The sequence below is a fragment of the Phyllostomus discolor genome, chromosome 6 (genome assembly GCF_004126475.2).
Source record: "Phyllostomus discolor isolate MPI-MPIP mPhyDis1 chromosome 6, mPhyDis1.pri.v3, whole genome shotgun sequence".
Classification (NCBI taxonomy): Eukaryota; Metazoa; Chordata; class Mammalia; order Chiroptera; family Phyllostomidae; genus Phyllostomus; species Phyllostomus discolor.
The window spans coordinates 53,524,404-53,596,492 of NC_040908.2; the positions used below are offsets into that span (position 1 = coordinate 53,524,404).

Sequence of the window (72,089 nt, forward strand, 5' to 3'; positions counted from 1 at the left end):
CACAAACCACCCTAGACATTTCAACGAGAGATTTCATACAAGAAAATGGCACATGGATGTCAAAAGTTTGAACAAAAAAAGGGGACCAGATACTCATTACTGCAATAAATGATATTGTTCATTAGGCCATGGTAACCTAGGTAATAGTAACTGAGGAAGCTGATGGGTGGAAGAAGTGGTATCTGAACCTAGCACCCCACCTAGTTCCTTTTGGGACATCTGGGAGGCATACACAACATGTGAGAAAGGCACTGGCAGCCAGAGCTGGTATCTCTGGGGTTGGAAGTAACAAAAGAGATAGAGATACAATTATAGTTGCCATCTGAAATTTACCTGATACTGACATAAATCGTAAACAGAAGGAAATGTCTTTTCTCCCTTCATCTTGCTTCACTATCTTACTGCAATAAAACTTCTAACAGGTCTAATAGAATGTCAGTGGTAAAGGGATCTGAAAACTGTAGTTTTTGGATCTACATGAGCATCCTAGATCCAAATATGGAAGAGAAGACGAAGCTGAGATAGAATAATTGACTGTACATACTCACCAAAAAAAAAATCAACCTAAAATCATTTCATCAGGTATAGACTTCTAAAGATAATAACCACATTTAACTAAAATACATATACGTATATCTGTATTTATCAATATAATAAATGTATATATACATAAATATATGTACACTAGAATTTTGTACTTAGTATTAAAGTTAAAAACAACAGAAGTAACTATTAATTATTAATAGCACTACCTATGTGTCAGATACTCTTCATGTATTATCTCATTCATTTGTAACAAAAATCCTATAATGTATTATTTTAACTTATTTAGCACATGTGAAAGCTGAAGTTTTGTGACATGCCAAAGACTCATACTCAGGAAGCTAGAAGGCTTATACAAGAACTGAGCAAATTGCCTACAGTGGCCAATCAGCAATAAGGGAGAAATCTGAGGTTACGTGTTTTTATCATTCCTCTAATACATAATATTTTGGTGAAGTGCTGCTTAATAAAGACAAACAAGAGATATAATGACTACAGTAGTAACACAGTTTTCTAGTAGGAATTTAACAATGATTTGTATAAAGGCATACTCATTTTGGCATTTTTTATATGTCTTTAGAACATTTTGGAGCACTCTATAGTCAGACTCTCAATATTGCATTTAAAGCAATTTCCCTTGTCATTTTTATTTCTCATAATTTATGCATTTATCTATAATGGTAGAATCATTCTCCCATGAGCCATCCAAGGATATAATTTTGAATCATTAAAACTAGTTTTTATTGTTATTTTATTCTGGCAAAATATTATGCATGTGTCAATAATGACAAAGGAATATGTATTAAAAGATAAAAACAAATTTCCAAGTGTTATACTATCACTGAATTTAGAAATGTACATATTTTTAGGATCATGTATTTATGTGTAGGAGAATCTGAAAAGCAGAAGAATGAGAAAATGAAATGAAATTACATTTTACTGTGTCAGAATTATCTACCACATGTTCTGAGTATGTGTTTTCAATTAATTACCAGCATAAGTCTTTGAGGAAAATGTTATTCCATCTTCGACAGGTGAGAAAACTGGAGTTTAGCAGGTGTGATGGGTCCTTCCGGCAAAGACATATCCAGCTCTACAGGCCGGTCGGAGCACACCAGCACTGCGCAATTCTCAACACCAGGTGGGATAGTGGCTATTTACTAGTGCAAGTTCACTCCCCATGCACCAACTGGACACAATTTTAAGACCTTAATGTACTTGCTATTCACTCTTCTGGTAACTGGAAATGTTCAAATCAATGTCCTCAACAAAGAGATTGAGCCAGAGAACAGAGGCCAGACATGCAATCAGTTGCTTCTCAGTGAGGTAGTTATTAACAAGAGGATGCCCTGAGTCCTGTAGAGGAGATAGCCCAGCTTGGGTTTGCATTAGGGAAGGCTTTCTTAACAAGATGGTAGAGACTTAAAGCATAACAGAGTTGCCTATTAGTATGTGGAAGGCTTCCTGACCAGTAGGTTCTCAATTGCAGTTGCAAGTTCTCACCTTCTCCTCTGTACCAAGCCCTTTTAAGGCTTGCAAGCATCCCTGCATGAGAATAATGAAAATTATAAGTATTATTTTGATTTTCAGAATCTCATGTCTCCCTTAGAGATTCCGCAATTACCATTATCCTTGTTAATATCAAAGATTTGAAGAAATAGAAAGTATATCTTATGTTTCTCTCCTGATTTGATACAAAAGCTATTAATAGTGCTCTCCTTTTGCCCTGATTCTTTTTTAAACACTCAAAAATTAAAAGTCTAGATAAGCACTGGTAGTTATATATGTGTGTGTATATACACATATGTGTGTATCAGGTCCAACACAAATAATGCCTCTTTTTTATTAAAAAAATCTTTTATTACAAAACGTAAGCATGTAATTCTGTAACGTAGCAATATCACACTCATGCACACCACATGACATTCTAAGTGAAATGTTCAAATTAGAACTATAAATTATTAAGCCTGTATTATTACCCCACCAACCACTCTCAAGCAGGCCTTACTTCTTCTGGACCCTGTATATAACAGTTTCAATTAGATGCTGAATAAGAAAATAAAACATTTCCCAAATGTTTTTAAAATTTTTAGAATATCCTAGGACAAACTAGTTTTAGAGCATAATCAGTATATGTTATTTTATCTCAAATACATATTTCCACATAAGACCTGATTTTCTACATTCAAACTTATATATGAACAAACCAAATTTAATATATTTTCTAATTTTGTACTGTAGAACCTGTTTGTTTGCATCAACATTTACTCATCATAAATATGAAGGGATATTAGACACCTCCCTCAACTAAACCCAGTGGGTCACTTTATCCAGTCAGTTGTATTTTGTCCTTTGCATTCACATAATCATTACCATCACTTGAGTCATCATTTATATTCTATTTACTCACTACTGTCTCAGTAATATTAATCCCACCTATCAGTATTTTAGCTTAAATACTCATCATTTTCTATCTGAATTTTGTAATTATTTCCTTATTGGGTTTCATGTTTATTCCCACCTTGTTACCAATGCAAGTCTAGTTGTGTGTCTTTATTTACAAAATCAGTTCTATGTGACTTAGAAGAACATGCAAAGTTCCCTATGTTATAATTTTATCCCATTTCCAAACTTTCCCAGTACATTTTCCTTCTATGAACATCGCCCCCTATGCTTCCAACCAACCCATATTGAAATTCCTCATTTCTGAATGAGCCCTCTTTTCTTATGTCTCTATGTCTTTTCCTTTTAACCCACAATTTCTCTGCTTTGAATTCTCTCCTCATTTCTCAACTATTGGGCACTTCAAATGTTACCTCTGGTATTTTATTCTCCAGTCAAATGCTTCTACTTCCCCAGGTAAAAGCACGTATTACTTGTCCTTTGTGTGAGGTTTATTACTGTATTTGTTTGTGTGAGTCCTACTTACATTTTTCCCCAATAGCTCAGCATTTTAAAGAGGGCCACATTAACAACAATTCCTACTACATATTTTTGTTGTTGTTGTTCTCAACTTCAATTTCATACACTCCATCCAATTGCTGGCCTGTTATTACTCTGGTTATTCTCAGTTATGTCACATTAGCCCTGACAAATAAGCCTATTCCATTAAACTGTACTTTAAAAATAACAAACTTGTATGATTTGTGTGATTTATTGAGGTTGACAGCAGAGGCAAAACTATTGTCAGCTATTCCTTCTACTTTTCCACACCTGGGTCCACTGATGTTTTTCATTCTAGATCAGTACTACCTCAGTTTTAAAGTACATCTTTACTCAAGTGTCTAGCATAAAGACATACAGCAGAGCTTAAAAACAAGCTCTCCAACCAGGTGGAGCTTTAGTTTATTTAGCATAAATGCCAGACTCATTCATTGCTCCCAGGAGCTTTCTTGCTTTATAGTTAAACTTTGGACACTGTACCCAGGAAAATCTTCATGTCCACACTCATTAAACAAAAATCATTACACACCAAATGTGGGTCCATAAATTGGAGGTTTTCTTTCTCCTGATTTAATCTTTTTTAAATTTAATAATAAGCTCAATAAATGTTTGTTAAAAATAAATTACAGATACATCAATCTGTTTGGAGTGAGCAGTGCTATCTAGCCACATCAGTAAGATTAGCTTCACTTTTCTGATTTTTCATCTGTGGCCAACTTGGCTGATTCCTGAGGCTCTGATCATCCCCATCTCCTCTTTTCAGCTTTCTTCTCTTGCCAAATTCATGGTGTCTCTTGTTAACTTGTGGATAATCATACTTCCAGTATGACAAACTGAGCCCTCCATGTTCTTGCTATGGGCTGACATCAATCAGTTAATTCCTTCAATCAGCATTCTCAGCCCTCTCTATGTTTCAAATTACAGTAAACCTGGAGACGGAAAAATACTGCTAAAGAAGTCCTAAGTAGATTGTTCTAATAGTGATAGACATAGTTTGCTATTATAAGAGAATAGATAGTTTATAGATTATCTGCTCCAACCTTATTACAAAAAAAACAACTATTCAATTCTGTTTTTGGAAACTGCCTAGATGTTTTAAAATTTAGTAGAGGGTAATAAACAACATATTATAAAAACTAACTTTTAGCTTACTTTTATTAGTTTACTTGATTTATATTATAAAACAAAATTGAAATTCAGTTTTAGTAATTTTGATTCAAACATAAAGATACATACTCATTTCATTAAAAAAATATTTTGGTACCTGATATGATTATGAATCCTATAAAATCTAAATACAAATTAGAAGTTATCTCTAACTGATGTCTAGTAATTTATATATTAGCATATATAATGTTTCATGTTTGCAGTTTATGAAAATCAGCGCTATATCCGTAATACAATTGACTTCTCAGTTTTGAACTGCGAGGATCTATTTATTCACAGATTTTTTTCAATAAATACTGTAAGTGAATTCTTCTTTCTTCTGATTTTCTTAATAACTCTTTTCTCCAGCTTATTTTGTTGTAAGAACACTGTGTATAAAACATAGAGCATAAATGATGTGTTAATTGGCTGTTTATGTTACCAGCAAGGCTTCTGGTAAACAGTAGGCTGTTAGTAGTTAAGTTTTGGAAAAGTCAAACATCATATGTGGATTTCCAACTATGTAGGGGTTTAATGCTGCTAACCCCCATGTTGTTTGAGGGTCAACTGTATATATGGAGACTGAGTTCTGCATGAGGAAAAATCTTTTAAATTTGATCATCCATTATTACCCCCAGATCACTTCCCTTCCAAGCCATCAAATTGATGCTCAGACTCCAGGATATCCGCAGTGGCCTCAGGAGAGCTTGAAATAATACTGAAGATATGAGTGTACCTATTAGAACAACATGTTTTGAACTGTTTTCTTTTTTTTAAAAGACCTGTAGATATAAATTGCCAGCAAAAAGCAAATCATTTGTCCTAATACTAAATATTTCCTTTAGCACAGGTTTCTTTTTTCTTGAACCAGTCTCCAGAAAAAGACTTTTAATTAAGAGTGAACTGCAACATGTAAAGCAGAGCCAGGAAAAATATTTCACATAGTTATTGCCATCACCACTTGGCTCTCTTGTCAGCTATTCATTTTAAAGTATGTGAATTTTAGCCCTGGCTGGCATAGTTCAGTGAACTGAGCGAGGGCTGTGAACCAAAGTGTTGCAGGTTCGATTCCCAGTCAGGGTACATGCCTGGGTTGCAGGCCACGACCCCCAGCAACCGCACATTGATGTTTCTCTCTCTCTCTTTCTCCATCCCTTCCCTCTCTAAAAATAAATAAATAAAATCTTTAAAAAAATAAAGTATGTGAATTTTATTAGCTAACTTGTAGTCTTTCTCTATTTATCAAGTTGTACTTGGTAAGATGTGGAAAATGCTTGCCAGTTTATAGAATTTCCATGACATATTCAATGACTAATAATTATATTAAATTAAAACTAACAAGTGGATAGCTTACAAAACACCAGAAAAAAGGTGTAAATAGGTTAATTTCATTTTACTGACACATGATCTTTAATCTTGTTTCCAAGTTTACTTGCATAGTAAACCTATATTTTAGTTTTATTAAAGTTCGATAAAATTCTCAAATTTGACTCGAGCATAAAACTAGGCTATTCTGCATTTTCACACTGCACAATATTTTATGAGACAGAAATATGATCCTATGAAAACATCACAACTATGTCTCAGATCCAAGGCTCAATCATTGCCCATTGCCTTTCATAGTGTCATTAAAGTAGAGAATGCAGGAAAGCATGTCTTCCTTCCAAACCAAAAAAAAAAAAAATGCGCTTACCGTATTTTTTCGTTAACAACCAGTGGAAACTTCATCATACGCAAGCACATTAATCAATTAACTGATTTCTTGTTTTGGGGTCATTTCAAAATCATTTCTCAATGTTGATGATAAGGCATGGCCCTTGCCCTCAGTGAGCTAAAAATCTGAACAGGGACAAAAACCAGGTCTTTAGAACTTAATCCATAGTAGAAACTAAGTAGTAAATTAGGTAGAAGGATATTGGCCAGCAAAAATTTTAGAAATGTAAGATATCTAAGATTTCTTGAAAATCTTAGAAATTAGGAGAAGTTAGAAATTAGGAGAAGCTATGAAGGCCAAAATGAAAAGGAGACTTCATTCCATGGCAAGTCAAGTCTAACAGGCTTGACTGTTAGACTTAAAATGTCTCAACACTTTGAATCATAATTACTATGTCAGAGCAATGCACTGTGCTAGATATTCCACTGTGAGAAAATTGAATTTCCATTATTTCTTCCTTATGACTTGTGTCTTTAATAGAGTTTTAATAATGTAAATAAAGGTAGTTGTGTTTATTTTTATGAGTTTTTTCTGTTCATAAGCAAAATACAAACACAAAGAAAATACATATACAGAAATACAGAAATACATATATTTTAAAAATATATTCACTTTTATTTTCTTTGTTTTTTTTATCATTTGCTCTTCTAATATTATTTCTTTGGTTATTGTCTCAAGTTATTTGATTAGGGAGGCCCCAGGAGTGATCTAGTTACAGATGTGATTTCTTTGTCCATTGATATTTCTCACAATTGGATTTCAACACCGTAGATTCATGACACATCCTATTTCTAATTAGTGAAGTCACCAATAGATCCTATTGTTTTTCAGCAGCTACTCTGTCTGCTGAAGACTTTATTCTCTGCTATAGGTGTTTCCAAATTTGGAAAAATTAATTTTAAGAGTTTTAATATATTCTAGGCTTTATAGTTATATAATTTTTAAATTATGCATGAAATAATATTTAGCAACAAAATTTCTTCACCCCATTACCCTAATCTCTACTTATAGGCACTTTTTTTTCCTAAAGAAAATTGCCATGGCTGGTGTGTCTCAGTGGGTTAAATGCCAGCCTAAGAACCAAAAGGTCACAGATTCCCAGTCAAAGCACAGGCCTGGGTTGCAGGCCAGGACCGCATTTGGGGCCTTGTGATACATCAACTGATTGGTGTATCTCTCACACATCAAAGTTCCTTTCCCTCTTTTTCTCCTTCCTTCCCCTCTCCCTAAAAACAAAATTAAAAAAATAAAGAAAAGAAGCTTGTAGAGGTGGCCTAATTTATGTCGACTTTTTAAATAAAATATATTGGCAGGCAAGAATTAATTATGCATTATCTTTTATTATATTTACAAATGACTTAGTCTATTCTATGTTTAAAAGTCTAGCGCATGACTTTTCCTTTAATGTATCATTTATTTTTAATTATCTGTTGGTTGATGGTAGTATTTATTTAAGCATATGAGTAGTTGTTTGCTTCTGTTTTTGTTACCATTGTCTCTTCTTAAGAATTACCATCCTCAATGTATTTGATGTCCATTGCCCGTCCCTTTGTCTATTATATTTTGATGGCCCTTTATTCTTTGATTTTGTCTTCCTTTTCTTCTATGTTTTTCTATGTTTTCTTCTATGTTCCTGCTCCTGATTTGCTTCTTTACTTTGCTAATTTCCATTTATTGCTTCAAATAAAATTTTTTATTTTTTTAAACTTAGCTTTAATTCACATAAAATCTTTTTTACTCAACACAGTGCTTTTTTTAAAGAGTTAATATTACTGACTGCAATTTCTTTTTTAAGATTTTATTTATTTATTTCTAAGGGGGAAGGGAGGGAGAAAAAGAGAGAGAGAGAAACATCAATGTGCGGCTGCTGGGGGTCATGGCCTGCAACCCAGGCATGTGCCCTGACTGGGAATTGAGTCTGCGATGCTTTGGTTCGCAATCTGCGCTCAATCCACTGAGCTACACCAGCCAGGGCTTAACACAGTACTTTTATATGTCTCTCTTCTCTTCCTGCTTCTTCTTCTCGTCGTGTTCTTTCCATGTTTTATCTTACATTTTGTCTACCCCTTTTGTGTCCCTTTGGGCAATATTTCAAATTACAGTATATGAACGATAGTCTACCAGAATTTCTTTCTTATCTGTTAAAAATGTATTTATTTTATTTATAGAGAAAGGCAAAGGCAAAGAGAAATAGAGGAAGAGAAACATCAATGTGTGGTTGCCTCTTGCATGCCCCTTACTGGGACCTGGCCGGCAACCCAGGCATGTGCCTTGACTGGAAATCTGACTGGTGACCCTTTGGTTCACAGGCCGGCACTCAGTTCACTGAGCGACACCAGACAGGCCCTATCAGGATTTCTTATATTTTCTGTAACTCTGTATAGCCATCTTGGTTAGGGAATTGTTAATCAACTGTGATATTTCCTTAGTATCATAACTAGATAGGTCTCACTAAATCTATTTCATTTTGTGCCATTCATTTAACACCCTTTCTGAGTTTCCATCACTAAGAAAATTCATTTTATCAACACAGACATAAACGTATAAGGTCTGTCCAGAAAAAGACCAGCCATTGTTAAAATAACAAGAACAGTTTGCATGACATCTATGTAACTTGGCAGCTAAGGAGAGTACACTGGGAAGCACATGTGTGGACAATGATGACTTCACTGTATAGTCAGTGGGGGCGATAGATACTGTTGAGTGAGCAATTGTACTATGTGGCCATTGCACTCAAAATAACTGAGCAAGTAGAACGACAATTCTGCATTAGTTTTTGCATTAAGCAAAAACTTGAACATTCCTCCAAGGAAACTATTTGGATGATTCGGAAGGCTGCAGCTACAAGCAATTGGTGATTGGTAGCTTCATCACTACAATGCACCTGCTCATGCATCACATTTTGTGCAGAGTTTTTGGTGAAACATCAAATCATCCAGGTGACTCATTCCCCCTACAGCCCAGATTTGATGCCCTGAGACTTCTATCTTCTCCCAAAACTAAAATCACCTTTAAAAGGAAATAGATTTCAGACCCTTGATGAGATTCGGGAGAATATGACGACAGCTTATGGTGATTAGGAGAGCTGTGTGAGGTACCGAGGTGCCTACTTTGAAGAGGATTAAGGTGTCATTGTCCTATGTACAATGTTTTTTGTGTCTTGTATCTTCTTCAATAAATGTCTCTATTTTTCATATTACATGGCTGGACACCTTCTGGACAGACCTTGTATATGTATGCATATCTATACATATGTGTCCATATACACATATATAGATAAATGTATGTATGTGTGTGTATAAATATTTTCATTAATTTCAGTTATGTAATGGAAGGGGAGTAGTGGCAGCACAAACACCTTTGCTAAAGTCAGCATCTTTTCTAGCTGTCCTCAAGTCTTCCCATGGCATTAAGTAGCAGATGGGAGTCCCCAGAATACCGTGAGAAAATTAGTTATACAGAATAGGATCTCTCAATTTTGCAGCATTTACTAGAGGACAGCCTAGTCCCGCTGGGCCATACCTTAGGGAAAATCACAGAGTAGTGCACACTTGGAATTGCTGTGCCTCTGCCAAGATGCAGGACAAAAGGCACTGTCAAGCAGATTTACTCACTGAGCCATGTGAACACACTCGGCCACAGTGCAGCACAGCACATATTGGTAAAAAATTATGGTGGTAAATGCTGATATGCAGAAGGAGTTTGTCAGGTGCGTTATGTTTTTATTCCCACTAATAGGGAAAAAGTATTCCATAGAGTCAAGTAGATTTAAACAATAACTTTGTATATAAAAGAAGAAAAGATGTTTGCTTGCAATGTGAGGGTTATCAGTAAGCTCAAACCTGAAAGCAGAGGAAAAGTTACAAAGACTAATTGTAAGCCTGTAATCATGTTTATTACCTTAATCTCCCAAGAGGCTCAAAACTAACATAACAGGTTGCAAACAGATTCTTTTCATCTGGTGTGAACATAGCCCCATAATCATAAATGGTGTAACATGTTTTCAAACAGGTTGGCATAATGCTTAACAGAATTCATTAGCAGCTCAAGTTCCTAAACACTGAAAAAAAAGAGAATTATGGACAAGACTGGCAGTGAATTTTGAGTCCATGTTATATTTATAGGACTGCTTCTAACAGCTTTAGCTGCACATTTTTGTTGATTACATGAGTAGTTCCTGTTATTCTGAATATAACCAGATTTGAGACTTATACATCTTTATTAAATATTATAGTCACCAGGTGTGGCTGAGCAATAAGCAGTAGTATATGGTTCTGACACTTATGACCCAGCAGAATAAAGGAATGTGTGGATTACCTTCTGCAATGACATACATATTCTTACTAATTATTTGAATCAAGTAATGAAGACAAGAAGTTTTCTAGAAATAGGAAACACATTAATATTTGAGAGTTCTATACTCTACCTCTAACTATGAAACTGTGCTTAGTTGTGTCCCAAGTGTACACTTTAAAGTAACAATTTTTGCTATATAGCTTATTAAAATTTTTTCCATTCTTGGGAGTTTATCAAAATGTATACCATGCTTTTGATAAAACTAGAGATACTTAGCTTCCATCTAGACCATCAGGAATAGATTATCCACCCAGGAATTCATCCATTCATATATATACATTTTTTTATTTTCTCATTTTCCTAGTGAAGTTCTTTTTTTCATTTTTATTCCATACATGATTATGATGTATAATGACAATGAGAATCCCTCCTATAAGTATTTTCAAATCCTAGATTAGTGCCCAGCAGGGCATTAGTACCTACCCAAGTTTTCTACCCATATGGTAAACCTCAAGAGAACTAAACTTTGGAAGAACCTGAAGCAACTACCCAGAGCAAAGGTGGTGGTGAAGAGCAACAATAAAAACTTAAGTAGAAAGAGGGGTATGGCAAATTTAAGGCAACTTCAGTTGTCTTAAATGCCCCAAATTGGTTGTGATTTGAAAAACTAATATTTAGGTACATATCAGAGTATTGAAATTATATGTCTTCAAGTCTGATGCAGTCCAGGTATTTAATCAAGATTATTAATTTATGTAAAGACAAAGGAATTGAATCATGAGCCTACAACATTGGGGAAGAACTGGAAAGTCTTAAGAAAATAGGACAGATTTAATGAGATGGCTGGTGTGACCAGGCTTGAACCATTGGAAGGTAGACAGTAAGTCTCCATTAAAATTTCCCAACACTAAAACCATTGTAGTTAGGAAGTGGTGTGTGTGTGTGTGTGTGTGGTGATGGGGTGAGGATGAGAAAGGGAAGGTATTCGATTTAGGAAAACATTTACTTTTAATTAGTTCTAAAATGTCAAAGGGAGGGCCTTAATTAGACTTTGGTGTTTCAGCCCTAGAGAAAGAAAGTTTCTAAACCATATTATTTAACTTGACAACAATTTATTTTTTCCTAACCTCTCACACCAAGAATCTAGAGAAATATGTCTCAATTACCTCCTGTCATCTCAAATCTTCAGTTGCTTGCCTTCATTCAGATCCTTATTACCTGCAGCCTGAATCATTGCTCCAGCTTTCTCAGTGGGTCTCTTCTGCCCACTCCCTCCCTCTTGCAGTCCAATTCATTTTCCATATTTACTAGGGTATTTCTTAATGCAAATATGAGATATGGCGTAGAACTTTCCATTGCTTCCTGTGTTACTGACAGGACAAACATCCTCTTCAGTGTGTGGCTGGTCCTTCGTCATCTGCCTACTTCTCAAGACCCTTTTGCCTGTGCCCTCCATAAGGCTCAATTCCAATCAGGGATATCCACTTGACTGTTTCTTCTGAAGAATCCATGTTGCCATGGCCAGTGGGAGCTGAGAAAGATAATTCCCCACACTGGAATGAGAAAACCAAGTCTTCAGGGAATAAGGATAAGGATGCTTGGTGTAATTGAGTCAGCTTCTCCCTGTGTCACAGAAATCCCTTCCCAGTCATTCACGACCACCTGAGGGCCAGAGAGGCTGGTTGCCCTTCAGGATCACGTTTGCTTGGGTTTTAACAACTAGCTGCAGTACCTCTGACTCATCCCATTACCTTAGTGGTAAGGATATGAAGAAAGGGTATTGTTGAGTGTACCAAGACCAGAAAGAATGAGCCTAGCTGCATTCCAAGACTTACTCCAAATTCTTTTCTAAAGACAAACTCTTTTGTCAAATCTTACTCCATAGAAGATTGAATATTTGCACTGAACCAATAGGAAAGACAAGATTCTCCAGTTGTTGAAAAAGAAGAGGCAAATCTTTACTGTTTTTGACTCATGAAGAGAACACAAAAAAGTAATACTCCCTTTCAAGAAGAGGCATTGAGTTTCAGATATGATGCCTCAGTACAAAGTGATGATCCCAAATAAAGAGACACATGTTGTGAAATTAAAATATATAGAATAAGAGTCAAAATGTTTTCTATTAATTCCTACTTTATGAAATAGTGTGCTAGTATTCTTTGTTCTAGCAGTCTTATTAGGAAAACAGAAATTGACAACTATGTCAATTATCTTTTTTTACCTTCATTTATTGCACTATTGATGTATCACCATCTATTTGATACCACTGAATAGTTCTTATTAAATCAAAATTCAGAAGTGGGAACAGAATTGTAGTTTATAGATTCCCGAAATTCTGACCTCAGATGAAATCCTACAAAGTATATGGGACTTTGTCCATTAACTTATCATATATTTCCTTTCTAAATATAGAAAGAAAACTCTTCCTGACTATGTCACCTTTCCTTTAACCCTGTCTACGGGAAGAATATGGACTGAGGAACCTTAATATGTTTACTTTATTCAGTATTTTTCATTCATTATTAACAAATTGGCATTCTGGTTGTACATGTTATTTTCTACATGTAATTACCTTTCATATTTTCACTCAAATTCAATTATATTTTGAATAGTTTTAAGTGAAATTAATAGAATAAAGATGAAAACTTAATATGTTTTCATATTCTAAGACTTGTATTATTTAAATGCTATACTCCTTCCATTATTATTTGAATGCCAAAGTACAAGATCTGTGTTACTTTTCAATAACAATTGTTCATATGTGTAGTGCTCCTGAATGTACTCTAAATTCTGATCCTCAAAAGGGAGCTGTGAAAGTAGCAGAGCAGATATTAATCTCATTTACAGGTGAGCAAACTAAGACTCAGATGGGCTTAGAAATTTGCCTAAGATCACCATGAATAGTAAAAGCCAATAAAAATCAAGTCCTACAAGTCTGAGTTTTGGTCATCAGAGTACCTGAATGTATTCATTAGAACTTTGGGTTTACAAGTTATAAAGAGGGTTTTATAGACACTTAATATGAATAAACTGGGTAAATGTCACAGGTCTTTGATCAGAGAAGTTATAGGAATTTACATTTTTAGAGGATCACTCTGGTTGCTTTCATGAAAATTGACTGTAGAGGGTAAAAAATGGATGAAAAGAGACCTGTTAGGGCAATAATAGCAGTAACCCAGGTGAGAGATGATGGTAAGATGGACCAGGGAAATAAACAGTAAAGATGGTGAGAAATGATATTTTGGAGAAAGAGTCAATAGCATTTGGGGATAATCCTGGAGAATGAGATGGAGAGAAGGAAAAGATAATACCACTTTTTGTGTAAGATGCTCAAAATCTATAGTTGCATTGAGTGAAATGGAGGATAAGGCAGGTGGAAAATTTTTTGAAAGGATTATTATAATATCAGGCTTAAATGTGTCCTATTAGAAGTATTTTTGAGCCCTAGCTGGCATAGCTCAGTGGATTGAGCACAGGCTGCAAACCAAAGCATCACAGGTTCAATTCCCAGCCATGGTACATGCCTGGGTTGTGGGCCACGGACCCCCAGCAACCGCACATTGATGTTTCTCTTGCTCTCTCTCCCTCCCCTCTCTAAAAATAAATAAAATCTTTTTTTAAAAAATATTTTTGGATATCTAAGTTAAGATATTACCTAGAAAATTGTCTATGTAGTTATCATAGGAGAGGTCCAAGCAGAAAATATAAATTTAGGAGTTGTATCTGCTTTAGTTTTTCCTCTCTGTAGAACTTTCTCTGTTCTTCAGTTTAAAGATAGGTCTATGCACATTTTCCATTTAAGGGGCAGTCTAGACAAAGTAAAATTATTTTGCCCTAATTCCAATTTATTGAGGAGCAAAACTGATTGACATTGCATTGGTTAGGACTGTACATTTTGACCAACTAACTATAGCCAGAAAATTACATTGTGAGGCTGAAATATTGTTCAGACCTGCAGGAGTGGTGACTAGTTTCTGAACAGGAGTTCAATAGACTACCTTGTAGACAACCACAATACACAACTAAGAGCTCTTCATAGGTGAGAATTTAATACATTTTCTTTTATAAGAGACCTAAATTCAACAAACTCTGATATGTTAAAGAGAAATACCTATTAAAGAACTGTAGCAGAGTACAGACAAGCATATTAATGGTTGATTAAAAATGAATCAAGAAAGGCAAAAAGTTATAGAAAAAAATCCAGTGAACCATAACAAATAACAGCACAGGCAAAATAGTATTATGATAGAAGATGCTTTGTTATATTCATATTTGACAGCCAAATTTAAATTCTGATTTGATTTAGTGATAATATTGAGACTCATTAATGGCTGCTATATTCAAATTTTATAGCTCCATGATGAGTCTCAGTATTATCACCAGATAACTAAATGCTTCTTTAAAAATATGCTTATTGATTTAAAAGAGAAAAGAGACAAACATCAATGTGAGAAAGAAAATTGATTGGTTGCTTCCATACACACTCCAGCCTGCAAGTGAACCTACAACAAGGTATTTGCCCTGAACAGGAATCAGACCCCAAACCATTGGATGTGTGAGATGATGCTCCAAGCAACTGAGCCACACTGGCAAAGGCCATATCATGAAATTCTTATTAAATTTTACTTAAAATTAATATCTGACATTATTATTATGTTTTCTTATTTCTTCTATACTCTGCACTTCTTTTTTCTTGATTTTATTTGTGATGTTTGGAAAGGATGTGTTTAGCATTTATAAAAAAATTAAAAAGATAAATTGCTATGTGTGCAGAATTAATCACTAAAATTTCTTATTTGTTTATTAAAGGGTTGAATACTTTCCATGTTAGTGATGACCACGATAACCAAGACTGTTACCATTGACATACATCAAACAACTATTTTTTAGGTCACACCAGAGAGGTGATGCCACAATTGATGAATAAACCACAAAATGGTGTTAGTAGTCATTAAAGATCTAGTAGGTTTAGTGATGAAATTTATGTTAAAGTATATATATATATATATATATATATATATATATATACTTTACTAGATACATATACTTTATTAGATATATATACTTTACTAGAACAAACATTACATAACCTTTGCACCTTTTCAAAAAGAAACATAATGAGTTCTCTGTACCATTTCTAAAAGTGTGGCCCCAACAATAACATGTATTAAAAGTGCACAACTTTTGTCTTACTCCAGATCTCTAAGGTGAGACCTAGTGAGAAATTTATATTTTTAACAAGTTCAGTGAAGTGACTCTTATGTGCACTATAGTTTAAAAGCCATTTGCTGAGAGTCAATATAACTGATTTTATTTACAAATTTAGTATATGCCTCCAAAAAATCCAAATGGAGAATGAGATGACAGGTTTTGTTTCTCAACTTTAAATGTTAGTGGGGAAAGAAGGACATGCGTTATGATAGGAGTGGGCAAAAAGCCAAGCTCATCAAAATTCTGACTGGCTTCTTGCCTGATTTCCCAGTGACCAGGTCATATTTTAAGCAATTCATCAATCAAGAATAAATAGTTAGTGAGAATGTGCAGCATGCTCAAGGTGTGGTGTGATTTCTTCTGGTCCCTGGACATATGGACATATGTAATATTTGCATGATTGATTGTATATGATATATCAGTATTTCTCCACTCCTTTGGCAAGACAAAACCACTACTACACCCAAATTGCCCTCAACAGGCTACTTATGAAGAAAGAAAAAAAAAACCAAACTAAATAAATGAGTCAGGTTTACATATTAGGCAATATGTACTGTGTTGAGTGTGGCTGAGGTTTCAAATCATTTCTGCAATGAACACAGAGAGTCTGGGCTTTGACAGCATTCTCTGAGTATTTTGTATCACATTGACTAAACTATCTATTTGAAAGTACATTGACTTTTTTAAATGTTACTGTATAGACCAGTCGAAGTTTACAAAGCAAAAGTTTTGAATCCAATAATCTGGGTTCAAGTTTGACTAATCTACTCTCACATGCCCTCTCTCAAGTGTGGATAATCATTGGTTCTTTACAGAAGAATAAAGAGTAAATGTGTTATTGTATCAAACAGTGAAATTTTCTTGACACCATAAAGGGCTATACAAGTATTATTTGAAAAAAAAATCAACTGTCCATTTCAGGAAGACCCATGGCAAGACTAAAGTTGAAAGCTTGTTACTTGCACTACGGTTTCAAGATCATGCCATGTAAAAACCAAGGGAAGTCAGAAATTGGCAAGCTTTTTGGCTCAATGTGTAGGAATTTTCTGAGAGGATAAGACTAAGATCCAATTAGGGTAGAAAACACTCAGCAAACAACAGGCAAGTGTGATGCTAGAAATACCTTATGGAGTTTCACCAACCTAGGCTACAAGGTGTCCATGAGCAATTTTTATAGGAACTTCATTTGTCTTTTTTGGTGTATTCTCTTGGTTTCTTTAAATTTACCTATTATTCACTACCAGGTAGTACTGAGCTGAGCAATTTACTGCAATAGCTTATTTAGTTTTCACAGAACCAATATGAAAAAACACTGTAAACCTGTCCTATTTTCATTTATGAAGAAAGTGAACTTTAGTAACAAGAAGTAGCTTGTCCATATTACACAGAAACCTGCATTTAAAACATTTAAAAGATGGTCATCTTTTCTCTAGAACTCACACTGTGAAGTACCTAATTACAATTCTTCCTAGGGCTTTTAACTATTTTAAATGACATATTGAAAGACATGTTAATTATGCTCTCTATTTGCATTTTCATAATTTTCATGTATTTTTCTAATGAAACACTTATTTAAATAAGATTTCTTACATATTGAGTTCTAAGCTCTAAAATTGGCTCTTTGAAATAATAAATTTTATCTCAATATAAAGTAAATAAATGATGCAATTTACATTTAATAAATTAATAGTTTTAACAAAATGTTAATAATAGATTTGCATCTACTTCCCCTGTTAAAAACTCCAGAGTTAGTCTTCCATCTGAGCCTCATTCCTATCCCCCAAAATGGCCATATAAAAACAATAAAACTGTGAGAAATTTGATTATCTGGCAAGTCAAGGGATACTGCTGATCCAAGAAAAGTAAAGGCCCAGGCAGAGAGGGGCGAGGAAACAACTGGGTGACCCCTGCCTAGATCACAACTACACACACTGCGAAGATTGGTTGGCAGGAAGCAGCCCCAGCCTCTTGCAGTAGTCCTGCATGCGTGGCCTTCCGGGTCTCAGCCATTCCCTTATTGCAAGTGGGTAAGAAGGCCAAATTCGATCCAGTGTACTGGGAAAGAAATGATATCATTGTGTAAATAAAGTACAGAATATATTCCAAATATTCTTTTTATAGTATGACTTGAATCCTGGTTGTCCTTTACCTATTGAATGATCTTAAGATAGAGACTTAAATTATTTACACTTAAGTTTCCTCATAAATAAATGAGGGCCAATGATAATGCCTAACTCATTAAGTTATTGAGAAGAGAAATGTTCTCTTAAGTTATATAGAGAACTTGAAGAAATGTTCATTAAGTTATATAGAAGAGTTAGTGCAAAATATATATAAATAAACAAAGATCCTAGGACCATAGCAAGCACTCAATAATTGATATTGTTGGTATTTTCTGTTTTTATCTAATTTAGCATAGACCACACTGCACTGAAAGATGAACTTGAGACAACGCTTGGCACAAAGATGGTGCTGAGCAAATGTCATTGTGTTAAATAAAGTATTTAAACTTTCGACTGTGAAATTACTTCGCTATTCATAAAAATATTAAATTATCTATAAGAAATTCTTATGCAGTTAAAAATATTCATTCACATATAAGCCCATCCTTATTGGATATTAAGAATGTTTCTTTTGCTAAGATCAAAACTAAAACAATTATATATTTTCAGGAAAATACCATATCTGATGGTCCCCAAGATATGTACATCTTTAGATTTCCAGTAAAATAGCTCAGATGAGGAGAGATTTGGATCTGGACTGCTTTCTTCTAAAAGAATTCTTAGCTACTTGTCTGGCAAATTCTTACTAACAGAAGTGCTTGGCTAGGACGTGATTTGTTGTCAGTAATAGGACTGTCTTTCAGAGTAAGTCTTATAGATTTTAAACAACCAAATCAAGCCCAAGACAACCTTGTGCTTAATTGCTCTCTCTCTCTCTCTCTCTCTCATATCTTCCCAAATTATTGTATTAGAGGGATACAATATAAAATCTTTAAGAGCAAAGAGTACAAGCAAGTCCACCCTATGTTTTCAGAAGGTAAAGCCAAAAGTGATACACTTGCAGTAGTCCCTACCTCCCATTCTAAACCTAGAGAAAGGACTTCCAGCGTTTCTCTTTGTTATATAAATATCTTCCTGCTCTACCTGAAAGGGACAGCTTGAGCTTATTAGAATTCACCAGCTATTCTCTAAGTGATAAGGAACAGTGCAAGGCTTTCATACTCTCAGTACAGTTCACTAAAGCTGCAAAAACTGATTGGCTCTGTCCAAACCTCCTCTTTCCGGTAAGTTGCCAGCAGAGTGGCTGCTGCCAGTGTCTGTTGCTGTTTCACAAGTCTCCCTTGTGTTTGTTCTTTTTCCAGATAGGCATTATATTTTTTGAAAGAGGCCTGGTCTGGCAATAAGGGACAAGAAACTAGAAGGAGAAAACAGACTGTTCCAGCTTCACTAGAAATAAACTAATAAGAACAGATGTACAACACTTTTGGTGGAAGCATTCTGCAGCCCAGGACTAGACTATGCAACTTCCTCTGCTACCAAATTCGCAGTCCCTCAGGGCAAGGAGAAGCCTCATCTATTAGTTAGGATATTGGATTAGATGACTCCATAGCATTGTCCCATTCAAAATAACACTAATTTAGAAATTAAAGCAAACATTGGTATTTTTCAGTGAGAAGAGAGTTTGATGTGCCCATAGTCCTATATGAAATGTAGTAGATAGACAAGCATATGAAAAGTTAACCAAATAACTTCATTTTAATAAGAACAAAGCTAAAATCCAAAAAGGTGAAGTGGAATAGCCTGATGATTAGAATTTAGATTATCTAATTTCCAACCTAGTGGTCTTTCTATAAAATCTTATCAACATTTCCAATGAATTATATTTAGGTATCATCTGGTAGCTTGTGGAAGAAGTAATTTATGATTTAAAAAAGACTTTTCAAAAATCACTGAAATCAGTTTGCAGTAACTTTGTGTTTGTGGAACTCATCATGTATTCAGGTCTTAAAACACTCAACCCAGTTGGTGTAGTCTTTTGAAAGACTGGCTTATTCCACTATACACTGGAATGCTTACATAAGAGGGGCTAGAGTGGAGATGCTCAATCCCAAAGTTTACAAGTATAATACATGCCTCATAAGATAAATGTTATCTCTGGATGGTATTTTAAGTAAAGATAAGTATCTGAGGATTTTATTTTAAAAGTTTCCATGTCCTTCTGCCTTCAAATTTTTAAGAATCTGTTCAAGATATTTTATTCTACATGACTTTTATCCCAAAATATATTCACTTCTACAATTTTTAATTTTCAGATATTTTTCTCTAGTGTTTCAAATTTAGGAAATCTAGAATGAAAAATTTCTTCCAAATTTTATCCTAGGCATCTGGATTGAACTAAAAATTCCTAATAGAATGTAATAGAATCACTGGAGATAATCACTGTAGTCACACAGGGAAGTTAAGACATCTTTGTTTAAGTTTTCTCATGAAAGGGTCACAAGGTTCAGACAGAGATACAGTCTTTATGAACTATGCCTAGTTTAAAGCAGCAGATCATTAACAGGCAGGACATCTTATCCTTAGCTATCCATATATGTAGAATCAATATAGGATACATAATTGTAATGTGTCTGGTCAAGAGTAGTGAGATATCAGATGAAAAGGAGACAGGACCAAGTAAATGAAGAAACTGTCTAATATCAAACCTAGTTTTATTCTCCCAGAGTTGGGTAAACCAATGCCCTCATGGGCCAACTTTATCTGTAATAGGTCTGTTTAGCCTATTACAGTGCTGTAACAAACAACAATAAAATCTCAGAGACTCACTACAGAGTTGATTTTTTTTCCCTTCAGTTATATGACTACCATGAGGTGGCTCTGATTTTGTTTCATGCTACTTTATTCCAGTATTCAGGCTTACAGTGGAGCACTTATCAAGATATTACCAATTTCATGTAGAAGTGTAGGTCAGAACTAACACAGAAAGAATTTTTAGGAAATAAGAGTTGACATCTTATTTTAAAGCTCACTATTAATTGATAGGCCATAGTAGGTTATGCATGTATGTTTATGCTTCAGACCAAGAGAGCTGGGAATACATTCCAAAATACGAAGAGGGACACCCAAGAAAGGGCAACAGGCATATTAGCCATAATGCTAATGTAGCACATTGACCAGTATATCAGAGAGGAATGACTTACAGATGAAAATACCATGCAGCTTCGCTTTCTCTCCCAACAAAAATAACCAGAAAGTACATATACCTCCCCCACCAAAAAATCAAGACTGACCGCCAAACAAATTCCAGACTCTTGCCTGATGGAGCAGGACTAAAAAATCAGATAACCAACTGACAGTTTGTGTGTAGCATGACTGTGTGTCCTGATTTGCCAGAGACAATCTCCTTTTACCTTCAAAAGTGTACTGGCTTATTTGTTTAAGTTTTTTAAAATAATGAAATATTGGCCAAAAAAGTGTTCCAGATTGATGGTTAATTTTATGGTCATCCTAGGGACATGTAATGCTTCTCTCTGCATGTTTATGTCTCAGAAGTACAGGTCTGAAGCCAGCAGGAATTAGAGAGCCACCGGCTAACTCTGGGTGATGTCTATGAGGACCTGGAAGGGCTCTTTTTTCCCACACGTGCATGCTCTAGTACGTTTGTGCATTTGCGTAGAACAACTAAACAAAACTGAACTGCCACCATTAAACCAAGCAGAAAGGGGGGATAACTGGTCTAAAATGACCCTGTAAGTCCAAGTGAACACAGGAAGACTCTGAAAATTGTCATTTTTATGTCATTTTCCCTCAAGTGTCAGTACAACAGAACCAGCTGGTAAGAGAGTAGAAAATTAGAACTTTTCACAAAAGATAAGTAAAGTTGTACAATGTTTTACAAAGGAGAATCATTGGTATGTTGATATTAATTCAAATTCTGAGCAATGTACAGACTACTTATTCCAACAATTTTTCTTCTAGAAACTCACACTAAGGAAATAATCAAGCTATAAGCAAAGACATATTGAGGCAATTACTTTCTATATTATTTTTTATAATACTTACAATGCCTTAAGCACAGTACTAAGCACTTTGCACATATTTTTAAATTTAATATTGACAATAATGTTAAGAAGTATGAATAATCATCCCCTTGTACAGGAGAAAAAATATTATAGTCTAAAGATATTTAGTAACTTATTCCATAAGCAGAGTGGGAGAATAAACATTTCAATCCTGGTATGTCAGTCCAGACATATCAGAACAGCTCCCCTATGCTGTTCTCAGAAAATTGGATGCTAGCTACATAAATGGGGGAAAATAACCATCTATTACCTACATTATCATTCAAATATTCTAAAAGACAGATAATTGCAGTTTTTTAAAAAGAATATTTTAGAAGAGGCTATGAGCAGAAACAACAGTTAGTAGCTCTAAGAGTTAATTCATCCACAGAAACATTAAAAAATCAAGCAAAAACTATTTGAATCAACTCTGTCAGAGCTCTGGAAAAACAGTCAAAGGCTTTCAGCAATCAAGTCAGCACTGAATCACCAAAAGGGTAACTTGAAAACAGTAGGAACGCCATGTGGTGTTTTGTTTCCCTTTGCCCAGACCCCTCCTTGGCTTGACAGCATTGTTGATGAGGGCCTGCTTCCCAGCACGGAACCCTTGTCTCCAATTCTACAGGAATGGCTTAGACATTATTCTCAGATACTTGTTTTTATCTGTTCTAGCATGCCTGGCGGCTACCCGAAGACTAGCACAAGATGCTTGATTTCATTGTGCCTGACACAGAACTTACACAGTGTGGAAATGTGGTAGGCATTCCACACGCAGACACACAAAAATTGTAAGACAAATGAGCAATTTAATGTGGCCTGTGGTTAAAGATTACAGTTATGTCAAACAACAAGATACCTAAATCCTGGGAGTAAAAGGTAAGAAGAGAGAGACTTTTTCTCTGTGTGTTTGATTTTGTAAACGTAAAAGTACCTAAGCAAACTAGGGAATTCAGGGGGTTGTATGCATCTGCAGGGCAAGGCACATGCACATAAACGACCTGAAAAGATCCTAAGCCTTTACATTTCACTGATTTGAGGTGAGAAAGTATATATACAGATTTCATAGCAGTATTGTAGAAAAGTGACAGGATAAACAGCTACACAAAGCAGCAAATGAGCAAAACAAAATGTGAATAGAAAGGAATCTGATTTCCAGAGTTATAGCATTACATCAGTCAAATTGCAAGTGTTTTCTTCTTTTTTTAATAACAGTGTGAAAAGAAACAAGAGTGGCCCATTCATGGAAAAAACCAAGGGAGAAAACTGTACTTGAACAACGATTAAAATAAAAATTTTTAAAAAATCATCAGAAACTATCCCTAAAGAAGCATAGACATTGGATTTCCTAGGCAAAGATTTTAAGTCAAATGTTTTAAATACGCTCAATTTCAACAACACAGTAAAACTCTAACAAACAGATTCGGAACAATCTAGCCCCAAACACATGGGGCATTTTTTTAGTATAGACCATAGGCTAGGCCACAAATTAAATGTCAATAGATTAAAAAATACAGATATTTTACAAAGTATCATCTCTGACCACAACAGGTTAAAGTCATTGGGTTGGCTAAAAAGTCTGTTTAGTTTTTTCCATAAAATAAAAGACACATTTTCTATTTTCACCAATAACTATTGATTTGGATATTTTGAGTATGTTGGCTATCTCCTATGTGGTAAATGTTGATTTTTCTCAATTAATGTTTCATTTTGATCACTATCAACTTCAACTGGTTTACGCCACCATGGAGCATCGTCCAGTGAGAACTCTCCAGCATGAAAATTCACAAACCACTTTGAGCATGTTTGATCAGTCACAGCACTTTCTTCATACACTGCACAAATATATATATATTTGCAATATATATATATTGCATTTCAGTTGCACTTTTACCTTTCTTGCAATAGTAAAACATAATATGCCGAAAATGTTGCATATTTTCTTACATCTTCAGTATTAAAATGGATACCTGAAAATTCACCAGTTTTGATGGTTTTTTTTTTAGGTACATGCTGATATGACAGCTGCCACAATGCAATGTAACAAAATTGTTTTGAATGAAGTTAAAGTCAACTAAGCACAATTAGAGCCATCTTACAGGAAAATAACAAACGTATTTGGCAAACTCAACAGAAGTCACTAACAGAAGTAAAACTGGAAAATTTACTAAATTGTGAAAATCAAACACAAATTACAAGAAAACTTAGAAAATACTTAGAAATTAATAAAAATAAACATACAACATAGCAAAACTATGGGATACAGCAAATGCCATGTTAAGAGGATAAAAACACAGCAATGAATTCTCACATTTTAAAACCAGAAAGATCTCATACCATCTATCTAATTTTATAGCATAAGAAACTAGAAAGTAAAGAAAAAACTGAACCCAAATTTAACAGAAAGAAATAATAAATAAAGCAGAGATTAGCAAAATAGAGAAAAGAAAAACAACAGAGAAAAATAAATAAAACCAAAAGTTGGTTCTTTGAAAAGATTAACAGAATTGACAAATCTTTAGCTAAATAAACTAAGAAAAATAGAAGGGAGACTCAAATTATAAAATCAGAAACCAAAGTGGGGATGTTACTACCAATTCTAAAGAAATAAAAAAGTATTATGAAAAAGTACTATAAACAATTGTATGTCAACAAATTGAATAACCTAGATGAGATGGACAATTTTTAGAACAGCAAAACTAAACAAGACAAAATTAACAAAAAATCTGAATAGACCAATAAGTAGTAAGGACATTGAATTAGTAGTAATCATAACTCTCCCAAGAAAGAGAAATCCAGGACCTAATGGCTTCAATGATAAATTCTATGAAATATTATAAAAGGAACTAACATCAATACTTCTCAAAGGTTTACAAAAATCTGAAGAAGAGTAAACATGAGCTAACTCATTTTATTAGGCCAGTATTACTCTCATATCAAATCATAACAAAGACACTACAAGATCATGAAACTACAGACCAATATCCCCTATAAGCATTCATATAGTTATCTTCAACAAAATACTGGTAAAACAAATTCAGAAGCATAGTAAAAGGATTATATATGCATGTCATGACCAAGTGACATTTATTCTGGGAATGTAGGGATGGTTCAATATACAAATATCAATCAATATAATACACCATATTTTTAATTGTTCTTCAATTACACTTGTCTCCATTTTTCCCCCATTACTTTCCGCTGCCCTACCAACCACCCCTTCCATATTCAATCCTCCCCCTGCCCTGTTGCCTTTATCCATGGGTCCTTTACACATGTTCCTTGACCTGAGACTTCCCCTTCTTTTCCCTCTTATGTCCCTCCCACTTCCCCTCTGGTCACTGTCAGTTTGTTTTTTATTTCCATGTCTTTAGTTTTATTTTGCTCACTTATTTATTTTGTTGATTAGGTTCCACTTATAGGTGAAATCATGTGGTATTTGTCTTTTACCACCTGGCATATTTCACTTAGCATAATACCATAGCTTTTTTTATCCACTCATTTATTGATGGGCACATACACTGTTTCCAGCACTTGGCTATTGTGAACAATGCTGCTATGAACATTGAGGTGCATAGGTTCTTTTGAATTGGTGTTTCAGGATACTTAGATATAACACCAGAAATGGAATTTCAAGGTCAGAAGGCAGTTCCATTTTTAGTTTTTTGAAGAAATTCCATACTGTTTTCCACAGTGTCTGCATCAATCTGCATGCTCACCAAGAGTGTACTGGGGTTCCCTTTTCTTCACAACCTTGTCAGCACTTGTTGTTTGTTGATTTGTTTATGATGGCCATTCCCACTGGTGTGAAGTGGTACCTCACTGTGGTTTTAATTTGCATCTCTCTGATGGCTAGTGATGTTGAACATTTTTTGATATGTCTATGAGTCCTCTGTGTGTCCTCCTTGGAGAAGTGTTTGTTCAGGTCCTTTGTCCATTTTTTAATTGGATTGTTTATCTTCCTGGAGTGGAGTCATGTGAGGTCTTTATGTATTTTGGAGATCAAACACTTGCCGATATATCATTGGCAAATATATTTTCCCATATGTTTGTTTTCTTTTTCATTTTGCTGATGTTTTCTTTAGCCATGCAGAATCTTTGTAATTTGATGTAGTCCTATTTGTTCATTCTTTCCTTTATATCACTTGCTCTAGGGGACATACTTGTGAAAAGATTGCTGCCTTGAACATCTGAAATTTTCCTGGCTATGTTCTCCTCTAGGGCTTTTATGGTGTCACAACTTACATTTAAATCTTTTATCCATCTTGAGTTTATTTTTATGTATGGTGTAAGTTGGTGATCGAGTTTCATATTTTTGCATGTAGCTGTCTAGATCTCCCAACACCATTAGTTTAAGAGGCTATTTTTACTCCATTTTATATTCCTGCCCTCTTTGTCAAATATTAATTGACCATAGAGACAGGGGTTTATTTCCGTGTTCTCTATTCTGTTCCACTGATCTATGTTCTTATGCCAGTACCTGGCTGTTTTGATTACGGTGGCCTTGTAATATAGTTTGATATTGGGTACTGTGATCTTTCTTACTTAGTTCTTCTTTCTAAAAATTGCTGTGGCTATTCAGAATCATTTCTGGTTCCATATAAATTTTTGAAATGTTTGTTCTATATCTGTGAAATATGTCATTGGTATTTTAATAGGGATTTTGTTGAATCTATAAATTGCTTTGGGTAATAGGGACATACTCTTAATTCTTCCAACCCATGAACATGGTATATGCTTCCATTTATTTTGTCTTCCTTAATTTTTTTCTTCAATGTTCTATAATTTTCTGAATACAGGTCTTCTACCTCCTTGGTTTGGTTTGTTACTAGGTACTTTATTTTTCTTTTGCACATGGGATTTTTTCTCCTGATTTCTGTTTCTAATATTTCATTGTTGGTGAACAAAAATGCCTTTGATTTCTGAATATTTACTTTGTACCCTGCTGTTTTACCAATTTCACTTATTACAGTGAGTGGTTCTTTAGTGGAGTCTATAGGGTTTTCTGTGTATGCTATCATGTCATTTGCAAACAATGACAGTTTTGCTTCCTCCTTTCCAATTTCGATGCCCTTTATTTATTTTTCTTGTCTGATCACTGTGGCCAGAACTTCCAATACTATGTTTCCAATACTATGTTGAATAGAAGTGGTGAAAGTAAACACACTTACCTTGTTCCTGATCTTATTGGGAAAGCTTTTAGTTTTTGCCCATTGAGTGTGATGTTAGCTGTAGGTTTCTCATATATTGCCTTTATTATGTTGAGGTATGCACCCTCTACTCCCACTTTGCTGAGTGTTTTTGTCATAAATAAGTGCTGTACCTTATCAAATGCTTTTTCCTTGTCTACTGATATGATCATGTGATTTTTGTCTTTCTCTTTGTTTATGTGATGTATTATATTCATTGATTTATGAATATTGTACCATCCTTGCATTCCTGGGCTCAATCCCACTTGGTCACGTTGTATCATCTTTTTAATTACTATACCATATTAACAGAATAAAGAAAAAACCCATGTTATCATCTAAATTTATGCAGAAGGAAAACCTTTGAAAAAATTCAATACCATTTCACAATAAAAATACTCAATAAACTAGAAATAGAAAGAAAATACCTCAACTAATGATATCCATATATAAAAAAAAACTTACAATGAAGATAAAACTCATTGGTGAAAAACTGTAAGCTTTCCCTCTATGGTTAAGAACAAAGTAAGAATGCCCACTTTTATCACTAAGTTTTATTCTACTTAGCAATGGAAATTTTAACCAGAACAATTAGGTGATAAATGGAAATAAAAGGAATCCAAACTGGAAATGAAGAAGTAATATTATCTATGTTTGCAGATTATATTATTTTGTACATAAAAACCCTAAGATTTTGCCCCCCAAAATCTTGTTAAAACTAATAAAAACATTTAGCAAACTAGAAGGATACAAAGTTAACACACACTCAAAATGTTAGCTATATATATATATATATATATATATATATATATAATATTCTATATATATATAAAATAGAATATTTTCAGCCATAAAAATAATAAAGATGTGTTAATACATGGATGTACCTCAAAACCATTATTTAAGTGAAAGTGAAATACAAAATGTCACATATTGCATAATTTTATGTAGATTAAATAATATTCAGAATTATTCAGACCCAGAAAACAGATTGCTGTTATCCCAAGGCAAAGGAGTGAGGGTATGGGAAATGACTCTTTGGTTGTTATGAGCAGGTTTTTTTGAAGAGATGAAAAAGTTTTGAAACTGAAAGAGGTGGTCATTACAGAACGATGTGCATGTACTAAATGACACTGAATTGTACACTTATATGACTGATTTTCTGCTATTTGTATTTCACTTAAATTTTAAAAACACAATATTTTAAACATTTTATGCCACAAAATGCCAAACATCCTTGTTTTTAAGAAAATATGCATTGAAACATTTGTGTGTGTATGTATTTGTATATGTGGGTCTCAATTAGATTATATACCCTATTAATGGCAGAGTTTTTTTAAAAATATGTTTTATTCATTACTATATTATCAGAAACTGAACTTGGCATTAGTTTGCACTGGAAAAACATTTGCTGGGCCCTGGAAAAATAGCTCAGTTTAGTTAGAGTGTCATCCTGATATGCCAAGGGTGTGGGTTCCATTCCCTGTCAGGGCACAAATAAGAATAAACCACAGGACTCAACCAATGAATGCATGGGTAGGTGGAGATTCAGTTTATGTTTTTCTCTCTCTTTCCCTTTCCCTCTTTCTCTAAAATCAATAAACAAAAAAATTAAAACATTTGTTGAATGAATGAATAAATCTGTGACTAGATGGAAGACAGAGAGACAAGATGTAGAGGTAAACACCAAAATGTCATGTTATCGCTTGCCATCACTCAAGGAATTATGAAAAATTTTCATTTACTTATTTACATTTTTCTAAGATTAAGTTTTTTAAATAAATATGTAATTTTATAATGAAAAAATAACAATAAAAGTCTTTTAAAGGGAGTGGGGTGGTTTTTACATTAAGAATTCACAGAATTGACCCCCTCTATTCCAGTTAAACACAGGCAGATTACAGTAAATATCAGAGTATGATATAAGCCATCTACTAAATCTTGGGGAAAGCTATTGAAAGTAAATTTGCTAGGATACTACTAACAATGTCTTAATGTTCCAAACATAAAGCAGGCATTTCTCTTTAGAAGAATGAAAAAAATCTGGTGATGAATAGCACACATATTCTGGTAAAGGGAACTCTGATATAAAAACAAATAACAAAATTTCATGACCATGTCATCATTATGGGTGTAACTGCTGAAAATATCCAAAAGGAAAAGCAAGATTAATAGAAATTAACATAGAATTTCTCAGAGCCCAGAGCAGACAGATTAACAGGCTACTTAATAAAGTGAAAGCCTTTCACTGGTAGCTGTTTAATGAACAATTATAGCACCCTAAATATTAGAGAAAGAGTTGAAGACAGGATAGTATTTTGAATATAATGAAATTCATTTCAATAATGAGACAATAATAGACCTGAAACATGGATCCCTGAAGCAGTGATGAGTTAACCTTTAAAAATCACTGTGAGATCTAGTTAAGAGAAAAAGTGAAAACTCAGAATCTTTAATCTCATTAATTGGAATTTTCCACTACACACACTTAAAATCAGTTTCATTATAAATGGAGGCCTCAATTATATAGGAATAAAAATTCTTTTCACCAGGATATTATTTGAAACTAAACTAGGGAATTTAAATTAAGGGGGAAAGAGCTTTAAACATTTATAGCCACTGGGAAAAAATAGAATAAAGCAACAGTCTGGGCTGGTTTCTTTTTATCAGAATTGACTTTTCAACTTTAGCTGGAGGCTGTCATATTTCTCTAGAGAATTCATTAATGATGTATTTGGAGTTCTAATAAAAATTTCAAGTGAGAAAATAACAAAAGCTCCCAGTCCATAATGAAAATCAGAATCTATGTGTTTAATAGGACATCACCTTGTCATATCTGCACTGAACTGACCAAATATAATATGAGCATGTCATGAATCATTTAGAGTTTTTAATTGCAAGCAATAGGAAAACTGGGATATTTTGAAAGAATGTTAACAGATACAAGAATCACCAGGTGTTCTTGAGTTTATACTTGAAAAACATTTGGAATCAAAGACAACTGAACACTATCAGATGACTCAGTTCCACTGTCTTGGAAAGCTTGCTCCATTGATGCTGATGCACAATATGCAGGATACCACTATGTGCATTGTTTCACCAGGCAACTTGATACTGCTGCTACCACCACCATCATAAAAATTGAGTCTACAATGTCCCCACTTCTACGTATCGCTAACTCCCAATTCAAGGTCAGAATGTGTGTTTAAATATTAAGACTTAAATCCTTTGCCTGTCATTTCACTGCAAGGAGGCTGGCTTCTTGGTTTTTATAGGGGACAGAAGATTTTTGTTTCAATGAAGACTTAAACACAGAGGGATTTTTCAAACATACAAGGATATTCCAAAAATGGACTGGTAAAAAATGATTCATATTATCTATAAACTGAAACTTTGGTTGTTCAACAATAATATATATGGTTTGTGCCCTTCAAAACAATGGTAGGTCTTGTCTACCATGATGCAATCATTCCACATCACAAACAAAACATCTCACTTCACTGTTGGGAACTGCCCTGACTGGTATCAGAAGCTGAAACCCCCGCCCCCACCTAGGCTAAGGCTAAGGGAACGCCCTTGGAACCATAAGCCAGCAAGGAGACAAGGGCTTCTCTCCCTGGCAGGAATGCTGCTTCTGCTGCTGAACCCCAAAAAGCTTGGTCGGTTAGCCAAAGACAGGTAAGATTCCCCACGGGGGGAATGACCTAAGCCAGGCACGATCACTTTGGGAGGCCCCCCAAAAGAAGGACTTGGGGGGGCTGCAGCAAAAGGGGGTGACGGACCCTCACTCCTCGGCTTTGACACAGCCTGAGTTCTCATTGTCTGGGAGAAAATCTCCTTATTGCCTTAGTCCCCAGCTAAGCCTGAAACAATGACAGGGTGGTGCAGCTCTGTGCTGAAAAGGGGCAGATTCCCTGGGTGATCAGGCCTAAGAAAGAACATGTAAATTACTGTGAAACCTTCTTTGTTTAGAATGCTCTCAGTTGAATGAGAGGGGTCCAAGGAGGAAGTTGGTTCCTCAAAGTCTTACAGCTCTTTGACCCTGACTCAATAGACCAGCAGAGTTCCTTGTTTTCTATAGTTCCTTACTTCCCCCTGATAAGTACTGTACTTTACCTGAATTATTATGCAAAATGAGCCCAGTAAAAGCATGTATGGCCGGTAAATCAGGGCCCTCCCCACTAGGGGGGGTGGCCATTCTGTCCCTACTTCCCCACAGAAACTAGTCTTGTCTCTGTGCATGTTTGTGTTTGTTTCTTGCGTGTTTTTTGGCGAGCTATCAGCAGCGTTCCATGGTCACTGCTGGCCGGTGACCCACGCGCAACACTTCACCATCAAAAAGAGATATCCAAAACCTTGCTACCTATTGTGTCACCAGGACCAATGGGTATTTAGTTTTCCTTTCCTTCTGCCTGAATACCAACTGTATGTGAGCAAACTACCAACTGAGTCATAAATGTAGCCAAACCCATTATACTCAACATGGGAAAAGTAAGAAAAAGTTAAAAAATATATTCTCTCTTCAAGTATACTCACATAGATCCACACATTTATACACAAACACAAGGTAGAATAAAACATGTGTCTAGTACATTAGTTCTGTGACTTATCACAAGAGATGGATTTATGATTTCCCCTCTCTAGCAATTAAAGCTTACTTTATATAAATGGTTACTTTAATATTCACCCAGAACCTCAAGTAGTCAGTGGTTTGTCTGTGATGGGATGGAGCTTTCAGTCACAATGCATCTGAATTCTGAGTGGTTTTGCCTGGGTAGAATTGTAGTGGTCTTATGTTACTTGTTACTCTTGAACCTCCTAGTAAAATCATGTAACCTGGGGAGCCTAATGGGTGACATTGTATCCCTCCTGGACTCCACAACATAACAACAACGTATTACCCATTGATATTTAAGATCTACTACCTGGACAGCATAATAACACTTTGGGGGTGGGGAACTATTTATGAGTTGACATTAGAAGAACAAAGTAGCCTGGTGACAGTCATATTCAACTTCCAATTCAGGAAAAATAACACTGTATTCTTAGTAGAAATATTTTTCTAGTAAACATTAAAACCTCTAAACAGAGTTCAAAATGAAAACATGTATTTTGTCAATAGACATTGAAAGCTAATTATGAAATGCTCTACCCTGTAGGTATCAATAAGTGCCTCCCAAACTCAGTAGATTTCAAGCTGGTAAAACTATTTTGTTTTTTCTTTTATTTCAGATATATGCCCCAAAGGTATCCATGTTAACTTCTAATAGCAGAGAAACACAAAATAGTTGACAACACAGGTATTAAAATTAGACAGTCTTCAGTTAATTTTAGTCAAGTCAGTTAGTGGTAGTGTGATCTTGGGCAAATCATTTAGTATCCTTTGAGCTTCCGTTTTCCTATCTTTATAGAGATAGGAAACTACACAACTACACAAAGTTGCTGATTTTTTAAAACAAGATAATAAAGTGCTTAGCACATTGCCTACTAATTTTAGTGTTGATTCATAGAATCAGGGGTAATATTTAAAATATTTTGCAACTAGCATATCATAATCGCTGATCAGTCAGAGCAGATTCAGACTTGGATGCTAGAGCAAGGAGTTTGGAGCGAGGCATTGGCCCTTATGGTGGTGATACTGAAGAGGTTCAGAGGAGGGGCAGGGGCATCAGGATCCATGTGGTAAGCTGCTGGACAGCCATATTTTACCAAACCATAAAGGAATATTCCAGTGGTATAACAACTGGTGCAGCTGTGGTACACTGTGGTGTAATGTGGATTGCTAACTCATCACAGAAACAAGTAGGAGTGATGGGGACTGTGAGGGTGCTGGCAGGAGTTCTGACAAAACATTCTTTTAGTGAGGAAGAACACAGAGAGTGAACAATGAAAAGACCCACACCATGAGAAGCTAAAACAAAAGTCCATGGTGAGAGTAGAGTAAAAAAGAAGAAAGTCATAAATTGAATGCAAATCATGTTCTTGAAATTTCAAAGCACTATAGTTGTTCAATAGATTTTAATGGAATAAAAATGTGACTCATTATTCTTGGAAATAGGAACTCTCCATAATGTTTTGGTTTTTCTTTGTAAAACAATTAATTTTTAAGAGAAATTTAATTTTGTTTGTCAGTGTTTTCTTCTAGCCAAATGGAAAACTCTTATGGAGAATTAATTATATTTCATTTTTTTTTAAATTTGTGAGAGAAGAGGAAAAAAGCTTCTGAATCTAATGTTTTGCTACACAGAAGAAAATAATACTCATAATCAACTTTCAGTTTCAGTTTTTGTTATGTTGATATTTTAGAACAATAGTTATAATTAAATTTATATTCTCCTTTTGAGAGACTATATTTATTTCAAGCCACATTTATTGAGCATGTATTACCTATTAGACAGCAGCATACCATTTTATAGAGCATGGTATTTGTGAGGGAACCCACACATATAAGATAAGTTTAAGCTATCTTATATGACAGACAAGACCCCTGGCTATCTCTCTGAGTTCATGTCAGTTTCTGTCTGTTCATTATGCTCCAGAAAGGTTACTTTTCCAGTCCCTGTAGGGGGCCAAGTTTACAACCATTTTTCATCTTTCATGTACTCCCTCCTCTCTCTGGAATACCCTTGGCATGTCTGTCTTCTTGACCTTTACCATAAAGACCACCTTCTTGGAGAGGTCTTATATGACAATTAGATAAAGTAGCAACCAAGTCTTACCTGTCACTCTCTAACTCATTATCTTGTTTTGTTATTTTAGAGTCTCTTATCATTATCTAACATAGTTACATATTTGTATACATATGGTAGAGCCTCCAAATATGAACTCCATTAGGCCAAGATTTTGGAGTAATCACCATGATTTTCTTAGTAATATGAATAGTTCTTGGTACATAGAAAAGACCCAAAATAATTATTTAATAAAGTAGTGACACAAAACAAAACTAAATCACTTGATCTCCAAATACATAGGTTTTGAAATTGTTAGAATTGTATACTACATTGGAAAAAGGCTAACTGCCATTCACACACTTGAAGGAACAAGCACAAAGCTACCCTTGGGAATGGGATGTCAGCCTATTGTATTCCATGTGAGTTATTTGGCTACAGTACCACATCTCAGTGGTAGGTGGGGCTTGCATTAAAACAACAAAATTTAAGCCTCGAATATGTTCCTTAAAATTTTCAATATTGTGGAGTCCTGTCCTAAGGCCTTGGACTAAGTTATACTCATCTATTAAATATGATGACACTCTACCCAGTCTCATGCTGTGTGGTTGTGCTAAAAATGTTTTATCTAATTTTTAAATCCAGTGTTAAAAGGGAAAAAAGATTCTCCCCTCCATCTGGCTCCTTGTGGAGAAATAAAATGGCTCCAGGGATGAAAGAATAATAGATCCGATGTGAAAGCACACATCTGAAGCTAGAAGAAAAAGGCAGAAGAAGAAATAACTAGGTACCACTTTTAAGGGAAAACATGTCCATATTCGGGAAAGACAAAAAAGTAAAGGAAGAGAAAGGGTTCAACTACGTACAATTTTCTGTAGTTTGTAAAAATATAAAAAATATACCCACTTGGATACTCAGTTAGTATATGGTTGCTCTCTAACCGCTGACATGACGTAAAAGAGCACGGACACGGGAACGACACGCATCCGCAGAACAGACGATGGCTGGGAGATGAGCACCGCAAGCACAATAAGAAAAATGAAATACACAGAAGTAGCGGAATTATGAACATGATGTTTACACAGAAGGATTAAAAATATTTTATTGATTTCAATACATTACAAGGATGTTGTTTGATCTTACTATTGAATAAAAAAATGAATAATACAAATTTGAAAACAATTCCAAAGATAGTTTAGTTCTATTTAACTCCTAATTATGATTTTTTACAAAATTATTCTAAAATTCTGTAAAGTCAATAAAAAATCTATGGCAATTCTCACTCAAATAATTTGTATATAATTTACTCCTTGGAAAAATATTCAACTCTGAATTTGAAAAAATAATTGAAAATTCTAAAATGGAAGAGAAATCTAAAGAACACATTTAGGTTAATATCAAAAAGTATAAAAATATAAAAGTATAAAAAGTATAGATATGCAATAAAGATAATGATACTTTAAATAACATGCTACTGGTCACTGATTAGACAGGTAGATAAATTAATTGAACAAAACATCAGGAAATAAAACAGAATATTTAACTAGTGCACAAATGAGATGATGTTTTAAGGTAGCACTAAATACACAAGTTACTCTATGAATGGGGTGAAATAACTGACCAACTCCTTGAAAGTAGAAAAGAAGATGCTTACCTCATTTTATGCATCAAAATAAATTTCAAAATGATTAAATAATTAATAGTAAAACATGAAACCAAAAATATATGTAGAATACAAATGTTAAGATAGTATTTAATTTGAAAAGGCCTTTCTATACAGGTTATGAAAGGTAGAAATTATAAATGAAAATATTGATAGGTTAAAATCTTTCATCATCAAAAATACAACTAAAAAAATAAACTGAATTTTAATGAAAAAATTAATCAACTATTTTTATTCTCTTATAAAATGTAAGTTCACTGTAAAATATTAAAACAATTCAGAAATGTACAAAGAATTAATGAAAAAGTGATCTCCATGATCTCCTGCACAGATTTTTTTATAGCTAATGCTTTGATGAATTACTTTATATTGACACACAAAATTGCAAGAATATAGTTTTAGTTTTTTTAATATATGTTCTGATAACCTTCTTTTTTCCAAACAGTATATTGTGGAAATGTTTTTATTGCAGAAATTATAGGTATATGTCATCATGTTAAATATATATTATGCTATGACATACTAAAAATTAATTAACAAGTCCCCTTTATCTCTACAAACATTTATATAATAACGTGTAATTATTTTGTGTGTGCACAATATTTTTCTTCCTTACAGGTGAGTGCCCTGCCAGCAGAATTGGTCTCTGCCATTTTTCCTGCTGAAATCCCACTCACTGCTCAGCTTAGAACCCAAGTAATGCTATGTTCTCTATAAGCAGTTCTTGGGTAAAAGCTGGAGATGGACTAAATGCTTAAGGATACCTGATTTTGAAAAACAAAATGGAGACTATATATAGCCTGCAGGGCCATTTAGATGGATACAGAGCCTAGATTTTTTTACATGAGTGGAAACTGATTTTCATTAAAACATGTGGCCATGAACCCAACATCATTATACTCTTCATGAGACTAAGAGCCACCTAAGTTTTGTCAATTACCATTACTAAGAAGGGAAATTGCATATGGTTTTTCAGTCAGGGTCAGCTATCTAGGTAAGAAAACTTATACATAATAACTCCATGTTTTTGACAAAATAATAGCATTTTTAGAGTTCCCTAGAATGGAACTGGTTAAAAAAGAGAAAGGGGTGAGATTAGAGTCATTGGCTGACCCAAATATCATTTTTTTGCAGAAATTCCAAGTCACCCAAACATTAATGTACAAATATGGTAGAACAGACTTACTAATATTATACTAGAAAAAATGATGGGCAAAGCCTGCATAACAGTGATAAAAAAATAGTTAAATCAAGTCTGTGATTGATTGGCAATGTCTAATCATGGTGAGGAAATGGTGACTAGAAATTTTTAATTTTCAATTTATTTTAAACTGATATTTCATAAAATACAATAAAAATTTCAGCAATATCAAATTGCTGTACATTTTCTGAGCGTGTTCCCTGATTTTCTATATTTGTCTTCAGTAGACCCATTGCAGCAGTTCAGAAATGCATCATCCCATGGACCATACTTTGTGTAGCACAGTTTTGCACAACTTTGGTCAACAGGCTCATTAATTCAAAACTGAAAAGCCTTCATAAAAATTCAAGTCTCAAATATGCCAAATATCCTTTTCAAAGTAAAATGTATTCATGTCATATTGACTACACTGCAGAATATGGGAGTTATTTGTCAGCAACGGTTTTGTGCCACAAATATCAAACTGGAAGCTTTATGGTTATTCTAGGTTTTGTACAGCAACACTAAGTTGATTATTTAGTATACTTTATAATATACTAACTACTTTCTCTTAAACGATTTTATTTATTTATTTAAAAGGTTTTATTTATTTATTTTTAGAGGGGAAGGGAGGGAGAAAGAGAGGGAGAGAAACATCAATGTGTGATCACCTCTTAACATACCCCCCACCGGGGACCTGGCCTTCAACCCAGGTATGTGCCCTGACTGGGAATCGAACCAGTGACCCCTTGCTTCACAGCCTGGCTCGCAATCCACTGAGCAATATCAGCCAGGGCTAACTAATCTTCTGATGCAAAATATCTTGAAATTACAGTACTTTTATCTGACCATTCCCACTCTATAAATAAAATAAATAACAATTTTGTAATTTATGGGAATAAATATTTATAATTTATAAAAGCACATTTTTATAAAAAATAATTTAAGTCCATTCTTGGGAAAATGTTAGATAGAATTCATGTACATCAGAAAACAAAAAACTAATATAGTCCTAGCCAGAAATCCTTTCCAAAGAGCTAATTAACTCCAAGAATTTGAAGCCAATGGAATTGCCCACCCTTACCCTAGAGAGGGCAAATAGGCCTCATTTCCCTGTAATACACTCCCAAGCTCTGTTAATAGTTAAAGTCTGGCAGTAGAAACCCAGAGGTTGAGTTTTTAGTGCTGCTGGATGATCCCAGAGCAGCATCAATTTCTGGCAGTGATAACATGTGCAATAGCTTTCCGGCAGGACACGGCCACGGGGTTCCTGGCAAAGTCACTGTGCAAGGTTTTTGTAAGCAGATCCATATCATTTTTGACAGGACTAACATATGGCTTTGAATTTCTGGCCAAAGTCTCTCTCATGGTTCCTATCAGAAGAGACCCTACTCGCTCTCTGGCAACACTGCCATGTGATGTAAAGGATTTAATTCCTGGAAGTATATTGCCACAATGATTTGCTACAGAACAAATTTCAAAGTTGGTTTTCTGCCAACATAAAATTCTATAGGTCACGTCAAGGCCAACACTGCAGTGAGTTTTCAGCAAGAAAATACCGAGTTGATCTTTTAATAGCTGTTATACTAACACTTTGTGATATTGTTAAGTGTTTCTGTGTGAATGGAGTGCAAATGAAATGTTTTTATGTGAAAGAATGTTGTAATCATGTAATGTGTTTTGTGCACATGCACATGTGAGCATTCTTCTCCACCTCTCACTTGTCCACTTAATACAATGAATAGCAATTATTTCAAAATTTCACTTTTATTGGTAAAAGAGCCAATTCATTAACAGTGAGGATTAAAATAACAACAATATCTAACAGGTCAAAATGCTATTAATCTTTTGGTCTTTTGATTCTAACCACAGACTAGTTCAGATGCTTAACTAACTGCAAATATCTGAAGGAAAGAAGTTCTGGCCTTTAAAAGGATTCAATATATAGGACAAGTGTTATCAATATGTTCTTCAGTGGGTGTGATGCATCATTGTATTTTCCTAAAACAGCACTATGCACAGTGCATATATTTAAAACACTGTTCAAATACTGCTCTCATGACATTGAAATTGACAATGTCACAAAATATTTTCTCAATACTTCCATAATAACTGGGGTCACCTTGTCCAGAATTAACTCAGTAAGTACTGATTCAGATAAGAGATATCTCAAACTAAAGATCCTAGAATCGCTGCATATTGGATTTATATAAAATATGAAACAAACCTCCAAGAGAAAGCAAAACTTCTTCAGCTCAAAATAAAACAAAATTATTTTTAGAAATTGTTATTATTCAACAAAAGCAAACAAGAATTATTCCAGGTTCCTTTTTGTCTGTTTTATGGTGCATCCAGGGTCTTATAATAACAACTAATTTAGTGTAGCTTTTTAAATTTGCTTATTATCATTCTTATAAAGACACTGTCCCCAAACTGAAAGTTATTCACCTTTAAGTAACTCTTGAGATGTATACAGTTCACTTCAATGTGTAAAATGATTTGCAGGAAAAAGGTCTGGGTAAAATGCAAAGCTACAAAATTTACTGGAAAATGAAGAGCATATGTGTAAGACTTGTTTCTTCTTGTTCATTTTGATATGCCTAAGAGTGAAAGTAAAGGTTAGAAACAATCAGTAAGAACAATTTCTGAATGCCCTTTGGCACTAGAGCACTGTACTGATGGATTGCTATCTGTAATTTCCAATCAGATCTTACCTCACTGGAGCCCCTCCTCCAAAGCCTGAAAAGACCCCTGAAGCTGAGTTCTGTACTTTTTTCTTAGCAGCTGTAAAGATATACTGAATTAGTAAAATTCCAGTTGTTCTTCCGTAATCATTCTAACACTAGTGAAATTGTCCTACTATTACTGATGCAAAGTTAGACATGATTGTCACAGATCCTTAATATTTCATTCATTTATTTGTTCAATTTGTAAATAGTAATTGAGTAAGAAGTATGTGCCACATACCTAGATATATGTTTGGGGCTGGAGTATCTTTACATACTTTATAAATCCTGGATCTCATCCTTGAACCATAATAATAATGGAAGGCTTATTAGTTATAATTATTTTTTTACTTGCCAAAAAATACATCAAAGAAAAGAGATGGAAAGATAAGACTTACAGTTCAATGAAACTGAAAGATCTCAATTTTTTTTCAGTGAACCATGATGTAATTTGAAAAACAGCATGTCAACTGCTCTACTGAATATATGTATAACATGATTTATTGCAAATAAGATATAAGATTGTGCACCAGGAAAAAACAATAACTTATAATTTAACTAAGCAACACTTTGTTTTGTAATTTTGTGTTAATGCAGGACCATCTCACACTAACTAAGTGCCAATGTTTCAAGCCAAATAGTTTGAGAATCATTGATCTCAATGGTCCAGCCAACTAATGGCTCAAACTCAAGGGACAGCTAAGATGCAGAGGAGAAATAATTCTGCATTGGCACAGAGAATGACACCAGCTAATAGATGATAGGAAAAAAGTCTTTGTCTTTGGCATTTCTTTAACTATATATATCATAACTTGGGATGGCTAGGTTTCTTGGTTGGTAATTATAGCAGAAGTAAGTCACCGTGATACAGCTTCATCCTTCTGAACACAGCAACAGAGAAGTCAGGCTTTCTGCCAGGTTAGGGCAGCAGGAAGATACTGTTACAGAAAAGCAACTCAGACAGCATTGGAGTTTGCAAAGTGAAGTTTTATTCACACATGTGGACCCAGAGAAGACAGCCTCAAAATTCTGGGCCCCGAGCTTAGGCTGGGGCTGGCTTATACTCTTGTTACAAAGGCAGAAGGAGGAGGGGGAAAGAGTGCAGCTGCTGAAAGCGGGCATACAGAAGCAGAAAGCAGGGGTTAGCGTTCGGCCTTGAGATAACTGCTTATTTGGGAATGGCTGCTGTTCAAGAATGGCTGCTGTCCAGCTTCTATCTAAGAATGGCTACTGCTCAGCTATGTCCTGTCGCAATACCACCAAGGAAACTGGTCAGAGTTAAGTGAAATGACTGCGCCATGAGTGATGGACATGTTTCGAAACAAGAACAATGAAAGAGCTTGGTGGTGTCTAGTAAGAATAAAGCTTTTTTTCTCTTGGGCAAAGACAATAACTACAAAGCACATTAGGTGCTAAAAATGTTTTCTGATATTTTTATGCTGTTTTAAGAATGGGGAAAATGTCTGTGGAAGTTAGGTAAATAACCCAAGAATGCAGAGCCAGCACCCGGCCAGGGCAGGGTTGGCAGGCAGCAGACTGGACTCCACTATGGTCAGCGGCACCACCTCCATCCCATACTGGACTCTCCTGAGCCTGTGGTTCCTTTTTATCATTGAGGGTAACAGACAAAAGCATTATTTTCAGTAATTTAAAGCACAGACTTTGCTAACTACATTTCTCATTTCCATTCTCACAAAGCGTCCATGATATCTTTATAAGGGGTCAGGAATATCAGATTTCAACATGAAACCCTGAATTTTAAACCCATGATGTTTTTTTCCTCCTTTTCACATATTTTTTTTTAAATGGCCATTGGAAAAAAAAGTATTACCAAATTTGTTATTTAGAGCATTTTTCTTCCCTGGGAAAATAATTTTAGATCAGCTGTTCAGCCTTCAATAAAGTCATTACCATTCCATAGAATAGAAAATATGTTTGAGATTTTCACTGCTGTGTTTATAGCTGGATTGTCTCCTAGTTTAAGGTAACAGTTTAAGGTAACACATTATTTGGCTTCCCAAGAAAAGTATAAATAAGTCCTGACTTGTAAATTGGCTAATATTTTTGTGCTACATCATTAGTTATATAAAGCCTTTAGATTTCAATGTATTATTGACAGGAAAATACAAGCCTATGGTTTCTAAGAACACAATAGCATTATTTAAGGACATGTTATAGCTGAACCATAAAACAAAGACTTCTTCTGTTCTTCTCATTTAATAATTATTTCCTGACTACAAACATAATAAATTTTCACTGTGGAAACTGTTGGAAAACATTAAAAAGCCACAAAAAACAAAAATTGTTTGAATCCCTCAACCCAGGGATAACTGCTATAAACATGTCTATTCTTTAAACATATATAAATATGCAAATATATTTATATGCCCCCCAAATTAGGACAGTAGTATTCTACTTATTTATAGCTTAGTTTTTTTCACTTAACAATAAACCAGGAGTACATCTCTTTGTATTAAAATATTTTGTATAAAGTTATATACATGAATATAAAATTATAATGTATCAATAGTTATTTAATCAATACTCTATTAACATTTGTTGTGTTTCAAGTTTTTAAATGAATATAAATAATCTCAGCAGAAATATACTTATTGAAAAAAATCAACTTCTATAATGGTTTCCTAAGAATAAATTAATAGAAATAGTCAGAGAATATGTATTATTAAATTCTTTTTCCTAAAGTGTTATACCAGTTTAATACTTACCAGCAGTAAGATAAAATTGTTTATGTCTCTATCTTTGCTGACAGTGGCTATTATGATGTTTTTAAATACTTACCTATTTAATAGATTAAAGATTTTATCTCATTTTTATTTAACTGGAGGTGTTTGATTATTTCATAAGTGGAAACAATTACAATGTAGTCACTGGTCATTTGTAATAAATTATAGTTTGCTTTGTTACTTTATTTATTTATTCAGTCAGCCTTCATTTATTTATTCCTCCATTTATTAAGTAACCACTATATTGCAGGCAATGTCCCTGTGGTCACTGGGAAGACAGTGGTGAAGGATGCAAACTTCTGCTTTCATGTGGTACCCGTGCTCCTGAAGGGAGACAGACAATAAGGAAAATGTCAAAAATTAAGAAGTTAATTTCAGACCATCTATATCAGCTTCGTAGGTCTCCTATAACAAATCATTACAAACTGGGGGCCTCAAACAACAGAAACTTATTTTGTCACCCGTCTGAAGGCTAAAAGTTTGAAATCAAGGCATTAAGAGGTTCTTGGGGAATAATCTTCCTTGTTTCTTCTAGTTCTGATGAACCCATGCATTTCTTGTCTTGTGGCCATTGGAGTGGTGACTCTAATCTCTGCCTTCAACTTCTCTGTGTGTGTGTCTTCTATGTTTCCATGTCCAAATATTTATTTTCTTTCTTTTGTAAAGACATCAGCCATTGGATTTGGAGCCCATCTACCCAGTATGACCTCATCTAGATACCTGATTCCATCTGCAAAGACCTTATTTCCAAACAAGGTTATATTCACAAGTGCTGGGGCTTAGGAGATGAACATATCTCTTCCTATGCGGGTTTGGAGGGTGCACAGTTCAACCCACCACACTGTGAGAAAGACTTGAAGGAAAACAAAAACAGCTCATGCAGTGTTCCCAGGGGTGGAGCCTCACTGGGTAAGTAGGGCTGGATTGTACAGCACTCTATAGACCTTGGTAAAGATATTATAGTTGATCAGAATATAACATAATCTTTTAAAATAACTATTGTTGGATAGTTACTATGTTCAGGAAATCTTGAAACAAGGTTATACATCTTAACTGAACTTACACAATACAGAAAAAAATAATTTTATTACCCTCTTCTTAAAAAAAATAAATTCTCAGAAAATATAAAACTTTTAAAATATTATAATTATGAGCACTTTCAAATTGTTTTCAGATGTTTTAAAAATATTAAGTGTGTTAATCTATATTTTTATCTGATGTGTACTTTCCTTTTTAATTAGTTTTTGGACATTTTAACCAACAGGAACTAATCTAGTTCTACCTATTGGTGTACTTACCAATTTATATACACACCTACAGCTCTATTATTTAATTTTACATAACTCTGCCTTGCATTGTGTGATTAAAAAAACAAATAAAAAACTTCACTTTCAGGGATTAAAATAAATGATTATCTATATTTTTCTGTCCTATGCTTTCTTTTCTTTCCTAAATTTATGGGTTTTTTTATTTTACATTTACATCTTTCATTCATCTGAAAAATATTTTTGAACTAAAACTCATATTGGTTCTTCTGACCATTAATATCAGAAAAACATGGTGTCATGGTGAAGACCTTTCCTCTAATACAACATTTTCTCTAAGCTCCAGCACACAACTGCCATCCCAAACTTCAACCCATATTGACAAAAATCATTCCTGTACCAGAGCATGGTATGGCCTTGTCTTAGTCAGTTCAGGCTGCTATAACAAAATTGCCATACACTAGGCGGCTTAAACAACTATTTTCCACAGTTCTGGAGGACAGAATTCTAGTCCAAGTATAAGTTTCTGGAACATCTAATACATGTTGAGAATCCTCTTGTGGGTTTGATGGCAGCTACCTTCACTTTGTATCTTCACTTGGCACACAAGTAGAGAGAGAAAGCCCTGGTGTCTCTTCCTCTTCCCATAAGGGCACTAATCCCATCCCGAGGGCTCCACCCTCATGTCCTCATCTCAAACTAATTACTTCTCAAAGGCCCCATCTCTAAATACCATCATATTGAGGAGTATAGTCTTAACATAGAATTTTAAGAGGGATGCAAGCATTCATTCCACAGGAAGTCTCCAGTTCTTGACTTTTTAAATCACAGAGCATTAATGTGGCTTTGAAATAATCCTCTCTACTTGCTCCTACATGCCTCATTTCTTTCACAGAGGAAAATTTGTGAGTCAGCTTTTGGTATTCCTTTGGTTTGTTTTTACTGTGTCTCGAGCCTGTCCAAAATAACAATTTCACATATCTTTCACTTAATGTTCAGTTAAAATTTTACCCTAGATGCCACCAGCTTCAGTATAGTGTCTAATTGTTTTCCACATCAGTCATTTCACTATGTTCCCAAGAATGTCAATCCTCTTAGCTCTTAGTTCTTGGTCAGCTGAGTAGGGCTTCTAACAGAACAAATTTCAGATAATATTAGAAAGAAAAACCAATGAAATTGAGGTAGCCTAACTGGTTTAGTGACCGATTTTGCAGAAAAGCATTTTTAAGTGTCTGGGTGCTATAAATTATTTTAAATAGCTGGTAGTATATAAAGTGTTCACACAAAATGGTGCAACACATGGCACAAGGTCAGTAAGAAAATCAAGAATCACAGATCTTCAAAACAGAAAATGGCACATTCTCCTCAGATAACTGATTGTTAGCCACTTACATGTGACTAAGTAGCTATATCTCAGTTTGGTTAAAAAAAAAGAAGATGTGATTATATAGAGAAGCAAGTAATCTTACCAATTTTCACACATAGAAGCAACTCTATTTAAGCAGCTACATTAGATCCATTTATATAATTGTAAAATATGAATGGTTCATTTTAAGTTAGAGATTCTGAAAACTGTGCTCAGAATCTTATAGGACCTCAATTGTTTATTTTATGCTGTTGTGGTTCCATTTTTTTCCCCAAATAGTAACTCTACACACAAATTCCTTAAAGCATGATAAAGAAGATTAAAATCATCCTATTATATCCACCAATATGATTTGTTCTTCTGTGGGTTATTCCTATAATTTTCTTGATGAAACTATAAGCTGACACCTTTTTTTTTTCTTTTTCTTTCCCCCTCCTTCTTTTATGCCATCTGGGTAGGCAAACCCAATTAGCACATTTTGAAAGCTAGCAACACCTTTTCCAACATTTCAAAGTTTTGGCAAGCTTTAAAAGTTACTGTGTCACATAAAAGCTCATTTGGCACATTACAGGGTTTGCAGTATGAATTTATCATATGGAACAATCATTTTCCAAGTGCATCAAGAACATACAGCACAATTCAATTTGGAAAAGATCAGTTGAAATAAATGTCATAATTGTGGTTCTAGAATCAATCCACTTAATCCCTTTAATGGAGTTCTTCACCTTCTTTACTTAAACAAAGAGAAAGGCTATGGCCCAGAAAAGCCCTGGCCTGGGTCTGAGGCAGTCTTACGTCTGGCACTATATCAACTTACTAAAGGGAATCTTGGAAAGGGTGAAGGTGAAGGCTCCAAGTTTACACTACAGGTTTTATAAAATTTCCCAATCTCTATATCTTTCTCATTATGCTAATGGTTTCCAAGGCTGCTCAATGCTCAGAAATCATTGCTTTCCTCAACAATTGCCTCCATGACACTGGTTGTCAGTTGCCTATCAGTTTCTCATTTTACTCCAATAACATGCATTAAAGAGCTTCTCTGGTATATTACACTTGCCTGTTGCTGTGTATATGCTCTATTGTGTTATTTGCCATCTGTTTGTAACTCCTTTAATGGCACCCTTCTATACTGAAGAGGCTGGACAACAAAATATTACATTTCCCAGACACCCTTGCACCTGGAGTTTCAGACGTAATTTAAGACCCACCATTAAAATACACTTGTGTGAGTGTTGAATTTGTAATTAAGCTGTAATAGCCCTTGAAACATCCATTTCACTGTTGCACATCAAGCAGCCATTACAGGGCTCTGGGGCTGACAGTTCTGACCACAGCTCCCTAGCCCCAGAGAGGGTTCAAGTAACTGAGTAAGCAGCTCCACATATTTCCAGATTGCAGATTGTGGCAGAATTGGCATTTGTTTTGGTTGACCAGTTCTGTGGAATTTCTATGTGGTGTCTTTGTATGAATCTCGGGCTAGACACTGTTCTGCTAGCCCTCCCAGCAATTTGTGTGAACTTCCACTCCCCAAGAATAAACGCCTTTATATTCAAAAGAATTAGTTTTCATCTGTACTGTATTTTGACTACAATGAGATTACTATGTCCTTCATATCAAACTAAACTTATGAGATTACTAAAGCTACCACACAAATTCTTTTATATCCTTCTTGCTCACATACAGATGACAACATGAGGAATTATTTTGAAATTCAAATATCATGGTAGTTCAAGAAGATGGTTTATTGTAAAACTTTTGGCATCAGAGCAGATAATTCTAGAACTATTTTTTTCAGATTTCTATCTGAAAAAAGGAACTATGCTTAACATATGCTTATATGTTCCTTAACATATAAGGAACTATGTTAAGAGCATGCAAGATTTACTTTCATACACACATACCCACATTTTATTTGCCCAATAAATACATGTTTTAATGCTCTATTATAAGCCAGTCCCCTCTCCCAAATCTAAATCCAAAATTTGCTCAAGATAAAACTGACATTGAAAATATTACTTTCACTCTATTTATGGTCATATGCTATTCTATTTTAAATTATTCCTAATATCTAAGCTGATGCTATATCTTATTTATCTATCACAACTATACTTAATCAAAGGAATCATGATACAGTGAGACCAAACTGGTCCTACTCTACCACATTCTAGATCTCTGTGAGTGACATTTTCTCATTGACTTCAGTTTCCTCATCTAAAAATGTGCACAGTAGTGTCTACTCTATAATGCTGGAAGACACTTAAATGAGAACATTCATTCATTAGGGGTGACTAGAGTAGTAGGTGTTCAATGATTGTTGCTTACTGCCTGATGTCATCATTCTCAGTCCAGCAATTGTCATTTCATACCCTTGTAATAATGACATATTCCTGGCCAGGGAAAAAAATATTTAGATTGAGAGATCACCATGTAAGAAGTCATTAGGTGGGAACACCAACATGTCTTTTAGAAATGCATGTAATCATAAGTTTTTCTCCATAAACTTATGCAATGGTGTCATCAAAGCAGTTTTAAAGCTTTACTGATAAGACAACAATTGGCAACCTCTTCCTCTATCAAATGTGGATACTCTTTAATTGTATGCAATTCCTGAATTTTCACATTTTTGTGTTCTTCTAATTATATGATAAGCATGGTCTATGATTTTATGCCAGAGCCTTAGGTCTTATTCTCCATTCCTTGCTGCTTATCACACACAGATACCTTAAAAAGTTCAGATTGATCTAACCTAATGTCTAGAGTTTTAGGCTAAACTACATTCTTGAATCACTGTAATATTTTTACATTCCAAAGTAATCTTGTTGCCCATATATATGTCTCTCTGTCTTATTTATTTTATTTTTGGTTTGCTCTTAAAATATGCCTTTTTTAAACAAATAGATAACTTGTTACTCTGACCCTTTGCTACCAGAGTTGAAATCTGTCCAGTCTTACAAAAAGAGCTGTTTTGAAAATTTCATTCAGTCTCAAAAATTTTGATTTACTCGTACTAAAACACCACCCAAATGTATCACCTTGTCAGAGGTGAGCGAAAGCCATACTGAATGGAATCAGCTCATCATGCTGATGTCAGAGTATCCCAAAGTGATCTTTTAAGTGGTTAGCACATCTCTAGTGTCATAATGAAAATTGTTTAAAAAGTAAATGAGGTGAAAATCCTTGGAAACACAATGTCTCCAATAGAGGAAATTTTGTATTGTTCTCTAAAAATAAACTAGAACCACTGATGTTTCGATATTTTTTAAGCAAATATAATTTTTCATCATGTTTAGTATGTTTAGTTTCATAAATAATATTATTTACTATTATAACTTCCTAAAATATTACAGTGTCATGTTTTCTGCATTGCTTTGAAGAGACACACCTGCAGGCCACCCTGGTGTGTAAAAGTTGCTGGGATGTTTGACTTGAATTAGCCAGCTGTGGGCTGGAATGACGACATACCAGTTCACATTAGTGGCCCAAGTAGTTGAGCGTGTCAAGAGGGTTATCTTATTTTTAAAAAGCCCTTGATGTCTTACACATCGTGCAAACACTTACATAATGTCGACCCTTTTCAAAAGGCTCATTCTACAGGGTAAAAAAGAAAGCCAAAATTTAAGTTCCCAAACTGAATGAAAATGTGTTCATTCCTCCCACTTCAGGGAGGTGTCAAAAAAGACTGTCAGATTCAAAATTATGCCTTGGGAGCAGATGGGTGGTAAGACATTCTGTGACATTTGAGAAGAAAATAATTTTAAAACCCCTAAAAATAATAATAAAGCAACTTCTAAATAAAGTGTATGCTCCAAAACACAAGTAAAATATCTTAAAGTAGTAATGGGTTTTTGAAATGACTAGAAACCCATTTGTTAGCTAGACCTTTCTATATTTACAGTATACACACCATCAGGTTTTACAGCAGGTCATAACAAAAGACAACCCTGTAGAATGTTCCAGAATAGCTACATAAGTTTGCAGCCTATGAATTTATGTAGTATGAATCCACAGTTTGTTTCTGCTTTAAATCAACCACAGGAAATAACAGATGCAGTGAACAAGGTTAAAATTACAATAGAAAGCAGGGTTTAAGGGAGGGGTGGTTAAGTCCCAGCTTTTGTTCCATCCATTCAAAAAAATCAAGTAAAACATCACACGGGAAGGAGAATCACAGCTCAAATTCCCATCATAACCTGAAGGCGACCTGGTTCTCTGAACTGCCGGGCTATTGATAAATGGTAAAGATTTCCATTCCCTGAATCATCGCATCCTTTCTGAATGTTGTGCCTTCCTCACAGTGTTTCTTTGTGTCCACTGGATAGATAAACATTGTGGGTTTAGGTGTGAACAGGTTATCTGGAGAAGCATGAAAAAGAATATTGGTAAGTCATTTGTTCCTTCCATCTTTTGTGTCAGATTCAAAAAACCAAGGAAGAGAGAAAAAGAAAATAAGAATAACCCCCTCAAATAATAAACCAAAACAAGCAGAAAAACCCCAAAAACAAAAGCCAAAAACATTTCGTTTGTTTGGTTTGATTTAGCAATACAGCCACATGGGTCCTGAAGCCACCAATGTTATTGAACACAGTGGGATTCAGCTGCCTGCCACCACACACAAGTACACACAATGATTGGTGGGGGAGGAAAAAGGTTTTTATGAAAAGGTTGCCCAATTTGGGAGAGCTGGAAGCTCCCATGCTCCACACCATTTTCTTTTGCAAAACACAGAAATTCCCTTGTTCCCAGAAAGACTGAAATCCCAATCCATGTCTAGAGACCCCTCTCCATTCTTATCTGTCCTTTTGGAGTCAAAGTCTATTATGTGAAGGGGCCTCTTTCTCTGTAGTGCTCACTTGTGGGGCAAGTGTCTCCCTTGGCCCACTGCAGCTACCTCCCTCTCCTGGGGCAGGAGACACTACCAGATGACTGTATTCAATTGTGCAAGGAGTTCTGTTCACAGGGCCTCAGCCCCCAAGGCTGTTTACGCCCCTGAGGCTGGCCCATGCATCTGTGCCCTAATCTCAGAGCAAGAAAATGGGAGCAGTCCGAGGCCAGTGTCGTGAGGCATGGGGCCATAGCATCCTGTGAGCCCACCACTGGCCTGATGTGCATCCCACACAAAGCTGCTCCTGACTATGCTAGCAAGGGCAAGGCAGAAGCCAGGAGCGGCCTGGCATTCATTGGTCCTGTGAATGCTCCAGTCTTGACTGGCTCAGAGGAGAGAAACACAAAAAAGAGGTGAGATTCTTTGTCGTTTAAATCTTTCCCTCAAACCTTACACAGTGTGGGGAGTGTACAAAATCCCAGCCAACTCAGGTTAACATCCACCATGTGCATCAGGCTGCACCACGTCTCTGTCCCTCCTCCTGCAACCAAGATCTGGAAGCAGGTAGGAGGGTTTCTAGCTGCATGCAGAGCACAGTGTCCCTGCTGGGATGGGGCATCACCATGTTCACCTTCCCAGTGCACATGTGTTGTGACCTTTTCAGCTCACACTTTCTCTGTGCAGACTGTGTCATAGTGATGTTGGTTGTCTACCCTTCCCCAGGGGTATGGAGGCATGTGCCAGTCTGCCACCTTGGGCACTTTCTGACCCCTATCAAGCATCCCTCCCCTCTGCCCAGCAATCTGGCCAGGCATCTCTGTTACAACAGGACTGGTTTAATAAGCAAATGGTCCTCAATTTTTAAGTAGAATGTATGTTTTAATTATAAAAATAATACACGTTTATTGTAGAATAAATAAAAAACAAAGGTAAGCAAAATAAATTTTGAAATTATCCATAATTCCACTTCCTAGAGCTCAGTACTATAAATATTTGATGCTAGTTCTACCTGGGATTTTTTATGCACACATAAATATTTGCAAAAATAACATTTTTTAACTTATTTTTTGCATGCTATTTTCCATTGGTTGACAACCTGAAGTGTTATTAGATTCCTAGTTTTAATGGCTGTTTATTACTTATATACATATATGTTATATAAACAGGTATAAGTATAGATAGTTCCTACATGACATACATATGACACATTTTTACTACATTTCAGACAGTATCAGGTATTTCACTTGAGTTATTTTTAATATTTTGACATAAGCACTGCTATGATTAATTTTATGGTATACACAATTTTTAAAAAATTTCTGAGTTGCTGAAATTGTTTCCTTAGAATTCTTTAAAAATATTTTTAAATTTATTTTTAGAGAGAGAGGAAGGGAGGGAGAGAGGGAGAGAAACATCAGTCTGTGGTTTCCTCTCACACGTGGCCAGCTGGGAACCTGGGCCACAACCCAGGCATGTGCCATGACTGGGAATTGAACCAGTGATCCTTTGGTTGGCAGGCCAGCACTCAACCCACTCAGCCATACAAGCCATGACTCCTTAGAATTCTTAGAATTGCTTTGTGAAAGATAATGTAGATATACCTTTTTAAAGGTTTTGACATATCTTATCAAGTTTTCCTACAGAAAAGCTGCACCAATTTAAACTACCCCTAGAAATTATTAGAATGCTCAATTCTCTGTACCTTGTCAAACCTGAGTTATTTTTCCTAAACTTTCCTATACAGGAAAATGTCACTCATCAGTTTGCCCTTTAATTTACACTATTTGATTACCATTAGTCGTACAATTATTAATAATTTTGTTGACAAGTTCTACTTCTTATTTCATGAATCCTTGTTCATGGCTTTCTTAGTCAAGATTTAGTTGCATATAACAGAAGCCACTACAGCTCACAGAAACCACTTCAAGCAATCAAAATATAATAAATACAGAGCATTATATACTTGTAAAATCATTGGAAGGTGTGGAAACACAGACTGGAGCCTGAACATGTACAGTAAAGATGCTATTGCTGACATGGCAGATTTCTCTTACCAGCCATGGAGCCATGGCTTAGCTGCTCTTGAGAGTTAGCTTACAGGTGCACATTTCTCCCTAGAATTTTCTTTGGCTGAATGGAAACATCTCATCCTGGAAATTCGTCCACTCCCGCCTTAGCAGAGGAGGCTAGTAGCCAATAACAAACTGCCATGAGGTACAAAAACCCAGATTCCTTGCCTCAAGGTAGTGTATTTGATGCCCCAGTTTCCTATAAAGCTAAAACTACCTTTGGGCACAGGCTACTACCTTGCTTAGTCTCTCTCCACTTTATCCTGCTTCCTTAAGTCCCTTTTACCTAAGAGCATTCCATCAATAAATCACTCACAAAAGAATTTCCATCTCAGCTCTGCTTCTAGGTATCCTAACTGAACACAATGACTGTGAGAACAATACTACAGCAGGACTAGCCCTCCATGGAGGCTGGTGGATCAATCTGTAAGCTTGGGAGTCAGGGAGGCTGCTTCCCAGTTTTGCTCAAATTTCAACACATATACACCTGACAGCCACCCTGGACACTGCATCTTAATGTTTACAAAGCTATGGAGTGCCCACGGGGACCATCACTACCACTGCTGCCACAAAACCAGTCACCTCCATTTTTGAACTTTTCTGCAGAAGCAGGAAGAACAGCAAAAACATGTTCTCTACCTCACTATTCTATTTTAATTTTTGTACTATTTTATCTTCTTCATGGAAGTTTGGACCCCAAGCACTAAGAGAGTCTGATGAAGGTGGTCTCCAACTTCCCAGCCCTTATCAACCTTCAGGGCCACCTGCAAGGCTTTGGAAGATTTGAGTGGCCAATGTGCTGTTTTCACCACAGTACCTTTGTTCAATTTCTATAATGAATTCCACCCCTCACCAACTCCTCCCCATAATTCTTAGCTTGCCATTTTCTTCTTAATACTGCATATGATGATTTTTGAAATTCAGTGTGCGTTTTTAAAAATCTGACTTCTTATAGTTTCTCTCTGATACTACACAGAACAGCTTTCCCCAGAAAGATTAGTAACAAAAATATTTTCTATATTCTATTTAGTCTTTTCAGAGTTTTATTACATACATTTGACTATGCTTTAAGATTTGATTGTCATTGCAGTGCAGTAAAGATTCAATTTAATATTTTTTCAATATATGAAGACAAATATATGAGCACAGGTTATTGAATAATTAATTCTCTAAAGCCTAACTTGAATGTAATCCTTTTTGATATTTTAAGACTTGCTGTCAGCTTCATTGCTTGCCCATCTGCCTGGTACTAGTGCTGCCTGGTTTAAATTGCTGTTGCTGTAGATTACATCAGAATAGCTGGTAGGTAATATAAAACAATTTCAGTCATTCCTTTTCAAAGTTTACTACAGTATTGCTGAGGATGAATTCAAGAACTACCTTGTCCAGTCCTGGAACAAATTATTTGAGCATTTTAAGTGCAATTGCATTAAATTTATAAATTAAGTACAAGAACTAACACAAATGATACTGGATCTTATTATTTAAGATGAGTGGATATCTATTCAGGTTTTTTTTATGTTTCATTTTCTTTTGTAATTTAGTGGTTAAATTTTGTATTTTTCTTCAAATACGTAAGCTTTTTTCCTTTTTGTTAGCTTTAAGAGAATAAATCACTTTTTGTTATTATTTATGATAAAATATTTATTTATCCATTTATTTTAGTAAATAGTCACTCTAGGAATAGGAAAAAACTTTCAATTTTTACATATCTGTGTTGTTATTTTGTTTTATGCTCTATCAAGGATCTAGAGATCTATACTTAGGTCTTCTACTTTATTTTTTTTTAACATGGTTCTTGAATACTTTGCTTTTATATTTTAGGGTTTGTTCCTTAATTAAACTTAATGACTTCTGTCACATGCATATTGCCAATCTCATAAGAGTTTTTGTGGGGTTTTTTGTTCCAAATATTTATTTTAAATTTTAATTCTATTTTAATATTGTACTCATGCCTTTCATATTTCTTAACTTTTATTTTTTGAATCATCCTATTGAGGTATGATTCAAAAAGCTGTATATACTCAAAGTATACAACTTGATGAGTTACCATTACTACAATCTATACCCCAAACATATGCATCGTCTCCAAAAATTTTGTATTTGGTACAGTTTTTCATGGTTTGATATTTAACCTTATCCAGTTACATTTAAAATGACAGTATACAGTGTTTTTTTTAACATGATCTGAAGTGTGTAGAAAAAAAGCTGGCACATTCAAGTAACAAGAACAAACACAAAAGGAGGGAGGAACAAGGAAGTAGCAGTGTGGCAGCTATGAGAAACAAAGTCCTCATTTGTACAGCAGGAAGTCCATAGATGGGCTGTAAATAAGGTTAGGACATTAAGGTTTAACAGCACAGAATGACATTATCTAATAGAGTTTTTACTTATAGTTAACAGTAAAAGCAGGTAAAATATTTTAGAGTTATGGATGTGAGTTCCTCCGAAGACAACAAGGACACCATACTGGTGCTTTATGAATTACTTTGATAAAAATGCATGTAAAACAAACACAAATACATTAAAACATTAATACGTGTAATAAAATCATCATGTCATTTAAGATCAAGATGGAGACTTGAAGGCTGAAAGACACAAATTGTTAACAGTGTTTGCCTCTAAGCAAAGGCATTGGGAGAGAGGGTACAAAATTTTGTGCTTTACAACTTCCTCAACTGTTTCTCTTTTTACACTATTCATACACATTTCTTCCATAATAAAGACATTAAACATTTGGCTTTTAAACATTTTTGTACTGGAGCATTTCTCAGCCATAAGAAATACTGCCACATGTGACAACATGGCCACACCTTGAAAACATGCTAAGCAAAATAAATCAGACAGAAAAATTTAAGAACCATATGATTTTACTTATATGTGTGATATAAAACTGAAAGCAACAAATGCAAAAACAATAAAAACAACAACAAAAACACAAACTTACAACAGTATGGTGGGTACCAGAGGAAAGGCAGGTGGGGAGTAGTAAAGGGTAAAGGGCCAAACACAAGGGACAGGCGTTGATTTGTCTTTGGGTGGTGGGCACACAGTGCAATATACAGATGATGTGTGATAGAAATGTACCTGTGAAATCCATACAATCTTATTAACCAATGTCACCCCGATAAATTTAATAAAAAAGAAAATATGATATATTTTTAAATAAAATAAAGGAATTGTATTGAAATAAAGTAAATAAGTCTATGAGAGTTGTGCTTCATTTTATGTTGTGGATATATAACTAAAATTTAATTGAGTTGAATTATTAAATTAAGGAATCTACTTTTTAAAAATCTTGTGATAAAATAAAACAGAAAATACATTTCTTCTTATTTGTGTGATATACTATGACTCAAATTATAAATAAAAACTTGATTAGTTATATACTGTATATATACACATATTTTATATACATATATAATATTTATCCTAGTGTAAAAAGATCTAAATCTTACTTTAATTTTAGTTAGAATGTCATTTCTCTGTCCTTGGGATCTCAGATCTTCTTTTACAGTAATGTTGAGTTTAGAGCTATTATGCTTTTTCAAATACTAGTCAGAAGGTTACATGGTGGAAAACATCCTGATGGTATGCATACTTCAGGATTTTTGTTACCGAGCAAAATAAAAGCTTGGCCTTTAGAATGTCTCTTCAGCACTTCACTGAGAGGAAGGGAAGTGAAATACTCCTGTGTCTGCACTCTTTTCTGGTGCTACAATGGACCTGCATTCTCAACAAGCACCCCTGGGCTTTTCCCCACACACACATTTTTTTGCTATAGGCCTAAGGTTTGTGAGGCTCCAGCTGCCTGAACTTCCTCACACCGAGAGGACAAAAGCCCTCCAAAGAAAATGTTGACTATAGGTCTCCCTTACGAGGAGTCACTAGGTTGCCTTCAGTCTTTGATTCTCTAAACTAGGGAGTTGGGGATAAATCAATCCCCGTACACTATTCTCTATTGGATCCTGCTACATCATGTTGCATTTTTGAATGGTGCATTTCAGGTTCACTCTAAGTTCTCCTTATATCCTATCCCATCTATACCACATTGGCAGAAATTTCTAGTGTTTGGCATGTAGATAGGCCTAATAGATACATAGATAAAGCAGGATTTTATCTATGTACTTATCTATTTTAATGGTTAATGTGAGAATTAATAGAATTAAATTTTTCCAAGAGTCTCCAAGAAATTTGTAAAAGATACCTTTGACTAATCTATGGAGAAATGTCTTCTACAACCTCATGAAGTAGAAGAAAATTTATTAGATTTTACAAATTAGCTAGGTAAGCAGTCTTTTTCCTGCATTAGTTGCTAGATTATTTCTCCATCCTATAGAAGTGTTTCTAAGTATATTTTATTGATTATGCTATTACAATTGTCCCAATTTTTCCCCTTTGTTCCTCTACCTCATACCCCCTTTCCCTGCATCAATCCCCCCTTAGTTCATGTCCATGGGTCATGCATATAAGTTCTTTGGCTTCTCCATTTCCTATACTATGTTTAACATCCCCGTCTATTTAGTACTTACCAATTATGCTTCTTAAACCTTGCATGTTTTTCCCCACTCTCTGCCTTCCCCCTCCCAGCTGATAACCCTCTAACTGATCTCCATACCTATGATTCTTTTCTTGTTCTGGTTGTTTGCTTAATTCATTTACCTTTTAGATTCAACTGTTGATAGTTGTAATTTGTTGCCTTTTTAATGTTCATAGTTTTGATCTTTTTCTTAAATAAGTGCTTTTAACATTTCACATAATAATGGTTTGGTGATGATGAACTCCTTTAGCTTTAGCTTGTCTGTGAAACACTTTTATCTGTCTTTCCATTTTTTTTTTGTATTTAATAGTTACATATTTTTTCTTTTTTTTATTGTTCAATTACAGTTGTCCCCATTTCCCCCCCCATTACTTTCCCTTGCCCTACCCACATCCCACATCCCACCTCCCACATTTAATCCTCCTCACCCCCCTTGTTGTCTTTGTCCATGGGTCCTTTATACATGTTCCTCGAAGACCTTTCTCCTTTCCCTGTTATCCCTCTCCCCTCTCCACTCTTGTTACTGTCAGTTTGTTTTTTATGTCCATGCCTCTGGTTGTAGGATAGGTTTGCTAGATAGAGTAGTCTAGGCTGTAGGTCCTTGCTTTTCATCACTTTGAGTACTTCTTGCCAGTCCCTTCTTGCCTAAAAAGTTTCTTTTGAAAAATCAGCTAATAATCTTATGGGAATTCCTTCATAGATAACTCTCTGCTTTTCTTTTGCTGCTTTTAAAAGTCTCTCTTTATCTTTAACCTTTGGCGTTTTAATTATGATGTGTCTTGGTGTGTTCCTCTTTGGGTCCAACTTGTTTGCAACTCTCTGTGCTTCCTGGACTCGTATGTCTATTTCCTGTGCCAAATTAGGAGAGTTTCCTTTCATTATCATTTCAAATAGGTTTTTAATTTCTCACCCTTCCTCTTCTTTTTCTGGCATCCCTATGATTTAGATGCTGGCACGTTTAGAGATGTCCCAGAGTCTTCTTATATTATCCTTCTTTTTTTGAATTCTTATTTCTTCTTTCTGTTCTGGTGCATGTTTATTTCTTCCTTATGTTCCAAATTGTTGATTTGAATCCTGGCTTCCTTCCCTTCACTGCTGGTTCCCTGTAGAATTGTCTTTATTTCACTTAGTGTAACCTTCATTTCTTCCTTTATGTTGTTGCGGTACTCAGTGACTTCTTTGAGCATCCCCATCACCAGTGTTTTGAGCTCTGCATCTGATAGACTGGCTATCTCCATTTTGTTTAGTTCTTTTTCTCAGGTTTTGTTCTCTTCATTGGGCCATGTTTCTTTGTCTCCTCCATTTGGCAGCCTCTTTGTGTTAGTTTCTGTGTATTAGGTAGAGCTGCTTTGACTCCCTGTCTTAGTATAGCATATTATAGAAAATGTACCTACAGATTGTTTGGGGCTGAGCCTTAGGTAACACCAAGGTGGGGCAACCTGCTTCACCACTTTGTGGTTCTGTGTGGGGGGAGGGCTCAGAGAGACGACTGTGCAGCTGCCTAGCGTCTGGAGGTTTGTCTGGCACATGCACCATTTCTAGTCACTTCACCTACTCCCTGTATGCAACTGGCACCCTTCTAGCTGCTGACATGGCATTGAATCCCAGAGTGGTGGGTTTGTGCATGTTATAAGATCTTGTGGACCCTTTAAGTGGAGTTTCCTGAAAACCCTAGAATTCTTCTGCCACCCCCACCCCGACTAGTTTTTATAGTCAGAATTCATGGGGATTTATCCTCCCAGTACTGGAACCCTGGGCTGTGTTGTCTGGCCTGGGGCCAGGATTGCTTACTCCCAAGGTATCCCCCCTAATTTTTATCCACCACACATGAATATGGAACTGTCCATGCCTGTTTCACCACCAACTCTCTGCACCACACCATGTCTCCTTGTGTCGACACCCATCTCAAGGTATCTACCCCTCTCACTGGTCTGGATGAATATGGCCTCTTTAAATCTTTCATTGTTGGACTTCCATCCAGTTCAATTTTTCTGACCATTCTGGGTGTAATTTGTTTTGAGATTTAATTGTGATTCTTTTTGTAGTTGTGTGAGGAGACAAAGCATGTCTACCTATGCCTCCATCTTGATGGGAAGTCCTCCCATCCTATAGACATTTTAATATAAATTGGACAAAGCTTCCATGTAGGAAATATAGGTGAGTTTATAAGATAGTTACAAAAGACTCTTAAATAACCTAATTATGCATCTAAAAGTATTTTACCTAAATTAATGGCTCAAACATTGCATTAGTTGTCTATCCCTGTTATAGCATGTTACTACAGACACAAAGGCTTAAACAACACAAATTTAATATCTTAAGATTCTATATGTCAGAAGTCCACCATGGGTCTCACTGGGTTAAAATCAAGGGGTTGTCAAGGTTAGGTTCCTTCCTGGGGACACCAGGCAAGAATCTGTTTCTTTGCCTTCTTCAGTTTTAGAGGCTGCCCACATTCCCTTTCTGATCCTCTTTCATCATCACAGCTTTTCCTCTGAGCACAGCCAAAAAGGATTCTCCAGTTTTAAGGAGCCCTGTGATTAAACTGGGCACACCTTCATAATTAGGAAAAATGTCTTCATCTGGAGATCCTTGAATTAATCACATCTGCATAGTCTATTTGTCATGTCAAGTAAGATATGCACAGGTTTAAGGGATTATGATGTTGACAAGCATGAAATTCTGCAAATAAGCATAAAAGAAAAAACACATGTCTCTTAACCTGTCATTAGGCCATAGTATGAATGGATTTCAGATCGCTTTCTGAGACCGTTTTAACTTGGATTTTATGGACTGTTACAAGCTCCCCAGCAGAAGGTGGGGCCTTTGGTCACAGATAACACATTGCTCAGGAAACCTGTAGTAATATTCCAGGATCATTTTGTAAGCAATCTTTCTCCTTGACAAAAGCCCCCTAAATTTACTGATATTTAAAAATCAGTGTTTAGTATGAAAAATACTGCTATTTACAATCCCATATGAACGTTTGCTCCACCATGCAACGTAAGACCTCAGCCACATTGTGTGGACAGTAATGGCGCTGAGCTTTCTTACAGACTTACTCCTTTAGGCAAAAAAAGCCTGGGGGCTTCACTAGTTCCCTTGTTGGATGCAGTGGTTTTTGCTCATATGATGATCAACTGACTGTCGTCTGCTGTCATGTTTTAGTTGCTGTGATTACATTTCCTACACAGGCACCTTTCCATTTGGCAGCCAGATTGAGAGGAAGTTTTTCCATATTAAAGCACCCTCTGGATGAGTAACCCTTCTTCAATTCCTTCCTCTGAAACTCTAGGGAAATCTGCAGGAGGCAAATGTTCTCCAGCCCTTTCTTATTATGCTGCTCTTTCTTCTGTCGCTCCCTTCCCACAACCTCACTGCACGTGCCCAGTGTTAGGCAGATGTGCTCATTCTGCCGCCTGCTTATTTTTCTTGAAGTGGTTGGCACAGCAGATGTTCCTGTAAGTGTTTTCTCCTTCGTCTCTTTACAATTCTGCTACAAAATAGGAACTGTACGCATGCTATTGCCCTTCGGATTTTCAAAGAAAAATCCTTCACAGTCCTCTTTCTACTTCAGTGGAAACTACCCCCATACCCCCTCCAGTCACAGATGTATTTTATTAGGAGAGTGTGTCTTGTCTTTTTTTTTTTTGCATGTGCTTCTGCACTTCCAGGTGCCTTTCTTTATAGCCTGATCACTGCATAGTTCTTTTTTAATTTTGGATTTTTCTGCTTCTTCTAAGCCAGCAGCATGTCTAACAGAACAGTTTTTTTCATACCTGTCCTTTTCATCCCACTACTGTTCTTAGTCCTAGATGCTTCTAGCCCATCTTTTGAAAATGGTATTACAAGGTCAAATATCACTGAAAAAGAAAAGCTCATTCCATTAAGTGAGCAACTCTGTTAATTATATTATAGTAATATCTGTAATAATTATGGTTTAAATAATTATATATGTTCATTTTATAAACCCAATACACTATTTTAGTAATATCAAATCCATTAAATGTTAAGTTATCAAACCGCATTTACTCATTCATTTTACCAATATTTCATGGACATCTAATACATGTCAGCTTTGTGTTAGGCTTGGAGGAGAGGTGCCAGCCACCAAGTCTTACTTATTTTGTGTTACAGAGTTTAATACCCTGCCCAGCATACAAACTTACATTAAATGTGTGTGGAATATTCTTAGAGAAAAAAGCAGCAGCTAAATATAATAGCTCTTCTCCTTGTCACTGAAGGGCAATACAGTAGAGAGGAGTATTCCCAGATTCAGACAACACTGAGACTGACATCCAATGGCTGCATTCCCTGGGAGAAATTATTTAAAAATTGTAAGCCTCAGTTTACTCATCTATTAGTCAATATAAGTTCAAATGAGACAATGCTTGTAAAATCCTTCTGATAGTGCCTGGCACAAAGTGTGTCTGACATATATTTTAGTTCTGCAGCCTTGTCATCACTCTCACGGCAGGCACACAGTTACAGTGCTGAAGGTCAGAGGGTTGACTGCTCTAGCAGAGGGAAGGAACAAGCTTCCCAATACTAAAATGCAGAAAATTACCCTCAGAAAACTATCCTTACTTACAAAGAAAATGGGTAAAGTTTTCAAACTGAAGAATCAAGGAAAGCTAAGGATGTAATGTTTATGCTGAGCATGGCATGCATTAAACGTAGGCTAAGATGTGCCAAGTAAAACAGAGGCAAATCCGTTAACCAACAAACCAAAGCCTTGCTCCAGTGGGCTCTCTTTTGTATAGCGCCACCTGGCGTGAGGGGGTTTAATGGAAACCTCTGTAACTGTGGGTTGCTGTGTTTAGCGTGGGGGCCAGTAAGGATGCTGGATTCCTCCTATGCTTTAATGAAACCTCTTTTGATTCATAAGGTATTGATTGAATAGAGACAATCAGCAACACTTTTATTCTAATGCCAGTGACAGCCCACTTACTCAACTGAACACATCAGGCCCTCTTTCTCAGACATTTTTCTCTTTTCATACACTGAGAGTAAGATTGTCTAATGAAAGTATAGTACTCTTAGGTAAATTTTAACTTCATCTAAACAATAAATAAGGTTTGAATAGTCCCAAATTTAATTCAAATATTACACAGAACATATTCATACTTATTGTTTATCAAAAATTCAAAGTTAATTGGGCGACCAAAATTTTTATTTTTATTTGTTTTTTTTTTTTTTGGTAAATATGGCAACCTTATGTGAGGGTTAATTTCCATTGTACCTTTACTTCTTACAATGCTAAAAGGGATTAGTGAAATCCCTTTCAAACCTTGTTCATTAACAGCATACAAGGATCTGGGTCAGTGTGGCCTTACAAATGCCTCAGGAAAACCATTGGGTTTATCTGCATGTTTTCAAAAGAAAGTTCCAGACAGAATTCTTCACACAAACTTTGGAAGGCTATCTTGCATATGAATAGATGAGTTCACATTTTAAAGTGTATTATCTTTATTAAATGCATTCATTATTCCCACGTACAGATGAAAAAATTGAGGTGGAGATATTTGAAATTACTTGATTTCCTGAGAACTGGGATTTAATATCAGGTTTTTCTAATTGGAGTAGTTATTTATAAATGTTATTCTGTTTTCAATTGATATAACTTAAAATACTATACCCAAAATTAATTCAAAGTCAAGAAATCATACCTCTTCCATCTCAGAAGAGGCTAAATTATTTAGGCTCATCAACCAATATGAGCCAGATGACATGATAATCCCAAATATTGTAACAACCACCCTAGAGAATGTCCCAAATTGGCCTTTATCAAGTAAGTCATTTGTTTCCAAAGGTAAATTAAGGATAACAGGTGTCCAAATTTACTCTCTGCCTTCATTTTTTCTTCTTTCATCAGTTCCCACTTCGAGAGCCCATGCACAGCCCTGTTTGGGCTCACTCCAATGCCACCAGCATTGCTCTTGCAGTATTGAGTGATCACTCCAATACCAAATCACTTATGTCTCCCACATTGCTGAAGGTCCAGTGAGTCACCAAGACACACAGATACAAATATCAGAGCATCAGCCCTACACTCCCAGGAATTCTAAAGTATGATCAAATCTCAGATTAGCTTTTTAAGGGGTCTCCTGAGGATCTGTCATTCATTACCCTGTTCATCTCTCTTATTTAAAGCCTTTTATTTCCTCGGGTTGTTTCTTTCTAGCATTTCAGTGCTGCATTGATGTGGGTGGGCTCAGCGATCCCTATAATTGAACAGGCAACCTCTCAGCCCGCATATTTTAGCCTGGAATAAGCTAAAGACTTTTGTATCCCAGGACAGTCTATGATGTTTTTTCCTCAAGCTGTGACTTCTAATCAAGTGCTCTCCTAAAATCCATGCCTTTCCTTCCTTTGGAAATTTGCTGCTCCAAAAACAGGACAGTATAGTAATAATGTTTCATTTTATCTATTGTAACATACCTCTCTATTATTTCTCTGGTTTACCATGTTAGTCACTCATTCCAAAAGGAAAAGAGAAATTTGAGGTTTTTTTCCTTCATTTTTATTGTATCTTTTCCATGACCATTCAGTCCCCTTATACCTCCCTCCCCTGCTGCAATCACCACACTGTTGTCCATGTCCATAAGTCCTTTTTACTTTTTGTTCAATCCTCCCTCCCTTAGCTGTCATCCTGCTATGAGCCTGTCTTTATTTTGCTTATTAGTTCAATTTGTTCATTAGATTCAATATATAAGTGAAATCATATGGTATTTGTCTTTCTCTAACTGGCTTATTTCACTTAGCATAATGCTTTCCAGGTACATCCATTTCAATTTTACCCTTATTGAAAAGGGTAAAATTTTCTTTTTTTTATGGCCGAGTAGTATCCATTGTGTAAATGTCCCATAGTTGTTTTGTCCACTCCTCTACTAATAGACACTTGGGCTGTTTCCATATCTTGGTGATTATAAATAGTGCTACAATGAACATCGAGGTGCTTATGTTCTTTCAAACTAGTGTTTTGGGTACCTTCAGGTATATTCCCAGAAGAGGGATCGCTGAGTCAAAAGGCAGATCCATTTTTAATTTTTTGAGATATCTTCATACTGCTTTCCACAGTGGCTGCACCAGTCTGCATTCCCACCAACAGTGCAAAAGAGTTCTCCTTTCTTCACATCCTTACCAGCACTTGTTTGTTGATTTATTGATGATAGGCATCCTGACAGGTGTGAGAAGATATATCATTGTGGTTTTAATTTGCATTTCTCTGATGATTAGTGATGTTGAGCATCTTTTCTTATGGCTATTGGCCATCTGTGTGTCTGCTTTGGAACAGGGTCTATTCATGTCATTTGCCCATTTTTTAATTGGGTTGTTTTTTGGTGTTGAGTTTTGTAAGTTCTTTGTAAATTTTGGATATTAACCCCTTAACAGATGTATTGGCAAACATGTTCTCCCATTCTATGAGTTATCTTTTTATTTTGTTGATGTTTTCCTTTGCAGTGCAAACACTTTTGAGTTTGATATATTCCCATTTGTTTATTTTGAGAACTTTCAATTCTAAACACAATGCTACCCACTGGTTTCTGAACCCTCTAAGCCACATCCTTGTAGTGCCATTCTGCAGAGAATGCTTCTCTTTCCAGAAAAGAAAGTCCTACCTCCATCAAGGCTTATTCTGCACGTATGACTATTGGAATGAGTTCAGCTGCCTTGCAATTTGAGACCCTATATAAGTCTGCTTCAAATCCTAAAATTATTTTTTCCTCCTGCCTAGACCAGATTCTATCTTCTAATTTTTCTACTCCATGTGAGATTCTATCTGCCAGAAATGCTGTTAGTTGCAGTAGCAGTTTAAATCTATCAGAAACTTTTCCAACCTCAAAGCAAATATCTCCTCCTCATCAAAGCAAGATCCTCTTAGAGACATAGACAACATTTCCCAAGGGGAATTCTATATCAGCATATTGAGGTGTTATTAGCATTGCTCAGGTAGGGCTTACTCCCCCTAGTTCCAAATCCATTACCTATGTTCTCAATCTGCAAAGCCTTGCAAGACTGTATTTGGTAAAGGAGATAATTGTATTACAAGTAAAGCTAAAAATACAATTACTGATAATATTATGGTCTATTCTATTTTAATACTATTAACATTTCATTATGAAATTAGGATTTTATGAAAAAATATTGTAGAATTATGAAGAATTTTTTATTCCTGTTTATAACAATGATAGATGAAGCAGTCATATTAACTTTAAGTTTCTCTTGAATCCCCATGTAATACCAATAAAGAAATTTTTTAAAGATATAATCTCATAGAGGAAATGGAAAGGAATTAGCAGCAACATTTTGGAAACAAAAAAAGGATGGGAGCCCTGGCTGGCGTAGCTCAGTGGATTGAGCATGGGCTGGGAACCAAAGTGTCCCAGGTTCGATTCCCAACTAGGGTACATTCCTGGGTTGCAGGTCATAACCCCCAGCAACTGCACATTGATGTTTCTCTCTCTCTCTCTCTCTCTCTCCCCCCTCCCTCCCTAAAAATAAATAAATAAGATGTAAAAAAATAAATAAATAAATAAATAAAAGGATGGATAGTACCTGACTTAGTATGTAGAGCCAAAGTAGGAAAAACTTAGAAATCATGAAAATGCTTCAGAAATGATCAGTCACAGGTGATCTGGAAGTCAGAATAAAGATGGAGTTAGAGACTGAAAAATCACAATCTGGAATAAAACTGAAAAAAGGAAAAACCCAAGGCATAAGGTCAGGTAACAGAAGCTGGTTATTATAAATATGGATTACTCTAATGATGAAAGATTCCCACCCCAACTTGTGCAGCTGATGGCTGCTCCTTCCTCACCCTGAAAGAACAGGGTAAACTAAAGCATGACTACAGAAAGCACAGTTTACACCAAGCATATGTACATAAGTTGAAGAAATTGAGTTATGTATCAAGTGAAGAGACAACCAGCCCTTATCTCCCTTTCGTGTGACAGGATTCTCATCAGGTGGACACCTTCTTCCTTGAGGAACCTGATTAGCCTCAACGACCGAAGGAAACTGATGTCAGAAAGGCCTCAATGAGACAGCCCAAGGGGATGATCTTCAGAGAAACTCATATTTCAGCACAGATTTACAGCACTTCAATGAGATCTCTAGACAGAAACATAACAACCAAGGATTAACAAACATATGAAGAAAACCTTTAACTTCAAATCTAGAAGCCAAAACAGTCAAAAAGGAAATAAAAAATTGTAGGAAATTCTGAAAGGAGAAAAATATTCAAAATTTATTCTAATATAAACATGATATACATTAAATATAAATATATAAAACTAAATATATGAAATATTTTTATAAAAGAAGAAAAACTTGCAAATGGAAAATCACCATGAAGAATAAATAGATCTATAAAACTCAAATTTAGAACTTAAGAGTATTTCAGGGCCTTTTAATAAGCATTCAGTTCAACTTCCTTCTCTTCTTAATTATTGTTTGAGATTGGGAGAGCTTCTGAGTCCTACATCTGTAATGTAGAGATAATGAAATATACCTCTTATCATTGTTTTATAAATTAAATAATTAATGAATGTAAAGATCTGAGTATAACCATTGTCACTTATGAGATATTCAGTATTGGTAGCTATTATTAGTAGTAGTAGTAGTATTACTATTTGCCACATGAAACAAGAGTAAAATTAATCAACTTATCATATGGTATAAAAAGCCACGCTGTTACCACATTTATGTATATTTCTGACCACAAATGAGAAATCATGGGCTCTCTTAGATGAACAGAGGTGAGCGCCTTCTACCTAAGACTGCTGGAGGTCACAGTCTCTGGCATCTCTCCCTGCTCTATGAATGGTGTTGGGCTGAATTCATAAATCATCAAAGCAGAAAAAAACTGGAGAGCATCAAGTCTATAACTGCAAGCTTTAAAAACTCATGGAGAATGTAGAACTCCATCACGCTGAAGAACACCCAGTTTGTCCTCACAAACCTGTCTTTCACTCTACACTCATCAGAGTGGACTTATGGAAGTGTGTGTTCAGCTTCTTTCTGGAGTCCTCTCCACCATGCTTTCCTCGGGCGCTCGGTGGCACAGTCACGGGTAAGCTGAATGAGATGGTGTGGATAAAGACAACAGATCTGATTAGTTTTGCAGATAAAAACTAAACACATAAACAAAAAAAGTCAAAGTCAAAGGAAATGCCTCAATGCAACAGAATCAAAAATTACTACCTAAAGTACAGCTATAGCTACAGCCAAATGAATTCTCCTTGAGTTGGTGATTTTTTTTCCCTGCTGGCATTGTTATTGGGTTTGGCTGACCCTGTGCTTATGCCATGCTGTTTTGGTGCATTAGCCTGCTGCTACTGTCTCCAGCACACCAGAGGTAGCATGCAGCCTTTGAGAAGTAAAACTGCTTGACACAATTTGATAAGACAAAGCAAACTCTTCCCTTTCTCGATGTTTCAGGATGTGAAACCAGCCAGTTTTAAACAGGCTGATCTGTTCTGTGTTCCCTTTTCTATACTTTCTGTCTATATTGGAAAAGATCTATGCATACATCTCTCATAAACATTTACATATACTCATATTAATAAAAATATATATTTATATCCATTCAAAATACAGGAAAACATCCTTGTTACAGAACACAGTTAAAATAGATGCAAGTTCTCAAGTTCTGTTGCAAAGAAAGAAATAGAATTAGGAGGTGGGTGTTTAACATTTCAAACATAAGTAAGAATTTTTTTTTCTTTTCTCAAATAGATGTGTCCACACTAAGATTTGAAGTTTTGTTAAATGATAAGCTTTTCATCCCCCAAGGTAAGGAAAGGCAAAACTGTTATGGAGGGAAAGGTGCATCAGAAGAAAGTGTGGACACTCCATTGTCTTTCCATTCTAAGAGGTTTTTGTTCTGCAAATAAACCTTGATTTGAGAAACAAAAGGTGCATTGTAATTTTAAATGTGATTGACACTTATGTAATGACACTACCCTCAGTACTTTTATAATTTGTTTTCCAGCTGAATCATATTTTAAACTTACATAATTTTATCTTCCACTGTTCTGTGTAAGAAATGTAATTCGATGTTCCTCAGTTCCCAAGTAGCAAAACAATGGGCTTTACCCCTCCAGATTGCCAGCTCATTCTTCCCAGGGCACTGATTTGATCTTGTTATAACCAAAATTAAAGTAATAGTTCTAAACTTGTTAGCCAGAGGTAGCTTCTACCACCTGTTCAAGTCTTCTTTCTCATCCAGCCGTGCCTGCCCCTCTTTCCACAGCTCTTCCCTGTCTCTTTATCTTGTCTCGCCTCTGCATAGTTCAACCATGGAGTTGGGTATTTTCCATAGGTTATCCTAGGACAAAGTCTTACAAGTCAACACTTTATTCTTTAATTTCAACTCACATTTGTCCAAATTTTTATATGTACTATAGTGTGTCTCTCATATCATTCACAATTTGTAAGATACCCTGGCAATTTTAGATTTTGCACTTTTACAGAGTTAGCACATAAGGTGGGGACATTTAAAGTAAAATAAAAAATTATTACAAAAAAAATCACAGTTATTGCAGCTATTGGCACACATTTAATATAATAGATGTCCATTTATAAGTGCAGGAGAATAATTTGAGGCTATTAGTACTATGGTCCCAAATGACATCACCCATAGCCACGTGGCAACTCCTAATGATAAGACTTTTAAAAGCTCTCTGCTGGGCATTTATATGTCACACAACATCCTAGAACCAAGGTAGTCCAGGTTTTATATTAATGGACAAGTGCAATTCAGCGTTAAGATACAATTAGAACTGTTGAGGCTAATGGAGTATTTTCAAGAATCAACCTGCAAAAAAGCCTTGGTCATCCATCTTGCATTGCTCCAGGCTCTACACAGAGGGGAAAAAAAAAGAAATAAAGAAGGAAAAAACAACCAGACTGCAGGCCCAGACGCGTTCTACAGTTATGCCCATTAACTCTTGGAGAGAATACAGACATGCCACCTAATGATAGCAATTTCCAGTCAATCTAGCAAAAGACATGACCTGTTCTGGGTTTCCTGGAGGTTATAAGAACATTGACTAATTTACTGAGCCACTATAATAAAATAACCAGATGGAGAAGCTAATGGGCTGAGACACGACAGTTAAACATTATTTGCTAACATCGGTATAGTGGAGAATGGAGTATATTATAGGCCAGTACTTACCTTTTAATTAAGATAATACAGTTTTCAGCATTATTTTAATGTAGCAGTTAGGCAGCATTGGATTCAGACTACCAGCCTTATTACTTTTCTTAACTTCTTCTGGGATGATTGTGTGAACAAAGTCAAACAGCCTAAATTTCACAGTATTTTGATAAAGGCTATTTAATTGCATGTTTGACCCTACCAAGTTAATATTTAAAAGAATAAGGAGTAGTATAGCAATAGTCACAAAAATAAAAAACCTTAGAATTGAAAATAAAATCTTTAAGGATCATCCAGTACAATCTCTGCATCCAGTCTTCGAACACATTTTAAGACTTAGTCTATAAATCATTAAAATTTAAAGTATCCTCTTCAAGTTTCTTTTTTAGAGTACTTTTCCATTGTTTATTGTATCAAGGCACAAAATTATTACCTTAAGCAAATCCATTTCAGTGGTTAACATTCTTCTACACCCAATTTTATGATTCATATTACAAACAATCTTGGAAAAGTATTATCATTTTACATCCAAAGTCTAATCAAATATTGCTGACCACTTGTGTTTTGGGGATTCTTCTGTACAACAAAGCCTTGAAAAAGTGTATTTATATCTCCTTACTTCATACAGTTTTTTTAATCTTAATTTTGATATTTAATTTGAACAAATAAGACACATATTATCCCGTTGTTTTTTTTTTGCCCACTTAAATCTATCCACTATTATTTTTACTCTATGTGCTCCATTAACACTTACTTATTTTTGACTCTTTCTGTCTCTCTACTCCTACTTTTGCTACTTTCTCCCTTTCTCTTCCCCTCAATTATCCTTTCATTCCTTCCTTGCTTTATATTGTTCTCTTCATCTTTTTTTTTTTTCTTTCAGTCTCCTGAATTTACTGTTTGGTCACTCTTATTTCAGTACTGCTACATCTTTTGAGTCATAGTTGTGATTCTAATTTTACTCTTCTTGTTTTCATTTTTTTAAGAGAGAGAGGGGAAGGGAAGAAAAAAGAGAGGAAGAGAAACATCAATTGACTGCCTCCAATATACATAGGCCTGAACCTGCCACCCAAGTATGGGGCCTGACTGAGAATTGAACCAGCAACTTTTAGGTTTACAGTTTGACACCCAACCAACTGAGTTACACAGGACATGGCCTGGCTTTAATCTTTGAAAGACATACACAAACGCACTAACAAAATCAGTGACAAAACACACACACACAAACACAAACACATACACACATCCCCGAATAAAAACTTGATTCCTTCTTCCTTCCCTCTTTCTTCACAGAAGTAGACAGAAAGTGGTGATAGCCAATCTGAATTAACTAAAAATTTCACCCACTGAATAGTATTTATAAGAATAAAATTATATTTGAAGAAGTTATTTTAGAGATATTTTAATACACTACTTCTTTGTTTACCCATCCAGTGTGGGAGATAATATTCTACTACAGGTAGTTGAAATAAATAACAAAACTCTATACCCCTCCTGTGTGTGGCCTATGCTGCTACACAGTAGTCCCTTCTTATCCACAAGGGACATGTCCCAAGACCCCAGTGGACACCTGAAACAGTGGACAGTATCAAACCCTGTATCTACCATGTTTTTCCTATATAGACATTGCTATGATAAAGTTTACTGTATCAAGTGGGCACAATATAAGAGGTTAACAATGATAACTAATAATGAAATAGAATAATTATAACAATATACTATACTAAAAGCAGTGTGAATATGGTAACTTGTTTCAGGGGACCCCTTGCTGAAGTTTTCATACAGGCTCCATACTTTCTGACACAACACGTTGCTGTCGCTGCAAACGAGTTTCCTGTTCACGTCTTCCACCCCAAACACTGCGTGCCTTTTCCATCGTAGCAAATCATGTAGCATACACTGTGGCCATAACTTTTGCAATTTAAGGCACAACAGCCAAACTAGCTCAAATTTCTTCTAATTTCTTCACAATTTTACAGGTAGAATATTTGTTCTTATCATAAACCTTAGTAAACTCTGCATGTGACTGTTTTTTTCTTATTAAGTAAAGAATTGTCACTCAGTTTCTTCATCTGAAAATGGAAAAAAAAATAAGAGAGAAATAATGGAGAAATTAAGTTCCATGCTTATTGCTTATTGCATGGGACTTAATAGCAGAATAGGTAATTCATACCAAAATTTTTATGAGGATGACTAGAAAGGCTATACAAAACACTTTGAAAACCTACATGAAGGCTATCATAAAACTAACAAGTTGTTAAATTATCTGTGAGCCAGATCCAGAAATGGTAAAGAGAAGCTTAGGAAATTGGTACCATTAGGTGAGCTTTTCCCTTTGGAGGCATTTGCTAATAATCACAGGAGATGATTGAGAGAGTTGGCAACTTCGTAATCACCTTTGAGAACCTCAGGCAAGGGAAAAAGGGAATTTAGAGCACACCTAAGTGAGGATATAGCCTGGCAAATTCCCCTTCCTCGAGGTTGGGACTGTGGGGCTCATACTAGGAATAAGAGTAAACTGGAAATTAACATTATTACATCATATTCTGGTTCAAAATCCTCTTAAATATGAATGTACAAAATTGAATTAAGGTTATCACATAGTGATAATTCCCCTAGGTATTTGGAAGAAAGAAATACGTCCTCCCATGAGGAACATAATATTATTGGCATAAAATTATGTTGACAAATTGGTAATTAAAATGTCTTGCACACAATAACAGGGCTCAATAAGACAAACATACAAAAAACAATTAGAATAACTCCCCCACTGAAATATCAAATAATGAAAACCATGATGTGCTCCAGTCATTGGAGTAAAAATAATATAGACTTTAAAATTATTATAACTATGTTTGAGGGAGAAAATTGAAAATAACTTTAAAAAATTGGAGAGGATGGGGAGAAAAGGGAACCCTAGTGCACTGTTGGTGGGATTACAGACTGGTGCAGCAACTATGGAAAACATGATGGAATTTCCTCAGAAAACTAAAAATGGAACTGCCTTTTGACCTGGCAATTCCACTGTTAGGATTATATCCTAAGAACCCTGAAACACCTGATGCGTGGGTCACCGGCCAGCAGTGATCACGGAACGCTGCGGATGGCTTGTCAAAACTCGAGAAAAACAAACACAGAGACAACCCGGTCCTGTGGGGGAATAGGAACAGCAGGGCCACTCCTCACATGGGGAGCCCACTGCTTGGCCACCCTCCCTGATGGGGAGAGTACCCTGTTCCCCCTCCAGAGAGGCTTTTTATTGGTTTCATTTGAATAAGAATTCAGGTAAAAGCTCATTGCTCATTGCTAAGAAGTAAGGATCAAACAATAGATAACAAGGAACTCTGAGTATCTATTTTGAGTCAAGGTCAAAGAGCTGTAAGACTTTAAGGAACAAACTAACTTCCTCCTTGGACCCTTCTCATTCAACTGAGAGCATTCTAAACAAAGAAGGTTTCACAGGAATTTACATGTTCTTTCTTAGGCCTGATCACCGGGGAACCCGCCCTTTCCAGCACAGGGCTGCACCACCCTGTCATTGTTTCAGGCTTAGGTGGAGCAATGGAAGTAAGGCAGCCAAGAGATAAGGAGATTTTCTCCCAGACGAAGAGGACTCAGGCTATGTCAAAGCCAAGGAGCGAGGGTCCATCACCCCCTTTTGCTGTAGCCCCCAAAGTCCTTTCTTGGGGGCCTCCCAGGTGATCATACCTGTCTTAGATGGTTCTCCCCTTGGGGAATCTTACCCGTCTTTGACTAACTGACCAAGCTTTGGGGTTC

At 35.5% G+C, this 72,089-nt stretch overlaps 1 long non-coding RNA gene across 1 annotated transcript; it reads right to left on the reverse strand.

Moving 5' to 3' along the window:
• Positions 1 to 6,283: 6,283 nt before the first annotated feature.
• Positions 6,284 to 55,146, reverse strand: LOC118501143. Its single transcript, XR_004903747.1, has 3 exons — positions 55,065 to 55,146; positions 42,325 to 42,408; positions 6,284 to 6,471 (listed from the first exon to the last, which is right to left on the reverse strand). It is a non-coding gene; the product is annotated as an uncharacterized LOC118501143 (long non-coding RNA).
• Between the last annotated feature and the right edge of the window lie 16,943 nt (positions 55,147 to 72,089).